Source organism: Panthera leo, chromosome C1 (assembly GCF_018350215.1).
Source record: "Panthera leo isolate Ple1 chromosome C1, P.leo_Ple1_pat1.1, whole genome shotgun sequence".
NCBI lineage: Eukaryota > Metazoa > Chordata > Mammalia > Carnivora > Felidae > Panthera > Panthera leo.
The window spans coordinates 69,478,216-69,550,304 of NC_056686.1; the positions used below are offsets into that span (position 1 = coordinate 69,478,216).

The 72,089-nt window shown below is 35.5% G+C and overlaps 1 pseudogene; it reads right to left on the bottom strand.

Moving 5' to 3' along the window:
- Window positions 1–22,311: 22,311 nt before the first annotated feature.
- On the bottom strand, window positions 22,312–22,836 carry LOC122228269 (annotated as a pseudogene).
- Window positions 22,837–72,089: the final 49,253 nt, after the last annotated feature.

The window sequence follows — 72,089 nt, forward strand, 5'->3', positions numbered from 1 at the left end:
GAGGTAATGGGGGTTAGGACTTCAACATATGAATTTTGAGGAATTATAATTCAATCCATAACAGGGTATTTCCAAGGCCATCATATTTATTAATTCTACATTTTAAATTTTGTTGCATAATATCAACAGAATGCAGATGATCTTATTTTAGCTCTAGTTCTGTAACTTACCTTCTTGCGTACCAAATAGTCACAATATATATATTTTCAGCTGTTTTGAAATATAATACATTTTGAGCTAAAACTTTTCATCCTTACCTGGGAACATCTGCATTTAGTACGTGTGGGTTGTGAGTGTGTATGAGTGTGCATGAGAGAGAGAGAGAGAGAGAGAGAGAGAGAGAGAGAGAGATTGCATTCATAGCCTCAGTGCTCTCCTTTAGATTGCTGAGTGATTTCCCACTTGCCAACAGCTCTTCACATTATATGAATCTAAACTACTCACATTGTGAAATCCCTTTCATTTCTATAGCTTATAGAGTAATTGCCTGACAGTATCCCTTTTTTTGTAATTTACTTTTAACCATAAAGGAAAGCCTTTTTTAATTCCCTTGAATGCCAAATCATTCAGTACTGAAGGTATCATTTCAGTGTGCTGTATAATCTCACTCTAAGCAAAAAGGAAATGTAGCATGTCAGCAAGAAATGGCCCATTCTGAACCTTGATTTAAGGGGCTCTACTGCTCAGATCATTCAATATCTGAGAGGAAATATTTGGAACTTCCACTCAGCACAAGGCGCTTGATATCAGTGTATATGGTGGGAGAAGTGATGTCATGGGCTCAAGTTATAGCTGGGGCACTTATTTGTGAGGAATAATACTATGGAATGCAAAGAACAATGGACTAAGAATCAGGAGATTGTTAAGGTTTAATTCTACCACCTCCCCAACTTTACCTTATAGATTTCCTTTGATTGATTCATTCATTCCTCTTTATCAGGACTCTGTGTTAGGAGCTAAGGACATCATGGTGATTCGCATATGGAGTATGATATCAAACAAACATTAAAAAATAAATCACAAGGGGCACCTGGGTGGCTCTGTCAGTTAAGTGTCTGACTTTAGCTCAGGTCATGATCTTAAAGTTCATGAGTTTGAGCCCCACATTGGGCTCTGGGCTGACAGCTCAGAGCCTGGAGCTTGCTTTGGATTCCATGTTTCCCCCTCTCTCTGCACCTCCCCTGCTCATTCTCTCTCTCTCTCTCTCCCTCAAGAATAAACATTAAGTATTTTTTAAATAAATAAATAAATCACAATACAGAGTAATATAGGTTACAATAAAGGAACTATAGTATGAATTAAGTGCAGGCTAAGCTGCTATGACAAGCCTTGAAAATACATTGATACAAACCACATACAAATGTGGGGAGACCAGTTGTCTGGGGCTCATGGAACAATATGTGTCCTCTATCTCTGAGTCTGCTGGCTGCTTCAGATCTCATTATCTTCCCTTCAGAAGGAAGGAGGGAAAAAGGCAGAGGCATGGATCCACATTCTATTTTAAGGGCACAAATGGGAAGTACCATGCATCAATTCTGTTTACAACTCATAGGTAAAACTTAATTATGTGGTTTCCCTGAGTTGAATGGAAGTCTGGAAATGTCGTCTTAAGTTGGATTGTCATGTTTGTAGCTAGAACATGAGAGTTCTACTAATTAAAACACACCCACTAATAATGAATATTGGTGGAAAAAAAGAGTAGTCTGTGCTCCGAACTACAATGGGAACATCCAGTTGGTAGCTGAGATAGAGGGGTATGACATACCTTAGCGAGAGGAAAATCCCTATCCTGCTCCAAAGAAGTGACATTAAACCTAAGAGAGACAACGGTGGTGTCTGATGATTAGAGATTGGAGGAGTCTGAGAGTTGCAGACAAGAAAAATAACCTATTAAAAAAAAACCTGAGACAATAGAACAGGCAATTACATGAACAGAAAAGCAAATGTTAAGATTGACATAAGAAAGTGGCAAAGGAATCCCCTGGAAAAATGTAAGCAAGAGCCAAATTGCAAAATGACTTTGGTCTATGTCTTGGAACTCAGAGAGACATAAAAGAGCTTGTACTAGGGAAAACCTTCAAAGATTTTCATTTTTAAAGAGTAGATATTTGAATAAGGGTGGGAAACGAATGGGAAAATCCTGGAAAGCATGTGGCTGTATAGTAATTCAGGTAGAATGCTGGTAGCTAGACTATGATGAGAGTCCTAGGAATGTAGCTGATTAGATACAGGCAATATGAGATATAAGAGATATGACTTACTGATTGATGATTGGATGTTGGTTCTTTTTTTTTCTTTTTCTTATTTCTTATTTCGAGAGAGAGAGAAAGAAAAGAGAGCAGCAGAGGGGCAAAGAGAGAGGGAGACAGGATCCAAAGTAGGCTCTGTGTTGACAGCAAACAGCCCAATGCAGTGCTCGAACTCACAAACTTCAAGATCATGACCTGAGCCAAAGTCAGACACTTCACCAAGTGAGCCACCCAGGCATCTCATTGGATGTTGGTTCTAAGGTATAGGAAGGAGTCACAGATGCTTCCTCAGTCTCTTGCCTGAGCAACAAGACAGTGGTGAACACTTAATGAGCTGGAGAAGTTTAAAAGAGGAACAGTTTCAAGGGTCAAGAGATGGTGAAAGAATTCAGTTTAAAACCATTGACCTTTGAGGTATTTTGTGACATTTGAGCGGCTATTTCAGAAGGCTTTGGGGTAGATTTGTCAGGAGCTCAGGAGATAGTCCAGGTAGAAAACGCAGATCTTGGAGATGTGGAAGTGAATAAGGTTTCCCTTATATATCAGGTAGAAAGAGAAGGTTTAGACATAGCTAAAAGAACATCACCAGTTAAGGAGATTGCAAAGCAAACAGGGAAGGAGAGAGAGCTCAGAAAGGTAGGAGAAAAAATAGGCAAGGCCACGGAAGTCAAGTAAGAGGGCGTGGTCTACTACATCAAATGATATTACAAGAGATAGGTCTCAACTAAAATAAGGGTAGATAGGTAACAAGTAGGTTGAAGGAGGAGAAAGACTGAAATATGCCCAAGAAATTTAATGGCATATAGGGAGAACATTTTGGTTACAGCCTTTCTGTCACAGGTGGAGCATTAAGACCCCAAGCAAATCAATGTGGCCTCCTGGTTCTATTATTTAAAGATGTGTAACTGCAAAGAGGCAATGGCAGGAGAGAAAAGTTATGCTTTTTTGGTTGATTGTTTTAATTGTGTAGGCTTCTCTTGAGTTTTCATGGGACCAGAATGTGTTGAGATTATAGTAAGAGCTGTATAGTCAAAGCCTTTAACGATGAAAAGTCTCTGGCCTCTTGTACATGCAATTTTTCCTTTGTCTTATTTTTTCTCCTCACCTTCACTTCCTGCCTTTCCCATTTCATATAAAAATGGAAGATAAAATGTTTTTGAAGGTAACAGGGTGGTTCAGGTCTGTCCTAGATGACTCTTATGTTTATAAAATAATCATACTATCATTAAGTGTATGCTAATTAATTTGCCAGGCACTGTGCAAAACACTTCTCAAGTATTATCTGCTTTAATCTTCATAACAATCTTACGAAGTATTTTTTTCTTTTCCTTTTTTTTTTCATGTTATAGTTCAGAAATTGCTGAAGGTCACACAGTGGATCAAAATTTGGGACTAGGCAGTCTGAATCCACAACATGGATTATCCTAAACTTCCATGATAGACTCATAAATTGCTCATTCCCAAGTTTTGTGTTTGTTTAAAATATGAATTTTGTTTAACGATAGCTTTTACACTTGTAATGAAACACATTTTTTCCCCAAGTAGAACTATTTTACTTTGGTCATCTTTCACGAGGCTAGAACTAAAATAAAAATGACTAAGCTGTTCTATGATCATGACAAATTTTAACAGCAAAAAAATGTATATATTAGTTTGGTAAAACTTGTTTTTCCTGACTGATTCTGGCCATTTCTAAACAAAGCAAAAAGACTTTGAACAGTTCTATTCTTGAACGTGTTCAAGTTTCCAAACAGTCATGACAGGGAGACGTCGTCTTCATGACACCATTAGCTGAGAATTGATACTTAACACAATTAGAACATTTTCAGGATTTTGAGGGTCCATATATGATATATTGCAATGATTATGACTGAAAATCTTAGAGAAACCATGTGACACTGTTTAGAAATTGAGAGTAAACTCTGACCCATACAGCCTGAGAAATCAGCAAAGATATTTGTTCTTCAGGGATTGTGGCAGAGGCGGGCTGAATGATGAAACAGCCAGAAAGAGAGAATCCAAACTGCTTTAGAATAAGCTCAATTTTAAATGTATGTAATAAAGTTACAACAATAATGTTGTAGCTCAGTAATGCAGTCTTAAAATGCAGCAAGCCAATTATACTTTCATTTGAAATTTCATGTCCTTATAATAAGGTTTGTTCTTTATTTTAGGGCTTTATTGTAAGTAGAGATGAGTTGGCTTTTTATTACCTGCGTCCATCTTTGGCTATAATAATAAAAAAAATCTCATAGTGTATGTGTGTATGTGTGCGTGTGTGTGTGTGCATGGTACACACATGTACTCTGCAAGAAGTACTTCTGATTATCCCATGATCTAAATATTTGCTCAAAAACAGTCCTCATTTAAGAAAAACAAGATTTAAAAAAAAATAACATGTATCAGTATGGTCTCTCATCCATCATTTCTTCCTATTCCACGTATCATTTTTTCCTCATACCATGTGTCCTTACACACTATTGTAACTTGAATCATTTGCTTATTTCTCTTAAATGCATTTAAAAATCACCAGAGTGAAGTTTGATTTTTTTTTTAATTTTTTTTCTCCCAAAAACGTAGTCTCCTGATTCTTTTGGACATAAACACAATGATGGATTTGAAATGGATCCAAAATTAGGTTATAAGTAATATTCCAAATTAAAGCACCATCTAGAAATTGATGCCATTTGGAAGCTACAATTTTACCATATGGTCTCTGCATATATTCATTATAAAGACATTTACATCCTCCTCTCTTTTCTCTTCATGATATATTTTAGGATAAAAAGTTACAAAAGCAATGACAATCACATTCCTTTCTTATTTTTATCATCCTGCTATATTAATCTTATTAGAATAATTTCCTTTTCCACATAACAAGAAGCTCTTCTTTCCTACCAAGGAACCAAATCTAGAAGGAATACCATTATCATCATGTCTAAATAAAAGAGTCCTTCTTGTTCTTCTCCTGTTTCCCATACCTATTAAGAAGACTTTTGATTTTTCTGCATGTTCCCAAGGATGTCCTCTTGGTATTGCTGAATGTCATCTTAGGTAATTCAGAAACTCTCATTTTAATTACCTATGTCCATTATTCATTTCCCACACTTTCCACAGAGGAGTGAAAAGAGATTTCCGAATGTTTCTATCTTAGCTCTTCCAAAGGACACCTTGTTTAATTAAAAGAGTATTGTCAAAAAAACACTCCCCAGGGGTCTGAAGGTATGTAGGCTTTGACAATTACCTGTCATATATTTACTTTAATGTAACAAAAATTATATACAAGAATTATATTTGTTTTAAATAAGACCAATTGAAATATATGTAATTAAATAACACCAACAGTGGTGTAGGTCAAAACGTAATCTAGTAATGTTGTAAGATTTATTTACGTGTTTATTTCTTTTATAATTAATGCTTTTTTTGAGAAGGAAATAAACCCTCATAGTTTAAGAACAAAATACACAGATCTGTAAAAGTGTACATTACCTCCCACAACTGTCTGTCATTGATTCTGTTTTCAGCTCCACCCCCACTCTGCTTTAATTTAGTGAATAACTTCTGTGTTCTTCCAGAATTTATTTAAGCATATACAATAAAATATAAATATATCTTATCTTTTCTCTGTTCTGCAAAGTAATAGTTTCTATTTCTTTGGATTTCCCCCGTATCTGTTATTTTTTCCCCCAAGTAAGATAACGTGTATTTGATGTTCCTCCTTTTTTTTCCCTCTTGCTTAGTTTATGAATGATTTACCTATATTACAAATTTTTTTTTTAAGAACTGGCTTAGGGGTGCCTGGGTGGCTCAGTAGGTTAAACGGTCCAACTTCGGCTCAGGTCATGAGCTCATGCTTCATGGGTTCGAGCCCCACATCGGGCTCTGTGCTGATAGCTCAGAGCCTGAAGCCTGCTTTGGATTCTGTGTCTCCCTCTCTCTCTGCCCCTCCCCCACTCGTGCTCTGTCTCTCTCAAATAATGAATAAGCATTAAAAAAATTTAAAACATATTTTAAGAACTAGCTTATTTATTTTACTACTTTTCTGTTGTCTAACTCACTAAATTCTGTTCTTTCAATTACTTTTCTATTGCTGTGTAACAAATAAATTACAACAAATTTAGCAGCTTACAGCAAAAATTATTTATTATTTCATAGTCACTAGCTGAAGTCAAGGAATCAGCTCAGCTGGACTGGGTTGTTTTCCAGAGACTCTGGGACAGAATCACTTCCTAAAAATATTCATGTTGTTAGCAGAATTCAGTTCCTTGGGGTTGTAGAAGGTCCCTGTTTGCTCATGTTTTATTGGCCAGAGGTCATTCTCAGCTCCTAGAGGACACTCAAAAGTCCATCCTGGGTAGTTCTCTCCATCTTTAAAGGTGGTAAGAGCACATCAAATTGTTTGTATGCCCTGACTCTCTGAATTCCCCTTCTGCTATCAGATAAAGGAAAGTGCTTTTAAAGGTCTCATGGAATTAGGATAGGCACACACAGATAATCTTCTCTTTTGATTAACCAAAAGTTAATTGATTATTCCTCTAAGTACATCTACAAAACAAAACAAAATAATCTTTTCACATGTAATATAACATAAATCAGAGTAAGAGCACTCATTTTCACAGCCTCAGGGTTCAGGGTGGGAAAATCTTAGAAGGCCACTTTGGAATTCTGCCTGCCATGATATTTATTCTCCAATGTTTTCTTTGTTTTATTGTTATTTTCAATACTTTTAGTTGAATGTTAGATTATTTTGTTTCCATTTCTGTTTTCATTGATGTCAGTTTTTATGGCTATGAGTTTTCCTCTGGAAGCACTTTTAGTAGTAGCATACATTGTATTACATACATTTGAATATGTAATATATTCATTTTTTAATTTAATTATTTTATTTTATATTTCCTTTTGAATCAAGAATTGTCATAGACTTTGAAATTTACAGCCTGCATTGTGGTGAGGGAATGTTGGTCAGTGTTACATCTACATGTAGAAATTTATTGATTATAGACTGCCACAAATAAAAATTCAACAAATTTGAGGAAAAGACCTTCAACAAGAGACAGCATGAAAGGGCTTATTTCCCTGAGTTAGAAACCAGACACCATACAAATACGTAAGAATTCAGATACAAATTTTTAGTGAATTCCTCAAGGCTAATGTAAAAGTGGGTTATTATGAAAGTACCGAATTGCTGGGGGCTGCACATAGGAGAATTTTCAACCACTAGGAAGTTCTCCCTCATGAACACCAGAGTTGGGAGACCATGAGGAATATTTGGGGCAGGGTAAGAGAATGCCTCCACTGGGTTTCAGGGTGAAGGGTGAAGGGTTTCAGGGTGAAGGTGAAAACAAGAGGAGCTATAGTAGAAAAGGCATTAGTCCTGCCAAGATTCTACTTCTGGATCACATTCATCGAACAAAAGCGTTAACCTGCTGGGGAAGGGTATCAAACCTAGAGAAGGACCCAGTGCATCTGGAGGTAGGGAACAGACAAAAACTGTACTCATGGGGAGAAATAAAAATACATTGTAAGCTTAGACTATTAGAGGTCTCCTATAGGGAAGAGAAAACATTATTTAGAAGGCCCCAGTCACTGATGTCAGTGCCATAGTACATGCCTGGTGCTGAGGCTAAACAAGGACAACAGGGAACAACCTCCTCATGTCACAATACAGGATGAAGTTGTTCCATTCTTCAGGCATAAATACTATCTATCACAGTCTATCGCCCTATACAGTATGTTTAGCTCTCAAAAAGAAGTTGTGAGAAAGAGAAAAAGGGAGGAAAAAACATGCTCTCAAGAGACAAAAAAAATTAATAAAACCAAACTTGGATATGACAATGATAATGGAACTATCAAACAGAATTTAAAACAACTATGATCAATATGTTTAAGTCTTGAGTGGAAAAGGGGAACAAAATGCATTATTGGATAAGTAACTTCAACAGAGAGTTGAAACTTTAAGAGGTAATTTAATGGGAAATGTTAGACACGAAAGACATAATAGCAGAGGAGAATGCCTTTAAAAGGCTCATAATAGACTTGAAACAGCTGTGAAAAGTATCCATGAACATGCAAAAGGTTAAAGAAAATAAGCAAAAAGAAACACAGGAAAAAATGTAAAAAAAAAAAAAAAAAAAACAACCAAAAAACGGAAGGGACAGACTATTCAAGAACTGTGGGATAATAAGAAATGACTGAAAGTATATAAGCAGCATCCCATAGAAGAAGAAAGAGAGAATGATGAAGAAATATTTTAAGTGGTAGGGTTCAAACATGTTTTAATTTAATGGAATATACAAAACCACTGATCCAGAACATTCAGAGAACTTCAAGCAAGATAAATAGAACGAAACAACAACAAAAACAGAAACACATACATATATTTTCTTGAAACTTCTGAAAACTGAACACATAGATATATTTCTTCCAGGTAGCTAGATTAAAAATAATAATATGTTCCATACAAAGGAACAGAGAAAAAAATTACAGAAGACCTCTTACATGCAGTCCAAGGGAAAGATGGAGTTATACCATTAAAGTGTGAAAGAAAATAACTGTCAACCGAAAACTCAGTAAACGCAATAGCTACAGAAAATATCTTTTTTTAAAAAAAGAGAAAATTAAAAAATCCTTAGAAACACAAAAAAAGAGAGTTTTATTGTCAGCAGACCAGCAAACAAGATATATTTTAGGATCGTTTCTGGCAGGAAAAAAAAATGACATTAGTCATAAACTTGGATTTAAGTAAACAAATTAAAAAAATCAACAGTAATAGAATATAATGCTCTAGGCCAATTATAGCCCAATAAAACTAACTGACTAAATAAATAAGAAAAAAATCTCTGGGAATGAGATTCTGGCACCTGTATTTAAAAAAAAAAGAGTAACAGAAATGGCATAATAAAGGTAAACATATGAATGTAGTTTTTTTCCCCCTTATTTCTAATTGCTCCAAAAGATAACAGGCTACCTAAAGCAAAAGAGTAGCAAGGAGCTACATTGCATGACAACATTAGCAAAATAGATGAAAGGAATGGACTGGAAGTATGTATCTATAAGATCTTTAACTACATATAAAGTAGAGTAATATTCTTTAAAGGCAGACATATTAATTAATTAAACATATATTGCAGGGGTGCCTGGATGGCTCAGTGGGTTAAACGTCTGACTCTTGATTTCAGCTCAGGTCATGATCTCTAGAGTTCCTGGGTTCGAGTCCCATGTCGTCTGCTCGAGATTATGTCTTTCTCTCTGCCCCTCCCTGTTTGTGCTCTCTCTCTCCTTCTCAAAATGAATAAACTCAAATAAATAAATATAAATTATACAAATCCATTAAAAGATAATCAGATTAGATAAAAGAGCAAAATTCAACTATAAGCTGTCTACACAAAACTGACTTTGAAACTAAGACATAAATAGGTTAAATGTAAAAGGATGGGAAACAGTGATATCATGCAAACACTAGTCAAGCTGGAATAGTTATATTAATGTTAGACAGTATTATTATTATATAATGATAAATAGATCAAATAATCAAGAAGAAATAATAATCCTAAACATATATCCACCTATAGCATAACTTCAAAATATGCAAATCAAAAACTGATAGAATTGAAAGCAGACATAAACAGATCTACACTTGTATTTGGAGACTTCAATACTCCTTTCTTAAGAATTGATAGAATAAGAAGACAGAAAATTAGTAAAAATATAAAAGAGCAGAGAAATAGTATCAACTGATTAACCTAATGGACATTTATAAAACCCATTACAGAGTATACATCACTTTCATGTACAAAAGGAACATTCACATAGAATACGATCATATGAACATATGATATGAATATGATATGATATAATAAGAACATATGATAGATCATATCATGAGCCACAAAACAAATCTTAAAAAGAATAAAATTATACACATGAATTCCAACTCAGGAATTAGAAGCCAATTTTAAAATGTTTGTGGAAAGACAAAAGAACCAAAATGATTTTGAACTAGAAGAACAAAGTGGAAGGATTCATATCATCTAATTTAAGGATTTATTATAAAGCTACAGTAACATAGAGTAACCAAGTAACTCTTGTCTTTGAAGAGAATAGGGAATACAGAAATACACTCAAACATATAAAGTCAATTGATTTTCAACAAAAGTGCAGATACTGTTCAACAAAGACACTGAAAATTTGGATATCCACATGCATAAAATAAACTTTTGTCAATATGTTATATAGCATAACTCAAAATGGATTGTGCCCCTAACTCTAAAACCTGAAACTATGAAACTATCGGAAGATAAATGAAACAATGCCTGGGGCATGGCTCAGTTGGTTAAGCATCTGACGTCTGCTCGGGTCATGATCTCATGGTTCATGAGTTTGAGCCCCATATCAGGCAGCTCTGCCAGTCAGCACAAAGCCCACTTTGGATCCTCTGTCTCATCCTCTCTGCTCCTCCTCCACCTCACACATGCTCTGTCTCTTTCAAAAATAGATAAACGTTAAAATAATTATTACAAAAATGAAGCAATGCCTATGTGGTCTTGAGTTAAACAAAGATTTTTTTGATCACACAAAAACCACAATTCTGTTTTTTTCACACAATTCTTTATAAAGAAAGAAATTGATAAGATGAACTCCTTAAAAGTAGTAACTTATGTTCTTTGAAGGGCACTACTAAGAACCTAAAAAGACAAACCACAGATTAGGAGAGAAAATTTGCAAATTATTTTTATGATAAAAGATTTGTAACCATACTTTATTAAGTGCTCTAAAATCTCAGTAACGAAACAACCCAGTCTAAAAAATGGATAAATAACTTGAATAAACACTTTAAAGATGGCAAATGAACACATGAAAAGATGCTCAATATCATTAGGAAATGGGGAAATGTAAACATGGAATATTACTGCACACATACTAGAGTGACTTAAAATAAAATAAAAAAGAAACAACACCAAGTGTTGATGGGGGTGTGGAGCTACTGAAACTCTCATGAATTTCTTTTTTTTTTAAATTGTTTTCTTTTTTTAAGTTTGTTTATTTATTTATTTTTGGGAGAGAGAGAGAAAGAACACATGCATGGGGCAGAGAGAGAGGGAGACAGAGAATCTCAAGCAGGCTCTGTGCTGGCAGTGCAGATCCCAATGTGGCACTTGAACTCATGGACCTTGAGATCACAATCTGAGCTAAAATCAAGCATCAGTCACTTAACCAACTGAACCACCCAGGCAGCCACATCTTATTCATTTTTGGTAGCAAAGCAAAATCGTTCAGAAACTTTGGGAAAAAGTCTGGGATTTTATAAAGATATACATAACGTGTGACCAAGAAATTTCACTTGTAGTTATTTAAGTGAAATGAAAAAAATATATATATGTTCAAACACAAATCTGTACATGAATGTTTTATAGCAATTTTATTGTTATTGCCAATAATTGGAAACAACGGAGATTTTCCTCAATTAGGATAACAAGATAAACTGGGAGAGAATCGTATAAAGGAATACTATTTAGTAATTAAAAAGAATTTGTTGTTGACATACAAAATAACATGGATGGATCTCAAATGGCTTATGCTAAATGAAAATAGCCAGATTCAAAACACCACACACTCTATTATTCCATTTAATGACATTCTGGAAAAAACACAGTTTATAGGGACACAAAACATCAGTGGCTTCCAAGGACTGGAGTTGGGAGGGATGGTTACTACAAAATGGGGATCGTGTGTGTGCGTGTGTGTGCATGTGTGTGTGTGTGTGTGTGTGTGTATGTGTTGGAACTGTTCCATATTTTGATACTGTGGTCTTTATACCACTGCATGCATGTATCAAAATGTAGAACTGTGTGAAAAAAATTATATCCTAACAAACAATGGAAAAAATAATATTCCAGTTATTACAAAAGAGACAAACAGAAAACTTACTCTACCTCTACCTTCTTTGTTGCCCTCCCAATTTGTATAGAAGTTGTTTTATCACCGAATTATTATCAATTATGTACTATTTACATTAATTTTGCCAGTATTCTCCAAATTTGTTTTAATACTAGTTTTTCATTCAAATATATTCAATTCTCATTATTCAACTGCTATAGTACTTCCAGCTATAGAATCTCTTGGTTGACTGAAAATTTGAACACTAGTAATTTTCTCAAGAACAGGAGGTTACAGAAACTGTATTACCTGATGTCTTTTCTACTAAAAACTGTAGTCTTGTACTGTTTCTGATGACTATCCTTTGTTACTATGTGTTGCCGCCATTTTCTTCCATTTTTCTTATAGTATCCTTGTATCAGTTTGTGCCAGTTACCATATGTCTTTTACTAATTCTTACAGAATGATGTGAATTTTCCTAGACTGGTTATTTGGACTTCATTCTTGCGAAAAGAAAAGGAGGCAGGGTAGCCTTCCAGGGTTTGTAACTCTTGTTGGTTGTAACTTCCAAGGATGGTAAACTCTGTTGTCCAGAGATACTTAGCTATCCACAAACATGGCCTTACTGTAGGATTCCTGATGCCTCCCTTTCTTCCATGCAAATCAATTCCAGGAGGGTTTTCATTACAAATTCTTCTCACACTTGCTTCCTCACTTCATATTTCAAACCAGGTTCATGGCTAGAACTTCCCGTGAGTCCTTAACCTGTTAAAGCAGAGTTTTACCAGTATATTCTGAAATCTGTCACCACTGAGCCTTTCTGCCATTTTCTAAGCTTCTCTGTTTCTAACAGTCCCACATACATTTAGTTCTTTAGCTGCTTTTAGGAGCCCTACATCTATTTAGAAACCAGTAGATTGCACACTTCCCGGGTTCTTTGAAAATGAGTTTTACATATTTTCACTGTTGTTTGTGTATAATTTCCAGGAGGAAAGGAGTATTAATACTGATTTACAGTCGTACTAGTCTAGTGAAGTTGATATATCTTTTCAGATGTGGAAGGCCAGACCTCTACGATGCTTAGGTTCAACTGTACCATCACCCCAAAACATCATCTACTGTGTTCTTCAAACTTGATCACAAGAAAAACAATATTAAACAAAGGCTTTTAAATTGAAGCAAAACGATCTGAAGGAGGACATTTCTCATAGAGATTTTCTGTTATAACATCTTGGAGGAAAACATTCTCTCTTCATTCTTTTCTGTCATTGCTTTCTTCTTTCAAAGAAACTTAGGTTTGCAGAAATATTTTTCTTTCCTCTGATTTCTTGGATTATCAATATGCTCTTTTCCAAGTCTAGGGATAATTTATTTATTGCTGGTTCTGCCTTTTCTAGGTTAGAATGCTTAATGCAGTTCCAAGCAGGAAAATGCTTACCTTTCTCTCCACCTTCTGGTTTCCTTAGAGGACTTGGTACAACATTGAAATGTGATAGGCAATATCTATTCTCAGGGACCTGCCTCTCTTTTGAAACAAACAACGGGTTAGGCAGTCCTCTGAAGTGTACAGGCACCACTCCAGGCTATTATTTTGAATAATCTGCTCTGGCGCAGGAACACTCATGCAAGGTGTTCAATGTCTTAAAATATGCGGTGCTACATGAGTGCCTACAGCACCTCAGGGTAAAAACTGAGCCCAGTATAAGAATGAATGATGGAGCCTTTGTGTTTTTCTCAATGTTCAGGCAGGTGTGTTGGCATTTACACATGCCTATGTGATGTAGCATTCAGACGGAGATAAAACTCTTTGATGATTATACATTTCTACTGTACAAAGAATCCATCACCTTGCTAAGACAGTTTGCTTCTAATTGTTATGTTGTTTCTTCCCCTCTCACATTATCTTGTTTTATGGGAGAGGTGATTTTTACAAAGCTACATTTGCTTTACATTTAATTTTGTAAATATGCAACCAAATCAAAGGGAACTGCAGCGTGCTCTCATGTTTAAAGTGAAAATGCACATTGATGTCTAAAGAAGAAAACCGACAAGATTCATGTTGGAGGAGAATCCAATGTCAATGCATTCTTGGACTAAGTAATTTTCATAACTAGATTTTATTATTAAATTGAAGGAGTTTGCAAGATTTTCTGATGAAAAAATATGATTAAATATGCATGTGGGAAGTTGGGGGGAGTTGGTGCATGAAGTGCAGGAAGAAGTAAATATGTATGCAGGAAAGAGGTAAGATAATCACACTCAAATGAGCATGGAAAGCAACAAGGAAGTCCTTTTATACTAAAGACCATATTTCCAGCAAATTGCAACTTAGCAATGCAGACATAAATTCAGCAACACTGATTGCACAATTCCAACATAAAAGACTGAAACTGATGTTGAAGTGTATTTCTCGAAAAAAAAAAAAAAAAGACATAAAGATATTGTCCAATCCTTGAGGAAATGCCAAACTACTGAAGGAGAATTACAGAAATAACCAAACATAATACAGAATGGCAAAAATGTTTTTAAGAAACAAAACTGAAAGGATGTTTTATTTGTTCTCATTAGTATCACAGAATGTTTTTAGAACATGAAATTTGACTAGGGTACTTAAAAGGTCTGACCTTCCTACCTTTTAATTCCTACTTTTAGCCATTTCTCCCCAGAAACAGGTTATCACACAATTGATTTAAGCAGTCATGTTTTCACTATGCCTCAGTAAAGATGAAATGTAAAAAAAATATGTCAGACAGGAAAATAGGTTATGCTTGATTACAGTACTTATCTAATTTTATTTTATTTTATTTATTTATTTTGTATGAACGGTTCAGTTAATATGTGGAACTTTGGGAAGGAGATAAGGTTGTTTTTGAAATGCAAAGGTATAACTTTTTAAGACAAAGCACTAAATTATCACATTGCCCCACTAGTAGTTTGGTCAACCGAGTGTTCAAAAATTCATTTTCACAAACATTTAAAAGTCATGTAATATTTGTTCACTTCACTGGCAAATGTTTAAGTTCTTAGCAAGTAGCAGTCACCTACCCTGCTCTCTCTCTCTCTCTCTCTCTCTCTCTCTCTCAAAAATAAAATAAACATTAAAAAAATAGGAAATACAAATTCCCATGTGAAAGATGGCCTCTCTGTACTAGAAAAAACCATCTTCAGTGGGGGAATCAAAGTCAAAAGAATTCTGTAAAAACAAACTTTGTTAAAACAATAACAATTCTTATCTCCCTTAGCTTCCCTGTATAGTTTAGTTACTCTTCCATAATTGTCTCTCTTTGCACAGCCCAGTGATAAAGGCATGTAAGTTTGCCATTTCTTTGGGTATTCATTCCTTATGAGGACTCCCATGCCATGTAAACTTGCATAAATCCGTATTTTTCCCCTGTTAATCTATTTTATGTTAGTCCAATTCTCAGGCCCAGAAGAAAAACCCAAAGAGGGTAAAGATAAAGTTCTGCCTCCCCAACTGTATCATACAGAGTAACTTCACTGCCCTAAATATCCTCTGTGCTCCACCTATTCATCCCTTCCCCCCACCCTAACTCTTGGCAACCACTGATGTTTTTGCTGTCCCCACGGTTTTGCCTTTTTCAGAATGTCATATAGTTGGTGGACATTGTTTTGAAAGATCAAAAAATATATTTTTTCCAAGGCTCCTCATACCGTGCTCTCCACTATAGTAACTCTGCTCAAACTAGTGACATAAAATCTGCAAGTTTCTTGGTCTCACCAGCCAGACTAGTATCACACACACACACACACACACACACACACACACACACGCGCGCGCGCGCGCGCGCGCGCACGTGCAAAAATTCAGACTGGAACCCTAATCCGTTCTCCCTCTACTCATTTTAAGATCTTGAAGCCCTGTCCTTTCCAAGGATCTCACACTCCAGGAAATGAAAACCAGCACAATTAGGTATGGAACCCTCCTATTAACAAACATCAACCACGTCTCCCAACAGGTCACTGGCAAGACCAAAACACAACAGTTTCCAAAAGGACATGCCCAAGAGCACACGGAAATTGCTTCTAGATTAGCTCATCTCACCTCCTGAACAGATAGCCGACATGCCCAATTACTGAACTGCCCCCTCCTTTTGATGGAAACTCCAGAGCTAGCTCCATTTCTGAAATCCCTCCTTAAATCATTCAGCAAAATCCTAAACCCTCCTGAAGCTCCTCACTGCTCCACTCCTCTCAAGGAGTTTTCCTCCACTGTGGTTTCTCTTGCTGCTGCAAATTAAGTGACCTACCTTTTCTTCTTTCTGGAGTCCGGCGTGTCCCTCGTGGTCTCCAGCCCTTCTGCGAAGCCGATGCGCTCGGCGGAGGGCTGGGGGGCCTGGGCTCCCCAGGGACCCGCGTTGCGCCTGCGCCTGCGCCTGCGCTTGAGCACCTCCCCTGCGCAGTCGCCCTGCAAACCCCGCACCCTAAGGATGCCTGCCTCCTCCCCTCGCGTCGTCCGTGTTCCTTTGTGTTGGTTTCTTTTCCCGCCCTATGAGGTTGGCGAGAGGTCACCTTCCACATCCCAAGGTCCGATTTTCCTGGCGCGCCTCTGCAGCAGCACCTTTGAGGGACTCGTGACTCGGTTCCTCTGCCTGTCCTCGGTCTCTCCTGCCCAGCGCGCAAGCCGGGCATGGAGGAGGGTGTATTGCATCGAGCAGGTCCGGCACAGCCTCGAGGTTTCACCGCATTGCCTCCTGTAACCGGTAAGCCCGTTTGTTCAGTCCCAGCCTTTGGGCCGCACTTTGCTTGCTCTTGTGATTTCTTTCAGCCCCCCTCTCCTCTTTCTATCCAGTTAGGCCTCATTGTGTGGCATCGTAATGTAGCAGTTGAATTTGTACATGTGGGAAATTTAATCTACCAGGTTCAGTGTCGGCTGTTTGGAGATCATTGGTCTTTGGCAAATTAAGGGATATGACTGAGTATATCCTATTGGGCCTTAAAGATTTTTAAGATGGTTAAGAAGGATTTTGAATATTCTGTTAGAATGCTCATCTGCCCAACGCACGGTAAACTTTTCAAGTTTTCTTGACCTAACCCCTTGCTTAAGCCAACTAGACTTTCACTGCTCTTTTGTGCAATCCAAAACACTTCCTTATAAAAGTATAGCAGTGATTTTGGAAGGCAGCTGTGCTCACCACTGTATCACCAACGCTGCACTATGGCAGTAATTTTGTATGAAAGTTCGTTTCACATTCACCTGTATGCACTTGTGAGATTTGAGCATCTTGCCAGGAGGAACCAGTCTTGGTCATCACCGGATGAATAGCCCTCAGTAAAGAGGTCGACGCAGAATGGGCTCTTGTTGGGCTTATCAAAAGCACATAAGATAGAATATCCAGCGAATTTCCTAATAAGTGCATTACTTATCCTAGGCAATTAAAATATTATTTCAGATTGTATCCTTAGAGGCTGAGATTGGATAAATTGTTAATACTCTAATTGGGTAAATTATTAAAGGGGCACCCTGGCTACGATTTGACTGTTTATAAAATGCCTTTAAAGCTGTGTCCATTTCCTACCCCAAAAGACAATTCCCCACAAAAGGCATTTAACTCTGTCTAATGGAGGGGTGGCCTGGGCGGCCCCGTGTGTCGAGCATCGAGCTTTTCACTCTTGGTTTTGGCTCAGGTGGTGATCTCACCACCGTTTTGTGAGTTGGAGCTGCCTGGGGCTCTGCGCTGACAGAGGGGAGCCTCACTCTCTCTGCCCTTCCCCCACTCCTGCTGTCTTTCACAAAACAAATGAACGTAAAAAAAATGAAAACAACAAAACTCTAACAGATGCACACATCCTAATTGATTGTTCTGGGACATGGACAACAGTGATAGGTTCCTTTCACTGTACTTCTGGTTGTTTAGTAACATTAGTGGTTTCAAGGACTTGATCCTTCTAACTACCTCACAACTGGAATGTGTATCATCAATAAATATTTGGTAAAGGAGTGATAGGTATCGAATGATGGCCTCTCCCCCCTCACCTATTAAAATCTATATTTGGTCAAACCCCAAAGCAATAAATTATAAGGCTGATGAAGTATTTTGTCAACATTAGATAATGTTTGCCATGCTGTCATACCATAATACAATGTTTCAGACAGACACTTGTTGATTCTTGGCAGATATTAATTCATTTCCTGCTCAGCGGTTCTAGAGGTGGGCACTATTATTATCTTCATTTGAAGATGAGGAAACTGAGGTACAGAGATTGAACAGTTTTCCCAGGTCCGATGGTCAGTGAGTTTGGTAGTTTGACTCCAGCATGCGTGTATATTACCATTATCCTGTTACAACTCTTCCTGTGCTATGTATGAGATTTCTATGAATCATGTAAAGATGTCCCCAGTGGGGAGACCTTATGAGAACACCTTAACCCTAAGTAAGGAAGGAAAGAGGACTTTGTACTAAGTATTCTGAATGATTTGGGAAATTTTTAGAATACAACTCATGTCTGACTTCAATAGCTGCCACTGCACCACCTATTTTAGCTTACTTGTAAACTGTAATTTTTTTCCTCATTATAAAAATCCTCAACTGCATAAATTGAGGATTTTTCTCGATCTTTGTAGGAAATCTGGATTACTAAGCTGTAGACTTTTTCAAATAAGATACATACGTAGGTAGGAGCAATTTAAACTGTCCTTTGGAAGGTTTACAGCAATTGAAGTGAAGTACTCTTTGGTATTATCCATGGAATCGTTTCCTTTATACATTAGTGGACTTAATTTAGGGTTGTCATGACATTTATTGAAAAAAAAAATAAAATCGAACATATCCTTAGCTGTGAAAACAACATCAATAAGAAACCAAAGCCACTGCCAAAAAAAAAAAAAACAAAAATCACCCTTCTATTAAACATGTAAACCACTCCTTCAAAGAGTATCTGTATCCTTGTTTTTTCATGAAATTGTAAGTTTCATAACTTTTGGGTGGAATTCAGTAGTCAACCACGCTGCAGAGCATTAGTGTGCTACGACATCAAAGGGAGAATGGATAAATATCAAGCTTTATTTCTAACCGGAAAATTATTGGGCACAACTATTCATAGTTCAAACATTTTCAAAAGCAGTATTTAATATTTAAAGAAAAATGCTAGTCAGGGTACTGCAGGTTTTCTCATGCATTATTTACCTTTAGGAAACATGAAGAACTAGAATATAAAAAAATATGAAAATGGAAAAAGCCTCCCTACCTCACAAAAGGTTTTGTTTTGATAATGTCCCAATCAATGATAAGATGCTGAAATACATAGAATAATGTGTCAAAATAAATCTTCATTATAACCTAAACAAATGGAGTTACATATAAGTCTTATGCCTCAGCATAGTTAAAATACAGTCTTGGCACTTAACATTCATCATTGAGGTCAGAATCTAACTTTTGAAATCCAGCTTTGCATTGGGAAATGGCAAATTATGGCAACTTTCTCAGGTAATTCAAAGCAATGGAACCACTTTCTCTTCTGTTCTTCAGGAAAGTACTAAACAGCAAATAAATTCCATGTTTCATATGGGGTCAATAATAGAGCTACAAATGAACCCAGGGCTCAGAGTAAGTTCTAGAAGGAACATTGTTTCTATATTACAATGATTATAAAGCCCAGTTTTTATCATTGAAGCACTTTTGCATTGTTGGCTTGCAAAATGATGTTCACTAAACCCAACTGGCCACAGAGTCTTAAAATGGAGTCAAAAGCCATAAAAACAATTGCATAAAATAAGAATACAGGTAATTTATGTTCCTAAGCATCTCATGTATGTAACTTACCCATCCTGCTCCAGATCCACCACTGCTTCGGCTTTGCCTGAGATGATAACCTTTTTAACTCATAATTTTTGCTCTCTACATTTTCATGAACACATCATTAACTCTGGAATTTAACCTGAAATCATCTTTGTTCTTCCCTCCCAAACTCATAAAGGCTATATGAAAGGTACATAGTAAAAACTGGGTGCATCTCTCTCTCTCTCTCTCTCTCTACATTTCTCAAAAGAAACACTTAAAGCTACTGTTTCTGGAATCAGCATCAAACACTTTCTCTTCCCTCCCCTGTCAGGGACTTACATGATAGGACATCCTATGAAAATATGCTGTGAATGTTTTATGAGTGTGCTTTTACTTAACCAGGAAGTCTGGAAGGAGGAGAGTGACCTAACCTGCCACATTTTCTTTATGAGAACATCTTCCTTGTGATCTATGGCTTCATGAAGTAGGCATAGAGTTTCAAAGTTGCCCTTGAATCCTGGGTCAAGAAATGCCACCAACATATATTCTTTCCTGTCACACATTTCAATGAATGTGTAGTTTCTCCAGCCAATGTCATTACTTTGAATTTGATTTGTGAGCATTCCACAAAAAGGTGTATATGCCTGTATATGATAAACAGAAGAACCTGACTTCGATTTCCATTATTATGTTTGAATTCCTGAGTGAGTGCTTCAGACGGCCCATATTGATCTTTATCCATCTTTCATTCTTCCCTCTCTTCCTCCTTCCCTTGCTTCCTTCTTTGCTTCCTCTTTTTCATTATTTCTTTCAGATGATGAGGACAAGAAGAAAAATGACTAGAGAAGCTAGAAATGATCCTGCAACTTTGATATAAGAACAAAAACAAAAACAAATGCTCTCCCTCCAAACACCCATTTTTCTCTTGAGAACCTCTGGGGAACTAGTTAAAACGGTTGCTAGGCAGCCTGTTCTTCATCTCACGATGGGTTAGAACTATGTTCATGTTTACTGAGATACTCTGGCAAAATTCTAAAATTACTGGCTTTTTATTTTATAACTCCAGTTTAATTAATAGCTAACATTTTAGGCATATTTATAGCAATCGAATATATGGAAATTCTAATTCAGTGAGTTAGGTATGTTTCCAAAATTCCATCACCTTTTTAGCAACTTATTTTTTATAATTTTTTTAATCTCCATATTTTACTGCCTTCGAGTTTACTTGGAAATTGTACACACCAATCTGCTCACAAAATATCTAGTCTATTTTACCATTCTTCAAAAAGAGCTATATTTTCCACCACTTCCCTTGAGAGACTGCACCTGAATCTATTAGCAATGAGATTGTCAAAGAAATTATATTAAGAGCTAGAAAGATAGATAAATAGTATATTATACGTTCACGCACATAAAGACACAGACATAATTTGTGTGCATAGGCACGTGTACTGATTTTCACAAAAATGTGTGCACATATATGACTTCTTCCATTTATTTCTGGTTATAACTCTATTAACCATGATAAAAAAATGTTCTCTTTATAGTATAGATATCTCTGAAGACATTTCTCTTTTTTCATTTTGGGGAGATCTAAAGTACTTTTAAGATTTCTTCATTTATTTCTATGTTGTGTTATTTACCTTTATTGCTTTTCCCTTGAATGTATTTATTTTAGATATTCAGGTAAGTGAAATAGCCCACGGATAGTCTCTATAAGAAATGGGGAATGAAAGGAGTGATACAGATTGTTATCTAAGTCATGCTACTGAAGGAATAGCATATTTCTGGCCCAGGTTCTTCTACAACCTTGCCATTGGTCTCCTTTTCCTTCGTGACTCATTGTGAATTCATCTGTAAAACTCTGTCATCTATTAGTCTTTCAGTTCTTACTATGTTCCAAAGCTAGTGCACTGATTCAATCCCATATTCCCAGACCAGGGTTTCTTAACCTATAGTGAATGAACTGTCCCATCTATATCTGCCCCCACTTTTTATTTCCTGGTTTTTTTTTCAGTTTTGCTTTGTTTTATTTATTTTATTTTCTCAAACAGCCACCATGCATTCCATCAGATTTTTTAAAGAGACTCCAAAAATACTAAGAAAGTTTATCTAGATAACAGTTAAGATCTTTGTAATAACTCTGAGGTGTAGGCATACCTCCACTTTCTCTTGATGTTTGCTTTATACATTAGGATAAGGGAGAAGTCCTGCTCTGTCCAGTGCTGAAAATGGCAAGTGAGACAGGTGTAATCTCAGATTAAGGAATCTTATTTAGAAAAAGGTTATATGATCAGTGACATTTAGATTAACTTCCTAATAATGATAGATCTGGTTAGTTATTTGTAATTTCATTATTTTATTTATTTATTTATCTATTTATTTTTATAGTTCGGTTTTCCCAAGGAGTTTATTTGGGCAGACCTGGGGACAGGGAGGCTCTACACCTAAAAGAAGGTGTTGGGTCTCTTGGTGGTAAAGCGTGGCTTGTGCTGGTGACACAGGACCCGGTGGGGCAGCAGGAACTCGATCTTGGAGCTGTGGAACTGCTTGGCTGCCAGTGGGCAGCACTTTCTGGCTGCAGTCTCCTTCACTTTCATGATCTGGATCCAGTGGGCCTGGTCATGGTGTTGGGCGCCCATGGCACCATGGCATTGGGTGACACCACCTACAGTGGTCAGGTCCTGGTACTCCTGGCAGGTGTTGTGGATGCTGCTGAGGGAGTCATTGCACAGCCAGATGCTGAAGTTCTTCACCCTCAAGGGGGATTTCTTGAACACTTGTCCAGGGTAGACAGTTTGCCCTGAACACTTCCTCATCTTCAGGTGAGACACAGAGTAGGAGAAGCGGGACTTGGCCACAGCATCAAGTGCAGGGATTCACATGTGATACAGGGGCAGAATGCGGCATTTGGGGGTGGACAGGCAGCACCCCAGCGCTTTGTACTCTTGCGGGGTGCCCAAAGCCTTCATGGCAAACTCTGCTCTCCTTGCCATCCAAGGAAGGTATTTGTAATTTTAATTGAGCTTAGTTAGTCTCTCCATTAACAATAGTAAGAAAGATGTTGAAAAGTCTGAATCCCTAGGTAACAAACTGCTTAATACGAGGGGTGGCCAGGGGCACCTGAGTGGCTCAGTCAGTTAAACGGCCGACTTGGGCTCAGGTCATGATCTCACAGTTCATGGGTTCGAGCCCCGCATTGGACTCGGCCAAAAGATCAGAGCCTGGAGCCTCCTTCGGATTCTGTGTCTCCCTCTCTCTCTGCCCTCCGCTCTTGTGCTCTGTCTCTCTCTTCTCTCTGTCTCAAAAATAAACAAACATTAAAAAAAAGTACAAGGGGTAGCCAGTGGGTATGGGTGGTCTTTGCAGCAGCCCTAACAAACTGAGTAACATTGGATGAATCATTTAATCTTTATGTTCCTTAGTTACCTTGTCTTGAAATGGTAATGCTAGTAGTTTTATGACTTCCTTTGCAGGATCACTGTAATAATAAAATCTCGTAACTAAAAAGCTAAAACATGTATATGCAGTTCATATATATATGTACATATGAAACTTTTGAGCTCTGAATGTAAATAAGGCAAGCATTTGCTTTGCACTGTAGCACCCCATCAACAAATCTGTTGGCCAATATTCTGATACTGAATATTCATATACAATATAGTAGTTCCATTTAATTTGAAGGAACAATATATAAACCTTCCCAAAACAAGACTCTTCTGTTCTTTAAATAGTCTCCTTGGTATATGGGAGGCTATATATTAGGGTAGAGTAAAATGTAGTCAGATGAATTTAAGCTTTTATCTCTATATTACCATTTACTAGATCTGAGTCCCTGAAAAGTTAGTAGGTCCTTTATGAATGACAGTGTTCTTTATTCTTTTGAAGAAACCAATTACAGATTTATTTTCCTAGTATCAGTTTTATGCTTTTACAAGTCCTTTGATTTTTTTCCTCCACTACCAATTTCTTAAAGTTTAATTATAGTATTGTCCTGAATTTACTGATGTTTTATCACTTCCTCTAGGACCATCTATGAATGCCATCAAAATGTTGATAATTTATTCCTCTACCAGAGAGAAATTCTTTAGGATCTACTGAAACTTCTGAAGATAACTTTTTTCTTATCTCTATTTATAAGTACCTCAATTCTTAAGTCACTCTTCTCAAAGTAAAGCAAAAGCACCCAGTAAAGACTGTTTCTAGAGGTCAAAGTGAAGAAAAGCTAGATCATCACAATATTGGCCTTTTTTTCAATTTTTCTCTTCTTGTTTAACTAAGAATTATTTTTTGGTTAAAATGCATCCATTTAAATAAAAATTTAATTTTAAGACTCATTTGGTTTATAGTAGCTTCTTAAATTATCTTTAAACTGAATATATTTTTGCAGAATATTCAGAAATAGTATTCATGTAAATGACTTCAGTTTGTCCTGTAAAAGGTATCTATGAAACAAACAAGAAAATACTTTGGCTAAGTTATCCTGGGAGTAAAGGTAAAACACAAAGATTTGGTAAATTTAAAAGTAAAGGAATTAAAAGAATAGCTGGCATGTATGTCTTTGTTCCTTCCTTTTTTTCTTTCTTTCCTTCCTTCCTTAACTATTTAAGAATAGTGTTATAACATCTGCAACTTACTTTCAGTGGATTCGGGATGAAGAAAGAGAAAGGAATATGCAAATGTGGCACACATTAACAATTAGTGAACGTTTGTATTTATTGTAGTACTCTCAGTTTTACTGTGGATTTGACACTTTTCAAGTTACAGTTTTAAAAATATGTGTGTATATGTAGCTTCTAAAATATATCAGGTACTTCCCTAGATACTGGGATAATTCAGTATTGAACAGAAAAATAAAGGCCTTGCCCCCTGGAGCTCATGATCTTTTTCAGGTGTCAGGCATTAGCCAATAGCTACACAGTTTTTAAAATCATTGTTGGTAAGTGTGACGATCATTCATGTCTGATGTTTATATAGGATCTATCTGGATCCCTACTTCTACTGGTCTAGTCTAGCACAGGGAACCTGTAGCCGGGTGATTGTTTAGCTTCAGAATCTTCGTATCAGGACCAAGCCACTGGCCTCAAACCAAGAAAAATAAACTGCCTTATCTGGGCTTTTATCTTTTTTTCCCTCCCATCCGTTTTGCCTCCACTCACCTTGCCATCTGTGGGATCTATAGTCTACTACTTTTTATCAGCAAAAAATAATTTCAAACTCCACTAGTGATATAAGCATATGATGTAGGGAAACAGTCTCTTGAACTCTGCCAAGTTTTAGATTCTGAATAGAAAATTCTCTTGGAGTCATATGATTAATGGGATACGAATGGATGCAATGCATACAATTTCAGGATCACTTCTGTGAAAGGAAAGTTCTTGCTTCCTCTTTCCTCTTTCCAGAGATTGGATGGGGGGAGGGGGGACAGTTGAGAGCCAGCTTTCACTATTTCAGCAACCCTGTGTGTGACCTTGTGGAATAGTCACTCCATCCTAAATCATGCCCCTACTTCTGTACTATTACTGGAGAAGAAAATACAAATTCTCTCTTGTTTGAACGGCCCTGCTTTTAGCTTTCTTTTCTTTCCTTCTTAAGGTTTCTTTTTTGTAGTCAGTTTGGCCTATATTGTAACTAATGTACACTTTAACTAAAAATCCAGGAACCATTAATTGATTCTTCCTTCTTTGTTCCTCATCTTTTCTTTCTTCGTACAATAGTTGATATCCTCACTGATCCTTGCTTTAACTACTGAAGTAGTCACAAGTAGACTTGGTCTTTGAACCTTCTGACTCTAATCTCTTTCTCACCCTTCATACTTACATCAGCTTTTCATTTCTTCTTCTTCTGTTTTTTTTTTTTTTAGTTTATTTATTAATTTTAAGAGAGATAAAGGGAGGGAAGAGGGAGAGAGAGAGAAACAGAGAGTGAGAGAGAATCCCAAGCAGGCTCCATGCTGATGCGAGGCTCAAACTCATGAACTTGTGAGATTATGACCTGAGCCAAAATCAAGAGTCACATGCTTAACCAGCTGAGCTACCTAGGTGCCCAGCTTTATCTTTGTGCATTTGTATTACTTGTTCTCCTCAAGAACATTCAGATTCTTTTCCTCTTTGTTTTTTTTTTTTTTTAATTTTTTAAAATGTTTTTATTTATTTTTGAGACAGAGAGAGACAGAGCATGAGTAGGGGAGGGGCAGAGAGAGAGGGAGACACAGAATCTGAAGCAGGCTCCAGGCTTCTAGCTGTCAGCACAGAGCCCGACGCGGGGCTCAAACTCACGGACTGTGAGATCATGACCTGAGCTGAAGTTGGATGCTCAGCCGACTGAGCCACCCAGGTGCCCCACCCTGTTTGTTTTTTTTTTTAAGTGCTGCAAGTTTTTGGCTTCAGCTTATATGTTATGCCCAAGTGGCTTTGAGAAGGGGCCACCTTCCTTAACTTCTTCACTCATTGAAATGATAAAAATCTCTGAAACTCTAATATGGCTGGCTTAAATTTTATCTATTATGTGAAAATCTTTCCTCAGTTCTTCAGACTGAATTCACAATTCTTCTTGTACTATTTAGACAAAACTTTTTTTTACCTCTTTCAGAGTGTTTTGTCCAGCCAAATATTATAATTTCCTTAATATGTGCCTATCTCTACCACTGGAATATAAATTTCATGAGACTATGCACTATATTTTATTTTTCTGTCTCATTTTCATTGCTATCACCCACGGAAACTTGCATATTTCCCCATATATCAGAGGTAACAAAAAATATTTATTGAGTTTTCTGACTTAAGGAAGGTTAAACTCTCCAATTCCTTCCTGAATTAGAATGATCCTTGCTGGAAGCCAAGATACTAACAGAGAAGGCTTATAAAGAGGAAGGAAATGAGGTGTGTGTGTGGGGGGGGGGATTTTATACCTCTCCCCAAATTGGGTGTTTTAGTTTATTTACTTTAAGCAAGACATGATTTCTATTTTCCAAAGGAAGAAATCTTGAATATATTATAAGAAAATGATAAGGTTTTCTGGACATCAAAGAATTCTTACAAAATAACTTTTGGATGAGTTAAGTGTAAAAGAATCAGAAACATACAAATTAAATTTCCCTTGAGAGACTGGGCTTAAAAATAAAGAAGAAACATGTTTAAAATATTACAGAGCTCAAAACTTTGAGAAAAGATTTTAGAAAACAAAATACTGAAGTTTAATAATATGGTAAAATTAAGCCATAATGGCACATTATTCAAATATTTTTACTCTCTACTAACTTCCCCCAAATATAGACCATTTCCTAAATGACAGACTCTTTTAGAATCATGGTTTGACTTAATGGTCTCAATTATCTATCCTCTTGTTTTACCATAAAATGCTAAAAAGAACTTCTATTTAATAAGAGCTTACAATGTGGTAAGTGATTTTCCAAAACTATCTCAATTAATCTGAACAACAATCCACATTTTCCAGATGTCAGTGTTTTTCTTGATCCCGCAGTCCATGCTGTTTCCTGTCCCATATGCTGTTCCAGCATGGCCACTCCTAACTTGGCAGGTTACCATAGGGGTAAAAGGAACTTGTTATCTACCCTGAAAGTCTCACCATAACTTTGGGAAAGAGAAGTAATATCTGACTCATTTCTGAATTTTGTTGTAGTATTAACTTCAAATAAATTTTAGGACACTGTGATTTGTTAGCCACTTTGTAATATTAATGATAGCAACCAGTTACAGAGCACGCTTTCTTATATGAGGTGTTGTGCTAAGTATTTTAAATACCAAACCTCAGTTATCACAACTACATAAAGGAGTTAACGTTATTCCCACTTTACAGATGGAGAAATGAAAACTCTAGAAAGAGTAAGTGAAAAGCTCATAGAAACACAACTACCGGAGGTAGGGATATAATCCATATCTAATTCAGCATCTTATACTTTTCATTGCAATTTTATATTGTTTTTACTTTGAAAGCTATAAGCCATTAATAATGAAAATATAATGAGTTTCATGCATAACAAATTGGAATAGTATACAAAATTATGAAGAAAAATAATTTTCCCTTGGGGAACTTTGTTCATGCAGGTCAGTAATTTTGTAAGACTAAACCCATATCAAACTATGACTCAGAAATTCTTATAGGTTTGTATATTAGCATTGTGATAAAATGAGCAGGAAATCTGCCAATCTATTGCTTAGTTTTACTCCTTATCCTGACAAATGGAAGCCTTATCTATAGACAGGGAATCTCAGGCAGTATTTAGCTACTTTATCTTGGTTAATCCATACTATGGAAAGAGATCTGTTAAGTAAGCAATAACACAAGACATGATGCACGTTACTCTGTAATGAAGCCATGCTTGAGCTGTTGAGTGATGCATTACCGTCCTACTCCATCAGACACTGTCATTCTTTTAAAGTGGGAGCTCTGAAAAAATAAATAAATAAGAGTGGGAGCTCTGGAATTAGCCACTCATGTCTTGATACCCGCCAGCATAGAGAATAAAGATGATCAGACATAGGGTGAGAACATGAGTTTTTATTCCCCACTCTTTTTTCAACTTTTAATGGTTTGAGTTGGCAATATACTCATATAGTTCAAAAATCAACATAGTAAAAAAAAAAAAAAAGTAAGTAACCAATAAAAAGTCTCACTTTCTCACCTGCCTTTCCCATCCATGATCTTTATCACCATAACCAGGTAATCCTTTCTGCTAGCTTCTTCAGTCTATCCTTTGGAGATTTTCTGTGTACATGCAAACAGAAACATAAAGTCTGATTTTCTCTTTCTTACATGAGTGGCAGCCTACTATCCACACGGTTTTGTATTTTGCTTTTTCACATAATTTCATGCCTTAGAGGTCTTTACGAATTTATTGACAGTTTCATAGTATTCCATCGTTTAGATTAAGTCTACACTTATTTAACCAAAAGTTTCTACATGAGCTAGAAAAACTTCTGTGTAAGAAGAAAGCATATATGAAAGAAAATATAATGCCTACCAAACGTGCTTGCCTCTGTCATCTATCCCATTTGCAGTTAGGGGTCAGGTGCCAGATGATTAAATCGGGCTAAATAAGTATGATTAGTAGGCACATGGGTCATCTCCAGTGAAAAACTCACCTGTGACTCTTGATTCTCTCTCCTAATATGCAGTGAATGAGAAGCTGAATGTCCTCGACATTACGGCTACAAAGATGAGGGCATTTACTAGTTCACGTGCCTGAGCAAATTTTGCTGCAAGCTGTCTGCCACACTGCAGTGGACATGTATTGTTTTGTATGATTTGGGACTTATTTTGATGTTGTATGGAATCATGCATCTTGAACAGGAGGAACCTTTGCTAATGTTTAGTGGCTGAGTCCTTAGGTCTCTGTGTTGAAATTTTGAATATATGTGCAGTTTTTTTTTTTCCTGGAGAGTCATTAATAATCATTAGGTTCCTAAAAGTAGTCCAGAACTTGAAATAAATTTAACATTACTAATCTGGCTAAACCTCTTATTACAGACAATAAAAATGAGTGTCAAAGAGATGAGATTATTGCTCAAGAGGTTACAATTGGGTTGCAGATCTCCTTTCTTTCAGTTCTGCCCATGGTTTGTCATGGTCCTACCTAGGAGAGTCCAGTGGCAGTCTAAGACAGTCCAATGGCAGTCTAGGATAGCCCAGTGGCATTAAACACACAGCTCCAAGTGGAGTCAACTGTTGTTTCTTAACTTCATCAGCATATATATTCTGTTAGTAGCCATGCACGAACTCACAACCTTTCTGTCTCATGTACTTGACTATATATGTTTATAGTCTTGTTCATTTCAATTGTTCAAATAGTCAAAACAAAAAGTTAGGAGGTAGGCCTGATCTGTCATTTCACCCTCCCCCTGCCCCACAAAAAAATTCCTACTTCAGCCAATCTACCAAATATTAATTTTCTCTGTCTTTCCTTCAGAATACATACCCAAACTGGTCATTTAGCACCGTGCTCACCGTTGCCTTCACAGAGCAGGTGCCTGTCTTGGACGATGCTGACTACTTCCTTCTGCTTTCCTTACACCCTCTCAACTTTTGTGAGGAAAACAAAATTATCTTTTAAATCTTAAAAATGATCTTTAAAAAAAAAGCAAATCAGAACCTCTTAATGGCTTCTTACTACACTTAAGAACAAACTCTGTTTTTAAGTGTAGCCTATGTAGGGGAGGAAAACTTTTCCTTCCTTCCCTTTTAACTTCTTTAGCTGGTATAGTAATTAAATTGATATAGGACAAGCTAACAGGAGAAGAACAAAGTTAATTTCATATATATGGGAGCTCATATAAATATGAGACTTAAAGAAGTGACCAAAGCAGGCAGGTTTTATACCTTTTATTTTATTTTTTTTTTTAATTTTTTTTTTAACGTTTATTTATTTTTGAGACAGAGAGAGACAGAGCATGAATGGGGGAGGGTCAGAGAGAGAGGGAGACACAGAATCTGAAACAGGCTCCAGGCTCTGAGCTGTCAGCACAGAGCCCGACGCGGGGCTCGAACCCACGAACTGTGAGATCATGACCTGAGCCGAAGTCGGACGCTTAACTGACTGAGCCACCCAGGCGCCCCATACCTTTTAAATAAAGAAACAAATTTTTGAAGAATTGACGGGACAAAGAAGTTGGGCTTAAGTTAGCAAATTAATGAAGAAGTAACAAAGTTTGTTTCTCCAGCCTTCTTGGCCTTGAATTCCCTATCTGTGGTGATAAGGATGCATTCTACCCTCTACCTGCAGGGAGGGTATTCATCACAGGGAAATTTATTTCCTGCTTTCCTGAAAGACAGAAGAAAGTCACAATGTTCTTATATCGGCTATTTCTTAAATAACTTTAATTCAAAATAACTAATATGCCAAGGTGACATATTTGGAGCAGCCTGCCCTGAACCCCATCATTTATAAGATTCTTCCCAGTGGACCCCCAGCTCTATGACTAGCCTCATCTATTGAAAAATGCTTCACAGGGATATTTGTAAGACTAAATATTAACTTATTTGGGTGTCTGCTCAAAGTTCGTCTACAGTGGGTGTCTAGGTGGCTCAGTCGGTTAAGCGTCCAACTTTGGCTTGGGTCATGATCTCAGGGTTCATGGGTTCGAGCCCCGTGTCAGGCTCTGTGCTGACAGCTCAGAACCGGAGCCTGCATCAGATTCTCTATCTCCCTCTCTCTCTGCCCTTCCCCCACTCATACTCATCTCTTTCTCTCAAAAATAAAATAAACATTAAAAAAAAAATTTTTTTTAAAAAGGTCATCTTCAGGAGAGGCCCTCCCTGACCACTTGGAGAAAACACTCCTTTCCTCTACCACTCTCTATGCACTTTATTTTTTTTTCTTTATAGACATTAACATTTGATTCTAAAAATATGCTTATTTATTTTAGTGTATCTTATTCCATATACAGTGTAGGCTCCATGAAGTTGGGGATCTTGTCTTTTTTGCTCAAAAGTGAATCACAGTACCTAGAACACTAGTTGGTGCCTATTAGTGCTTAATGTTAATTAAATCAGTCAATCATTGTTCATTCTCCAAATTCCCTTCATTTTTCTTCTGTCATTTGACACTGCCCATCTTTCAGGGGTTTAGACTTCTATGATTCAGCTACCTCCTGTCTCTCCTAATCGATTTTTTTCCTAACCCTTATGGCAGCAGCAGCTACAAAATAGACCTTTTGATCTTGATGGTAAAGATAGCATCATGTGAGAAAACACTCTGCCCTAGGATTTTGAAGACTCACCCTATACCTGCTTTTGATTCTAGTATTGTTGGGGTATGACCTTGGATAACTCTTTGAATATCTCTGAATCTGTTTTGTAATCTGTGAAATAAGAATGATAAAAAATTATTACAATGGGAATATGCTCCCTTGGAGCTGCCTCCCCAAAATGTTGTATTTCATTTAATACGCACAAATTAGAGGACATAATTCATGTTTATATATACCCAAAAACATAATGCCAATGTACAAGCACATTGTTGTTGTTGTTGTTGTTGTTGTTGTTGTTGTTATGTTGTTGTTGTTGTTGTTGTTGTTATTGTAGGAAGCTCTAATTCACCTCCCTGATTGAATTTTCTGAGTGTTTTCTATCAGCACTAGTAATAGTGTCAATAAGGAAACCTAGGAATCAGCCCTTTCAGTTTAATGGCATTTGTTTCAAGAATATTATAAGGATGTTATGAGGCCTCTTATAAAGTTAAAAACATTATTGCTTGTTCTATAACCACATTTTCTATAAATTAAGGGTCTTCTTTTTTACTATAGAAAGTGTTATACCATTTAGCATGAATGGAATTTCATGGAGCCAAAATTTTAAGTCTTTCATCAATTTGTCACCAACTGGTATTAGCAGATAGCTTCCCTAGTTGTAAAAAACCTTTATTCCGTTAACTGGCTGGTGCCTACAAAGAAATGTCTGATTTTAATGTATATGTACATATATAAGCTCTGTTTCACCTGAGCCAATTCTGTAATAACCCTCAACTTCATCAGATCAATGTCTGTTATCTAAGTGTATGGATCATGCTTCTACAACAGGCTGCAAAAGAACCTCTTCAAATGCATCTTGCACAACTAAGTAGTGAGAACTTGCTAATGCACTCTGAGTCACATACTGTGTAAGAGCAGTAAATTGTTTCCTTGGTGGTTTTGACAACATTGCCTCTGAACATAATTGAATGTCATACGTTTATATGTTTGCAAATAAGGTCCCAGTGACATTACCCCTGGGAATGTGTACACTTGGTCGTCCGTTTATGACAGAGGAGCCAGACATATGGCCTGTGGCCTCGGTTCGGCCCCAGAGCTGTTGCCAAATCCTCCTACCAGTTTTCAGCCAGTCTGCCCCGTCACTGTGCATCAGCTCTGTCAGAAGTAGTGCTTCCCATCAATAAATGAGCAGAAATGCAGCTTCCTCAACTGCCACCTCACGGGGCCTCCCGGCTCTGAGATGGCAAGAGTCCTTGATATGTGCAAGAGAATGTCACATGTTATGCAAATGAAAGAAAAATGATAAGAGAAGGAGAAAGAAATGTTACAATGAAACCTGAAAACAGATCTAGAAAAGAGGCAGAAAAAAGAAAAGACCCTGCTTCATGGAAGTCGGGAGAGGTAGACTTTAATGCCTACACTGCTCTAAAGCCTTCATGGGATAGTAGACAAACCTCTTTCACCTCATTGGCCTTAATTTCTTCTTCTGTAAAGCAAGAGAGCTGGACTAGTTTTTCAACTTTTTTTTCCACCATGAAATATTTTAATTATCTGGGTCATCTCATATTTTAAAAAATTTTATTAAGCAAACTATATTTATCATTTCCCCCAATTATTAAATAAATGTACAGCTGCAAATCAGAGTTTCTGACCGGCATGATCTTTGACACATTGGGTTGGTATCATTTCAGGAACAAAAAAAAAAAGAAAAAGAAATGTGTCATTTGACTCTCTATACGTAGAAAGCCTTGAAGTATGGAAAATACCTTAGAACTATAAATAATGTTCCATGGATTTTTGCTCTTCATGTGAACATATTTTTTTAGGATTTTCTTTCAATAAATATTTGATAAACACTGTGCTAGGCGCTGGCATTGTTAGGTACTGAATAACACAAACTATTCTTGATAAACTTCCCAAGTGGTAGAGAACACGAAGAAAAGTCTAATTCAGCAAAATAGAAAGTATAATAATAGAGCTATAATCAAATATGGGATCAAGAGAAGGTCTATCGCTCAGTAGCCTCATTGCAGGAAAACAAACAAACAAAGAACAAGGACAACAAAACCCTGTTTGTGGAGACTTGCTTAACATGAGGGGCCTTCTATTCATATTGCTCACCCAAAGTGTGCTGTGTGGGACCAACGCCCTGGGAGATGGCTCTTAAAAACAGTGTGGATTCTTAAAAACATAATTTTGATCGGCAAACAATATTTTCTATCTCCCTCTAAAAGATTTATAATGCATATGTGCATATTAAAGACTCTAGGAAGCCCCTAATGTAAAGAAACCTATTTAACTTGGTTTGATATCGATTTTTTTTTTCAACTATTTGACCAAGGAATCTACTTTTGCAGAATACAAAATAATGAACCATAGGTTAAGGTACTCTAAATATAGCTCTTTTTGTATGTATGTGTACATGTGGTGGGAACACGTAAGATCTACCCTCTTAGCAAATTTTAAGTATATAATAAACTATCATTAACTATAGTCACCATGCTGTACATTGGATTTCCAGAATCATTCATCTTATGTAGCTGAAACTTTGTCCCTTTGACCAACATTTCCCGATTTCCCTCTCTCTCCTACTTAAATAGAGGTCTTGGAATAAACAAGATATCAGAACCATGTTTCTTAATCACATTACTTGGTGGCCCATTGCCAGCCTCCTCCTCCAAGCCCTCAAGACCTGTAAGATTGGTATTACTGAGCTACACTTTAGCAGTCTCCATAAAACATTTAAAAAGAGGGGTGCCTGGGTGGCTCGGTCAGTTTAGCCTCTGACTCTTGATTTTGGTACAGGTCACGATCTCATGGTTGGTGAGATCGAGACCTGGGTCAGGCTCTGCAATGAAGGTGCAGGGCCTGCTTGGGATTCTCCTTCTCTGCCCATCCCGTGCTCGTTCTCTCTCTCTCTCTCTCTCTCTCTCTTTCTCAAAATATATAAATAAACATTAAAAAAACATTTAAAAAGAAAAAGATCTGAAAAATGCACTGGAGTTTCTATAAAGATATTGTTAAAGTTGCTGTTCACACATCACTCAGTAGAAATTCAGGATAGTATCTTTTCTTCAGGTACTGATCCCAGGAGTAGTGTGTATCTCCTGAATAAGTAGTTTGTTTTTAATCATGTTGACACCATGATTTAACTGGTCATTGTTGACAGAAAAGATCAGAGTAAAATTTATGACCTGAGTTTATAAAGTGTAAGAATTCTATATGCATATTTGGGTATTAATTTCAGTCTTGATTTCATCTTGCTTTTCCTGTATTATTTTTTCTTTGCCCTAATTTTTTCATTTTTAAATTTATGAGCACCATAAATTTTATAAAAATTAAAATTTAAAATGAGTAAATTTCAGTATAGAAATTCAAACAATTTAAAATTAATTAAAAATTCCATGTTCACCCTTCTCTTTTTACCTTATCAAATCTCTAGTCTGCCTAACTGTATTCATGGTTACAAACCACTTTGGTGTTTCTTTCTAGATCTATTATACAGAAAATATATATTTTCTCTAGATCTAGAGAAAAATATAAATGTATAATTTTAATGTGTTAACAGGATTTTAGTATATGTTTTATTTTATTTTTAAAATTTGTATGTCTGGGAACTTTACCATGTCACCTTTTTAAGTGATGTTCATGTAATAAATAAAACCTCCTTTAACCATTCCTCGATTGATATTTTCCCATTTTTTCCTATTAAAACAAGGGTACACCCAATGTCCTTATACATAAATTTTTAGTGAAATATACATTTTTTCAGTAATAAGTATTAATTGATGGAAACTGTTAGGCTGATAATTTTAGGGTTTTTTTGTTTCATTTTCTTTCCTTTTTCTTCTTATTTTTTGTGATTCATCAGTGAGCAAGAGAGTCAAAGATTCTTGCCCTTCTGCAGCTTAAAATTTAATGGTGGAGACAGCTAATTAAAAAATATAAATAGAAAGAAGTAAGTTATACAGTGTGTTACAAAGTGACCAATCTTACAGAAAAAGGAAAGTAGAGCAGGATAAGTAGTGTAGAAGTATAAGGAGTGGGCGTATGGATTCTAAATAAAATGATTAGGGTAGAGCTCATTGAAAAAGTGACACTTGGACAAAGACATGAATGAGTGGGGAAGCTAACCATTGGTAAGTGATCACTTCTAGCATGGGGATAACAAGTAGGAAAGCCCTCGTGAGGGAAGGAAACAGACATATGGAAGGAAGAACAATAAACTGTCATGGGTGGTGCAGAGTGGTAAATGAGGAGAGCACTAGGCAAGATGGTCAAAGTGTTTTTTGGGAAGAAAAGGGTGTATATTGCATAAGACCTTGTAGGACATGTGACCACTTGAGAGTTTACTTCGAGTGGGATGGGGATCCAAGGAGGGTGTTAGAAGAGGAGGCATATGACCTGACTTCTTTTTAATAAGGTTTTCTCTGACCGTTATGGTGAGAATAGATCATTCTGGACGAGGAGCGGGTGGATGCAGAGAAACCAGTGAGGAGGCCCTTACAATAACTTGGGAAGAGATAATGGAGTCCAGACCAGAGCAGTGGAAATAAAAGAGGGAAAATGTGGTCAGATTGGAGGACAACTAATAGACTATTTGTATGCTGATGTACAATGATCCAGTAGAGATGGGAGAAATGATGTTGCAAGAGAGAAGGGGTATTGCTGGAAAATTTGGGGGTAGATAGGAGCTGCTGGAATCTAGAATACATGTGGAAGAATTGGCTTTAGATTGTGGTACAGGTAATTCTCCTCTGGCAACAAGATGAGTAGCAGAGAATGTGGGTTCATATATGGTAAGTGGGTAGATGTGTTGGTGGGAATCTATGATAGTCTCTTTATCATTTAAGTTTTCTTCATGAAATTGTATATACAGTCATCAGCTCAGAGTGAAGATAGGGGAGGAGGTGTTGTAAATATACAGGAAGAGCAAATGTGAAAATTGAAATAAGAGAGTGGAAGAATTAAGGGAATTGGAAATTTCATGATTGCCTGACTAGCATTAAGAGATCCCTTTAGATTTGTGGTTATGATTTTAAATTTGAGATGAGTAAGTATGGTTGTATATTTTTCTCTATACATTTACCTGCAGAGTTGTAGGCATAGAGAATGGTGATCTGGATTTAACCAAACAAGTTTTGTCTTGTGGTCTTGCCAAACAAGTAAAAATAATGAAACTCAGGTAGGCAATTAAGGGTGTATATCAGGAAGTGATTATAAGGATTACCCATAGAATTTAAGTTGGATAAGGGGAAGGATGAGAACATCAAAGGGATAAGGGGCAGTAAAAAGTTAGTTGAATCAATTGATTAGATTTTCCAGTGGAATCAGAGCTTTTGGTGTTTGGAACTAGAGAAAACAAATTAGAAAGATGGTGATCAGAGTGGCACCTGGACTGGCTCAGTTAGTGGAGCATGCAACTCTTGATCTCAAGGTTGTGAGTTCAAGCCCCACGTTGGGCATGGAGATTACTTAAAAAAAAAAAAAGAAAGAAAAAGAAAGATGGTGATCAGAGAGGGACACATGTAACAGAAATTGTGGAGGGGTTGTAGTTTTTGATAATGAACATGACAGGGTACTTAAAGCAGGTGGAGGACGAGATCATTGGAAGATGGAATTCAAGGATCAGAGAATTTAAGGTGTCAGAATGACCTACCTGAAATATTGAAATTGTAATTGAAACAAGGCTTGGGTAAAAGAGAAAAGAAGCCAGGATCTCAAAGTCAAGAACCAAATCAGATAGGTCTAGGAATGTAAGACAAAGTAACAATGAGGGATACTAAATGATAGCACTAGATGATATGAGGTTCAAAAATTGGAAATTTGGGGGAAGAGGACAAAGAGACTGCTTTGAAAGGAGTAACGAGGAAGAATAAAATGCACCTACTCCAACTCCAGCTCCAATAAGAGAAAGGTTGTAGGAGTAAAAGAGCCATCATCTGACAGATTTGCAGGGAAACCAGAACCTTTGGGAGAGAGCCACGTTTTCATTAGACAAAGAGAGCAAATTAAACAATAGAAAAGTGGTTGTAGATGTAAGGAATTTTTCTAAGGATCAACTGTGAATTCCAGAGAACACAATGGAAGACTATCTGAAGATGGAAAGGTATAGAGGGGTATGACTGTGGGGTGTACAGAGCATTATGGGGATTTGGGTTTGGGAAGTGAGAGATGGCTTGGAAACTATGTAAAGATAAAATATAAAAGAAATTAATTCTGGCGGATTCTAGGCACATGATGGCAACACGTCTGTAAGCATGGTTAGTAGGGAGTATGGATATTTGATGCTCTTTCTTGGCCCCAGTCAGTGGAAGCAAGGAAGCCTAGGGATTTGCTCACTCAATTAACAAATATTCATTGAATACCTACTACATAACATACATTGTTATAGATGCTAAGGATTCAGCTCTGACCAAAGCACAGTCTTTACCTTGTGAAACTTACATTCAAATAAAGGCAACAGAGAACAAATAAACAACTAGATAACATTAATATCAGTTACTAATGAGAGTTGTAAATGAAAATGAACCAGAAGAGGGAGATAAAGAATAATAGGGGTATTATTTTACACAGGGTATTTAGGGAAAACATCATAGAGAAAGTCATAGTTGAATAAAGTACCTGAATGAAATGAAGTGAATTTTGCAAGTAACTGAAGGAACAGAATTCTAGATAAAGTAATAGCAAATATAAAGACCCTGAGAAAATAAAGCATTGTGTGTGCTTAAATGACAGCAAGTAGGATAGCATAAGAGAGAGAGGGGAAGAATAATAGGAAGTTACATGAGGTTAGAGCAGTAGCTAGGATTCTGATTCAAATGTATGAAGTGTGTGTGTGTGTGTGTGTGTGTGTGTGTGTGTGTGTGTGTATGAGACACACAAAAGATATATCCATTTCCAGGAAGTTTTAATAGACTCTGTATGTCCTTCAATAATATTCCAGTTTACACTGTCATTAAAAATAAGATTGGCCACTTTTATAACCCTTGCTAAAATAAAATTAATATTGATCTTTATAAATTTACCTCATTTAAGGGGCAGTATTATCAGAGGTTATTTAAATACATATTTTAAATGTTTATTGGATATTTGCAAATTATTTGATTATTTTTGCTCGTTATTTTATTAATTTACTTTTAAATTGTATTTACTTGTAGGAGCTCTTTTTTGATGTGGGTTTTAAATCCTTATCTATGATATATGGTGTAAATATACTCTTCTGGTTTGTCACGTGCATTATAGTTTTGTTTGTGTTGACTTTTAGTATAAAAACAGTTAAAATTTATGTCGCTAATTGCATTAATCTTTCCTTTCATAGTTTCTTAATTTTGTAAATACTTGTGTTTCACATGTGTTTATAATTTTTATTTAAGTCACAATCCATGGTGTTTTCTCTCATTATACCACACATAAATTTTGTATACCCTCCAAATTACTTTGGGAATGAGGTGTGGAAATGAATCAATGGTAGCAGCAAACTTGTAGACATTGCTTACAATGTGTCAGGTACTATTCTGTTTTTCACATATATTAATTGATTGAATGCTAATAACAACCTTATGAAGTAGGTACTATAATAGGCCTTATTTTACATATAAGGAAACAAATATATATATTCAGTAATTTTCCCCAGATGAAAACACTGGTTAATACTCTAGAGAGAGTTCAAACCCAGAAAGTCTGGCTCACAAGTCACTATGCTATATGCTGCTCTCTAGTGAGCACTTAAATCATGCCTTCTAAAGTCTGGAGGTTACAATGTTGGACTTCATATTTCAACTGAGTGTTGAGAAATAAGTAGAATTTTGACAAAAGGAATTGGAAAGAACACCCTGTGCAGTAATACAGCACTGTAAGTTGGTGATATTTTCTGGATTTGGAGAAAAGTTCATGTTACACGTGTATCAGACATATGGAGTGGAGTATGGGAGTTGAGATGAGAAAGGAGAATTTTCATGAAAGAGTTTAGGTACCATTCCAAAGGTCAGGATTTTACTCTGAATGAGAAGGTCACAGTTTGGTGGTTGTTGCAGTAGAATGTAGAAGTTATAAGCAGCTTCCAATTCTATCAATATCTAGCTCTCTGAAATTGGGCAAGATACCAAATTTGCCTAATCCTTGATAGACTCATCTCTTAAGGGAGAATAAAAATTGTGTTACTTTAAAATTTTAAATAAATGATGAATGTTCAGGATTTAGCCTAAAGTCTGGCAAGTATTGCACATGTAGTACTCTCAACTCTTATCATTTCTAGTTGAAGTAAACGTTGATGAGAGATGGTGGGCAATCCAATAAAAAAGAAAATGCAAATGACTTTTAAGTGGTAGCAACCACTTAACTTTTAAGTGGTTTTGGCAACCATTTGGGTTCAGAGAATGAGAAAAGAAGAGCAAATAAGGATGACCCTGATATTTTGAGGTTTGGAGACCAGGTATTTGGAGATATAAGCTGAGGTCAAAATGAAGGAGGAGGAGGAGGAGATTTAAGGGCAAAGTGCTCAATTTATTTTTGGAAATATTAAAGTGAGATACCTGGAGTTTATCTGTGTTCTTATCATGTCTATGTTAAGAAAAGATATAGTAAAATCAGTTTATAAAACATCGTGTGTACTGGAAATCTCTATTAATCAATATCTCTGTTTTACCAGTGCAATAAAAAATTATAAAGTACCCAATGTAGAGTTTGAGAAACTGTAATAGCTTAAAGTGCCTTCTGAATCACCAAAGATTAAATTATGTACAGTATAATTTTATTGTTCAGTATATGATATTGCATTCTAATTACATAAAAGTGAGAAAACCTCAAATGCTATGGGTACAGAAAAAATGCATTCCAGTTTCTGGGACAATCTCAATTTTAAATTTATTTATTTTATAAGCTGTTTATTTAAAATAAATAAATTAATAAAAGCATTTATTGAGGTCATCCATTGAATGTCAAGTACCTCTGTCTAGAACATAGGCCACAATATACAGAACAGGTGATAGCATGAAATGAAACTGAATTGATGAGCAAGATAGCATCCTTAAGGCATATTGTAGCAATAGGTCCCCCAAAACAAAGGCACTGTTCTGTGTATGACTCTAAAAACTCTCTAGTTTATTATGCAAAAATGCCCTACACTTGTGCTATACTAGAACAAATTAAATTTATTATGCTGTTATGTTTCCATTTTTATTATATGTGAATGCTGATACAGTGTTTTCAGAATGCCAGATTAGGGTTTTCAAATTAGAGTTTAAAAACCTTCTTCCAACCTGAGGAAATTAATTTTATGAGCGACTTAAGCATCTACACTCTAAAAAGACACCTGCTTTCTCCTGGTAAATATATGACTTTAAGATAATTTAAAGAGCCTTTGAAAAGTTTAAAAAAATCAGCAAAATCTAATAAAAATAGACAAGATGCTCAGGGGATTCAAAGTAGGTTAAGATATCAAAATATAAATGCCATTTGAAAGGGATTCTTGCACTAAATTTAGGATTTTAGCATTTTGACACTGATAAATCTTGCTGCAGGGTTCCTAAATCTGATGAGAACACCTGTTAGTGACGCACAAATGCCTGAATTAAAATGTAGTTTTGATATTTCAGTTATTAGATTAAAATCAGAAACCTTTAAACACACAGTAATTTATGTAGGATTCTTTTTGTGAGGGACTTTTAAAGCATAGATTGACTCAGTTTGATTCTGGAAAGTTTCTAAATTGAAGACTTTAAGTGAATGTGCTTTGGCCATATGATGCAATTTTATTCCGTATTAAATGGAGAAGTCAAAAAGTAGAGTATGATATCATGCTGTTAAGACATAATGAGAAGATTTAAAAATTCTTTTAAATAAACTCTTAAATGGAAATATTCATAGAGGATAAAAATATTCAGGTGGTGTGGTTTGACCTTTAGAGTCACATAAGAAAGATGAGTCCAATTCATTATTCATCTAGGTATTGCCTATTATAAAATAATAGACTTCAAGTGCTTTATATATAACCATTAGAAAGATCTGTGCATAACCCAGCCTCCATTATGTAACCAAGTAATGCAAAAAATACCTGTAAGTTGAGTAACCCCATAAGAAGCAACACTACTATAAAGCAATTTTTAATTGGCTTAGAAATAAAAGTATTATAAGAATAGTTTTGTAACTTAAATAGAAAGAATAGAAAAATCTCTCTCCAAATCTTTGCTTCAGTATTATTCAGAGTGTTGTGTATGGATATAACCCTTGCTTTCAGTAAAATTTTTTTCGAAACATTGTCTTATATTAGAGCATGCTATACCTGTATAAATAAATAATGTAAAAATAAATTTACCAACCTAAGTCCTGGAAAATGTTATCAAAATTAAACTTCTATTTATAATTCCTTCTGAGATATATGCCTGAAAAATTTAGCAGAGATGGTGGGGGGCAGGCAGGGAGAAAACTTATAAGTCAAATAATTTTATTTGCAATTTGAACTTTCAGAAATTGATAAAGCAGTGCACAGACTTATGTTAGATAAATTGAAGTTTCCAATGTAAGTGTTTTCCTACTATGATGCACATGTTGGCCAGTAGGACATAGCATTGATAAGTGACTTGGCAGGCTCTCTTAAATGATAACTAGACAAAGAGACAGAAATGAGCTAAATTATTGGAGTAAATATCTTTATATTGAATTATAAATCACTGATTTGTAGAACAGACTTCTTACGATCATGAATGTAAATTAAAAATAGATCAGCAAAGAATGAGTAAAAATGGTCAGTTTTCAAATACTTTTCACAGCTTTTTAAGCCTGACTTATTTCTCTGGCTCAAAAGGAGAAAACATATTGGCATTTGTGTTTAAAAAACCTTTGGACAGTAAAATGCTAAAGATTGCCAAACCAACTGAAAGTGGCTTTCTTGTAACTCTGGTATGCTCTGCTCTGCACCCAGTTCTTTAGCATGACATGTCCACCTTTTCCACAAAAGTTTTTCTTAATTCTGGAGAATTTCTTTTACTGATAGGTATATAATTCTAAATTTTATAGTAAGGAGAAAATAATAAACTGGATTAACATTATATATTTTCTCTGGAATACTATGTAACAGTGAAGCTCTGTCCTTCCACATAAATGAAACTCAAAAGGAGCCAACTGAATCATTGATGGGCAGGCAGTGCCTCCATGTGATGTTTCAAATTCATCATGGCTCCACTTTGCCTGAAAGTCCTCTTTGTAGTGCGAAAGCCAGTTTGGCAGTTGTTATCTAATGAAGAAAGAGAGGACACTTTGAAAGTCAAATGAAATTTTAGGACCACCTGTATGTCAGTGAGGTATTTGTTACTATAAATTGTTATGGGCAGATAAACAAATGGCAATTTTAATTTAGATTAAGAATAAGTTGGAGAAAGGTTATGGGACTGTGCCATATGTTTTCGAGTGAATTCTTCATATAGTTCTGTGATAATGTATATAGATTTAAAAAGGTCAGGAAGGGGCGCCTGGGTAGCTCAGTTGGTTGAGCGTCCAACTTCAGCTCAGGTCATGCTCTCACAGCTTGTGGGTTCGAGCCCCGCACCAGGCTCTGTGCTGATGGCTCAGAGCCTGGAGCCTGCTTCAGATTCTGTGTCTCCCTCTGTCTCTGCCCTTCCCCCACTCACGCTCTGTCTCCCCTTGTCTCAAAAATAAATAAACATTAAAAAAATGAAAAATAAAATAAATAAAATTAGGTCAGAAAGACATGAGAAAAAATAGTCAATTTTCAATTATTTTTCACAGAGCTTTCTAGTTTACATCTAAGGATATATTCTGCTGCAATGGTTTTGTAAACATAGATTATTATTTTTTTTGTCTCCATTAAAGGATGGAAAAGGAAACAATTTGTTTTACAATGGCCCAGTTTCATAAGGGTGGTACAGACTTTTGGAAATATTTTAATTTTAGTTACATTGATCCAGGTTAATTTGGAAACAATTATAAAGCATATACAAATTACAAGTCATAAAATGTATACTGTAAAGATTTGAAGAGTTATAAGAACCCAAAAGATTCAAGCTCCATTTACTAAGAATAAAATGCTGATAACCATGAGTTGCAGTTGTGGTTTGGATGTACTCAGAAAAGTTAACTACATAAAAAATGTCACCTTCTTATTCAGCATATTAGCTCCCTGGGTGTCTTCAAGACATATCCGCTGGCTTTTCTTTCAAAATTTACACTTCCCTTAGCTATGCTACGATATTACAGCTATGGAAGAGTGAGCTGGCTTCCATTCTGCCTCATGCATCATCAACCAAACTGTCAGTAAAGTGCTAATTGCAGAAACTTTATTACTTGAGGTGATATTGAACCAGAGAGAACACAGCTTGATTTTTCATATTCCAAACTTTGCAATGTGAGCAATTAGGAAAAAAAAAAAAAACTTTCTTTTTGTTTCAATTTGTAAGCTAAGCAAAATTGAAATGGATGTCACTGACAGTAAAACAGAAACTTAAAATATTGTCCTTCTAGGTGACTTTATAACTTAGTATAAAAATATCCTGTTAACCCCTTCTTATCAAAATGCATATTTTGTACCTTAACAGCACTTGCAATTTTACAACATAATTGGATACCTTTAATTGGAGAAAGAGAGAAACTCTACCTTATTTTATGATTCTGTCATTCAAGTATTTTTGCAGAAGAAGTATACTTCAAAGATGAGCTTTATATATACTTTCCAAATTTATATAATATATTTCCTATGGGATCTAAAATATTTAAAGCACTCTTTAAACATTATTTGAGAAAATGGGTTTGGAGGTAGCACAAGGAATTTCATCTAGAAATACAAAAATAGATGAAGATGGTTTAATGGAAATTTTATTGGAATAGATGCATGGCAAGTCAGCTGGGACCATTTCCAGGGTGAGTTGTGTAGGGGGTGATCAGGAAAATCAGCAAATATAATTCCATGTGAAGTCCTTGGGGAGATTTAATGTTCATTAAAACATATGAAAGGAACCTGTAAATCAGATTTAAGGGTCTACAGAAAAGGAAACAAACCTATGTTAGATTCTTAAGAAGGAGAAAGAATTAAGGACATGAAGGTGGAAAGGACAGGAAAAAGGAAATGTTTAATCCCAAGAAACAACTGAAGATGGTATGGCCCTGGATTTTTTTTTTAATTGTGACCATTTGGAGAGTCTGAAAGTTCAATAGAACTAAAGCCTGGAAATTAAATGGGTGATATGGATTAGAAGGACACTAGCCTGTGAAGTAAGCCATGGAGGATCTTGAAAGGGCTCACATGCTAAAGAATTTCAAATTTGTTGGAAGGGCAATGAGAAGTCATGTAGGGTTTTGCATAGGAATAACATCATCAGATTTGTATTTTTGAAAGGTCAGTCTTGCTGCAGTCTGGAGAATTGCCTGGAGCTAGACAAGACTGAAAATAGGGAAACCACTTAAAAATCTGTTGCAGCAATCCACATAGGTTATGATCCAGGGCTCAGCTGGAATAGTAGCAGGAAGAAGGGAAAGATGGATTTGAAAGATACTTAGGAGACAGAATCAGCTGAGTAAAGGACTTGCTGTGTGAAATGGAGGAGAGGGAATATTTAGGGATGGTGCTTAGTTTCTGACCAGGACAACAGAATGAATAGTGGTGCCATTTGTTGGGACGTAGGAAGAGGAGTGAGTCTTGGTGGTAGAGATGATTTCAGTTGCGAACCTGTTGAGTTAACATTTTCTATGAGATATACATGTATTTAATGCAGATGGAAACAGCGGAACATGGAATGCAGGCCAGATGGGAAGAAAGTGAAAATAGGAAGGTAGTGATAGGGAGAAAGGAAAGGAGTTGGGTTCTGGAAATTTCACTCAGTTACATGGACAAGTGTGGGCAGGGAGAGTAACTGCAAGAGATCTGGATGGGTAGGAGGTTGTGCTCAGAGTGAGGTATTTAAGTTTATGAATCCAACAGTGGACAAATCATGGTGGTGACAGGTGCATGGGTGGCTGTGGGCCAAAGTGTAGTTGGGGTGAGTGTCCTTGGAAAAGAGGTGCTAGCAGCTCAAGTAAGTGTTGCAGTTCCATTTTCCCAGTGTTCATGTTGAGATCTCACTTGGAACTGAGATGCTGTTGGGGTACAGAGTATATTTATATTAATATCTGTATCCCGGTGTTTGTGTTTATATACACAGGGAGTTGTATATAGAAGACTTTGGCTGGTAGTCTTGCTACAAGTAACCATAGAGAGAACTGAGTTCTTACTGAAAACAGGAATGATGGCCTTTCTACAATAAGTGAGCAACGAGATGCAAGCTTGAAACAGACATGAACTTAATTTATAATTAATTTAATTAACGTATTCACCCCACTATTGGGTTGAGTTCAGTTTGATAAAATTTAGTGCAAATATGCTGGCATACATAAAATGTGTACATAGACAGGTGTTTGAAAAGCTGAGGGAAAAGACTGATCATTGGGGATAAAAGGTTTAGGAAACCTTATAGAAGAGATGAAACTTGATCTGAACTTTAGAATATGGCTTAAAATTTAAACTAAAGAACCTACATTATTTACTATTTAAACATTAAATAGGCTTGGGTTCAATCCTAAGCTGTAAGCTCTTGGTAAAATTGTTTAGTCTTTCAAAACATAAATGTTTTCAACTGTAAGGTAAGAATATTAATATTATGACTTACAAAAGGTAACTAATTTAAAAGCTTTTTCCCTATAATAATTGATTACAGTTAAAGCACTAACAATTTTAATTATCAAAAGGACAAAAATTACAGAATATAGAGGTTATACAGAGAAAGAATTGCTGTGTTTAAAAATTGAACATACTTTCTGTTGCCAAAGAATTTTTTAAATAGAGTAAAAAAGTTAATTACTGTATCCCCACTAGTAGGCAAATGATATCATCAGAACATTAAATAATGTTGACTAATGAATTTTCCCCCCATTTCTCAGTACACAGAGGATTGTGCTTACTTGCCCACGTGAAGCTAGGTATAGATATTCGATTAATTATGAATAATAAAATGTAAGTGGAGGTGTCTTCTAGAAAAAAGCATTTGTTTATTTGTGCTCTATTATTTGATTCTCTTCTCTCCTGCCATGGCAAACCTTTATGACTGATGCTGAGATGAGATGGGATTGTCAAAAAATGTTAGAACCAAGATTTGGAGGTTGTTTGTTACCGCGGCATAATTTAAACTATACTAACTGATGTAGGATATAAAGTTGTCAGTCACAAATGAGATTATAATCTATTGAAAGAGAGGAAGTTCATCTTTTATCTAGGCCTGGGCAAATAAGGTAAATCAAGAAGAAAATAGTGGCCTGAACAATGAGAACCCTTTTTCTGGATTGCTTCCATTAGTGCTTTGTCCCTGAAGTGAGAAGTACCTTGCCAGTAAGGAACTGTCTTTTAAAATTTTTGTTTTTGTTTTTGATATTAGACAATGCCCCTAGCCACCCAGAACCCTGTGAGTTTAACAACAATGGTGTTGAAGTGGTTTGTTTGCACCTAAACACAATGTCTCTAATTCAGTCTCTAGATTAGGGTATTATAAGGACCTTTCAGGCTCAATACACATGGTAGTCTATGGAAAGAATTATTAGTGTTGTGGAAGAGAACCCAAATAGAACATTATGAAAGTCTAGAAGGATTACATACCATTGAAGATGCCATTCTTGTTATAGAAAAAGCCGTGAAAAGCTGAAATAATATATTCCTGCTGGAGAAGAAGGAGAAGGAGAACGAGAAGGAGGAGGAGGAAGAGGAGAAGGAGAAGCAGAAGTAGAAGTTAGTAAAAACACAGATAAATAAAGAAGAAAACAGTAAAGTTGAGATATACAATAAATGGTGACATAGTTTTCTCTTTCTAATAAATATATAGATAATAATATACATGATATTACCCATATTAAATAGTTTATCATCTAAGCTTTTAATTCTAAGCTTTCAATTTTACACCACAAAACATTCTCTGGGTTTCATATAACCTTCCCTCTAGGAGCTTATGGTCTGAGACCAGCAATGTAGCATAAAAATAAACATAAAGCAAATAAAATAAATTCTGTTAAATGTATCAGCATCCTAGGTATGTGAAAGGCATGATGAAAGGCAAGAAAGCCACATGATTATATGGACCAAATGCTTTATAAATAAGAGAGAAAAAAGGGTATTCGTGCAGAAAGTACTAGGATATGGACAGTGAATTACAGTAGAGGGCCAGGAAAACAGAAGAATTTGTGGTAGAAATAGGTTGAGCTTTGAAATAATATGTCTTAGGTTAGACTATGGACAAGATGACAGAAATGAGTCTTCTAGAACATGAATTCTAGGTGGTGAGGAATGTGTCCTTAATGTCCAATAATACCCAACCATTTCAGTAGAAGTAGATCTCTCAGATTTAACAAGAGATGTCACTGAAAATTCTTTGTGCTTCTCAGAGCTGAAAGGCCTCTAGATAACTATAAATTTAGGAAGGCGATGAGGGAAATGGCATGAGAGTTGTTCATTCTCCACCCTATAGCAGAAGGATATTTTTGAAATGCTGATCTGCTTGTATAATCCCCACTTGCTGTTTAAGACCCTTCAGTAGCTTTCCATTTCTCTTAAGTGTATGACCTTTCGTTAAAGAACCTCATGATAGAGGGGTAAAATGACCTAAGGTTGTAAGTAATATGAACTCTATCCACCTCTCCAAGCCTTCTCTCACCTTACCTTCTTCCGCAGAGCCATCACCATGGACTTCTTTCAATTCTTTGATTAGCCATGCTCCCTCCCACCATGAGGATTTTGCATATGCAATTACCTCTACCAAGAATGTTTTTTCTTCCCGTTAGTCAAGTTTACCTCTATTCATCTCTCACCTAAATCTTATATACTATTTTTTAGGGAAGTCTTACTGGATTTCCTGGCTACGTCAAATCTTCCTATAACAGAATTTTGTACCACAGAGCACCTCTCCTTTGTAACCATTGTCAGAGTTGCAATTGTATAATTGTTTATGCATCATTCATTGATGGACATTTGTTGTCCTCACTGGAATATAAGCTCTATGAGACAAGAGATCATATATGTTTCTGTTTAAGCTTGCTTAGTGAATGTTTACTAAAGTGTCAAGTAAGTGGAAGCCTTTTAATGAATACCAATTGAATAGATTAATATTTATTATTTATTAATAATTTATTATTAATAATAAAGTATTTATTAATGTATAACAATGATCATAACACCTTGATGAACAAGTGTGCTTGCTAAGTCACTAAAATGCTTAAAATGAAGGCCACAGTATTTTGGGGGAAGTGTGGAAGGCACAGATTTTTTTCAAAATGTTGTAGTCATCAGTATTTGCAGAAAATTGTGGAATCTGATGCTAATTTCTTAGGTTAAGGAGGGAAGGATAAAAACTATCATGTTAGGACTGATTTTCATGAGAATTACTTTTCTTTCAAGGTCTGAAACAAAAGATAAGTAATATGTTACCATTCTAATGGTGCATTTCATCTTTCAAGTACTCTGCAGAAAGAGTTTAATAAAATTCGGCTCAATTAGGATCCTTAGGTAATATACCATTCTAATAAAGTAAATATTGTGGTTAACCAGACCCTTTGTAAAATTTCAGTCACTGCTGTAGAATATATTTACTAAACTCTTAGTGTTTTTTGCTGTCTCAGTAAACACAATGATAGTGGACATTATATAACCTCTTCTGATGATTCAAAATACTGTGATGCTTATGGTTATCACTTTGATAATCAATTTTCATTATGAGAAATAGAGATATAAATTTAGAAGAGAGAGTAGATTGTACTGAATGACCCTTGGATATAACCCAAAAGGTATTTTTTAAATTATTAAATACCTTTCTATACTTGTTTTATATTAATCAATTTGCCTCTATCATAAAAGCAAAGGACACGAAAGTTCTGGCTTTATTATAATTGATTTAGTAAGTTGAAAAACTTGACCTTTTGTGAATCATGTGGAGTTATTTATAAACCCTGTTTTATTATGTTAATATCTAAATTATTCCATCTGGATCTAGTAATAAAAGTCAGCCCTCAGAATATGTGCAAGTGGTTTACTTTTAACTCAAGATTAATCTGTATAAATGTAGTCCTAATTGACATACGAAATGTACTTTTACAATAAAATATTAAAAGCTGTTTCTTTTTAAACAAAGAAATGTTGCTTATGAAAGATCAAGTATTTTTATTTAAAAAACTTTCTAAATGTTATTTTCAAAAAATGTATCACAAAAACGGTTATTTTAATAATGTTTTATTAATGAAGTATTTCAAGTGGGAAAATGATAATATATATTCAGTGAGTTACTCTTATTTGGGAGTTTTTCTTATTTTTGGAAATTTAACATAAAAATATAAATTATTTAATGAGTGCAGGTAACATGTTTATGAACATAGAGAGACCTTGCCAAATCAAATCCTGACAATAACCAGAAGGTCACATATTGTAATTTTAAAACACATCTAATATTTTCTTCACATTGGGAAAATATTTCTACATTTTATACCAGTGGGAGGTGTTAAATTTTTTGCATGAAGAATGGTGTGAAATGCTTATGACTTTATTGCTAATTTTTCCTACATTGAAAAATTGTTTGCTTTATTTTATTTATTTATTTTTTTTTTCATACTAAAAAGGTGATTTTATTTTATTTTTTTTTTATTTTTATTTTTTTTTTAATATATGAAATTTACTGTCAAATTGGTTTCCATACAACACCCAGTGCTCATCCCAAAAGGTGCCCTCCTCAATACCCATCACCCACCCTGCCCTCCCTCCCACCCTGCCCTCCCTCCCACCCCCCATCAACCCTCAGTTTGTTCTCAGTTTTTAACAGTCTCTAATGCTTTGGCTCTCTCCCACTCTAACCTCTTTTTTTTTTTTTTTTTTTTTTTTTTTCCTTCCCCTCCCCCATGGGTTTCTGTTATGTTTCTCAGGATCCACATAAGAGTGAAACCATATGGTATCTGTCTTTCTCTGTATGGCTTATTTCACTTAGCATCACACTCTCCAGTTCCATCCATGTTGCTACAAAAGGCCATATTTCATTTTTTCTCATTGCCACGTAGTATTCCATTGTGTATATAAACCACAATTTCTTTATCCATTCATCAGTTGATGGACATTTAGGCTCTTTCCATAATTTGGCTATTGTTGAGAGTGCCGCTATAAACATTGGGGTACAGGTGCCCCTATGCATCAGTACTCCTGTATCCCTTGGATAAATTCCTAGCAGTGCTATTGCTGGGTCATAGGGTAGGTCTATTTTTAATTTTCTGAGGAACCTCCACACTGCTTTCCAGAGCGGCTGCACCAATTTGCATTCCCACCAACAGTGCAAGAGGGTTCCTGTTTCTCCACATCCTCTCCAGCATCTATAGTCTCCTGATTTGTTCATTTTGGCCACTCTGACTGGCGTGAGGTGGTATCTGAGTGTGGTTTTGATTTGTATTTCCCTGATAAGGAGCGACGTTGAACATCTTTTCATGTGCCTGTTGGCCATCTGGATGTCTTCTTTAGAGAAGTGTCTATTCATGTTTTCTGCCCATTTCTTCACTGGGTTATTTGTTTTTCGGGTGTGGAGTTTGATGAGCTCTTTATAGATTTTGGATACTAGCCCTTTGTCCGATGTGTCATTTGCAAATATCTTTTCCCATTCCGTTGGTTGCCTTTTAGTTTTGTTGGTTGTTTCCTTTGCTGTGCAGAAGCTTTTTATCTTCATAAGGTCCCAGTAATTCACTTTTGCTTTTAATTCCCTTGCCTTTGGGGATGTGCCGAGTAAGAGATTGCTACGGCTGAGGTCAGAGAGGTCTTTTCCTGCTTTCTCCTCTAAGGTTTTGATGGTTTCCTGTCTCACATTCAGGTCCTTTATCCATTTTGAGTTTATTTTTGTGAATGGTGTGAGAAAGTGGTCTAGTTTCAACCTTCTGCATGTTGCTGTCCAGTTCTCCCAGCACCATTTGTTAAAGAGATTGTCTTTTTTCCATTGGATGTTCTTTCCTGCTTTGTCAAAGATGAGTTGGCCATACGTTTGTGGGTCTAGTTCTGGGGTTTCTATTCTATTCCATTGGTCTATGTGTCTGTTTTTATGCCAATACCATGCTGTCTTGATGATGACAGCTTTGTAGTAGAGGCTAAAGTCTGGGATTGTGATGCCTCCTGCTTTGGTCTTCTTCTTCAAAATTACTTTGGCTATTCGGGGCCTTTTGTGGTTCCATATGAATTTTAGGATTGCTTGTTCTAGTTTTGAGAAGAATGCTGGTGCAATTTTGATTGGGATTGCATTGAATGTGTAGATAGCTTTGGGTAGTATTGACATTTTGACAATATTTATTCTTCCAATCCATGAGCAGGGAATGTCTTTCCATTTCTTTATATCTTCTTCAATTACCTGCATAAGCTTTCTATAGTTTTCAGCATACAGATCTTTTACATCTTTGGTTAGATTTATTCCTAGGTATTTTATGCTTCTTGGTTGTTTGCTTTATTTTGAAGCAGAACTTCAAAATCCTGGAAAAATAAAAAAAAATAATAATTAAAACATTAATCTTCTAGATACAACAATCAATCCTACAAGTAAGTGTGCTTTTGTATGATAATCAGGCATCTTTTTTGGTAAGAAAGATCTTATTCCTGTCTACTTTTATTTCCTATATTCCCATGTCTAAAATAAACTATTGGGCAAGCTTTTTGGAAGGATGACTTATTTCCATGAATATTTTGCAAGGCGAAGAAAGAGAATCTTCCTGGGGCTAAACTATCCTCCCCAAAGCATGTGAATATTTGTTCCAAGTTTGTTCCTTCTAATTAAGCATTATTATAAAATCCTCACCGATCTCACAGCTGATTAGTGTTTCCATTAAGAAACTGTCAGTATGGTGTTAAGTCTAGACATAGAGAGCTGTAAGAAAAATTCTAGCAATATTTTCCTACGTTAAAAACAGGAACAAATCACATTTTCCTATAGGGACTCTATCGTAAGATGTATAGAAGACAATTATTTAAAGTGTGCAAGATTTTAACGTATAATTTTCCAGAATAACTATGTTATTTCTAATATCCATATATTTGTACTTGCTGTTTCTATTCTGGAAGACTTTTCCATTCCTCGCCTTGAGCATCCATGCTGTGAGCAAATTCTCCCTATCTTTGCATTGAAGTGCAAAGCATCATCTCCTGTGTCCTGGACTACTGGAATACCCCACCTAAGTGGTTTCTCTGCTTTTGCTCTTTCTCTGTTGTCATCTTTTCCACATAGTAGCCAGATGGATCTTTTCATGATATCACACAACTGTTTAAATTGCATCCCCCTCCCTTCAGAAACTTCTAACACAGAATGAAATGCAGTCTTTACAAGCACCGAATAGACTGTCATCTAGCCCCTCACTATCCCTCCAAATCCACTCCATGCTGTTTCTTGAACATGCCAAATTCTATTCTTCTATCTGGAAAAATCTCTTACTAGAACTTGACAAGCTTTAATCATATCATTTAAGTTTCTGCTCAATGTCATCTCCCCAGAGAGGTCTTCCTTATGATTCTGTCTATAAAGTAGTTGATAACCACATCACTTTCTATAACTTTAGCCTGTTTATTTTATTCATAACACTTTCTACTTACTGATATTATATCATTTAGTTTTTTACGTTTTATTGTCCATCTCCTGGACTAGAATATGCTCAGAGCATGACAACTTTTAGTCTATCTGCTGTGCTGTATCCCCAGTGCTTAAAATAGCGTGTGGCACAGATTATCCTCTTAGTACTTGAGTGAAAAAAAAAATCAAGAGTCTCTGATTCCATTAAGCCTTTTCCAACTGTCCATCTCTCACAATATACACCAGTTGAGCAGATGTGATCATTTCTTTCTTTAGCCTATTTGGCATAAAAAGTTAACATGTATTGAGTGCTTACTGTGTACCAGGCACTAGACTTTTTACATATATTGTCTTCTGTTAGCGCACAATTACTCTGTAGTGGTAAACATTATTAGTGGTAGTGTTAGTAATAGTAGTAGTAATAGTAGTAATATTTCTAGCCCAGTGTCACCCAGCAAGCAAGTGGAAGAGTCAGGATTCAACCCTAGGGAGTCTGGCTTCTGAACCAGACTCTAAAGCCAATATGCTACACTACCGCTTTGAAGAAATCACCACAGTGTTTTGCAGATGAATACTGGGATCTCTCTTGGGGAGAAAGTTATGCTTTATTCCAATACAGCACAAGCAAAATGGTAGTAAGTGAGAGAGTGAATGAAGAATTATCTATATTTAGGCAACAACCAATGAGTTCATACAGTCCAAAAAAGAAGCAAATGCATTTTTGTCAGATGTCAGAGCTGCCATATTCTGATCACTGAGAAGAATGAGGGACTTATAGTTTACTTGAGGAACAGATCAGCTTACTATCATGAAACTTTTCAGAACAGATATTAACCATGCATCCCTCCAATCTATAAACATTTATAGAAGAATTCCAAGAATACTCTTTGAAATTTAGACATAAAACATTACTAAGACTATTTGGAAAAACTAGAAAAAACCTGACTCTATACTAGTATTTTTTTTTGGGTAACTATAGGGATTTAGATGGAATATAACTTGATTTTATTAATGAACTCCAGACTTACATCATAGTTTCCTTTGAACAGTAAACATTATGCAGTGGAGATAGAAGAACCAAAGACTTTATCTGAATATGTGAATATATGAACAAGAAAAAAATATGCTATCTTTGTGTCTGAACAACTAAGGGGAAAACATGTCTATTGTATTTCTCAAGGCTCTTTATATGTGTCACAGACATACCTTAGATAAGCTAGGACAAAGAGAGTTATTGGCTGAACTAACCTAGTTAGGGGAATAGGAAAGTCAAGTGCAGTGCCACTCACTAGTTTGAAGCATATGAGCCAGATACTCAAATGCTTCAGTATTCTTTGAGTTTTATGTGTCTATTTTTCTCCATGTATGTCATTTATGTCTACTAACAAAGATAGGAGAATGATTGAGTTTAACACCTGGGAAATTAAATCCAAAAAATTCTCTTCTTCATAACAGTAGCCTTGTCCATAATTCAAAACAATCAATTGATTTCATTGGTCTAGCAGAAGAGATTTTTTTTGAAAGCATACTCTAACTAAACAGTTTTGATTTAAATGATTTATATTGATATCATAATTGATATTTAAATTCTTCAGTATGATTAATTTGGAAGTTCACCCTAAAGTCTCAACCAGAAATACGAATTGAGCATAGTATATATACTGTAGTGAAATAATTTTTAGATATAAAACAATACTAAGAAAGTTTGGTCAAGAGAAATGTATTCCCTTTCCAAGACAGTGCATTTCAAAGTCTCTGTGGTGAAGAACCAAGTTTTTGGTTGTTTTCCCCCACTGCCAAGTACCTCAGGTACCAATATTTTTGTTAAAAAAAAGTGAATTACTACAAAACTAAAATGAGAAAAGACATCCACAGGTTAAAATTATTTATTTTTAAATTTAATAGACATAAAATTACATTTCAATAAATATAACAAGAAATATTATACAGAAAAAGGAAATACAAATTTCTGCAAATTGTTCTTTTAAAATGTATATCCATATAGCTTATTAGTATGGACAATTAGTATTATACTCAATCTTTGACTTTATTCAGTTGTAACTGAACAAAAATTTATGTGTAAAAAATGATATCCAACTCAAATACTTTTTTCACTCATTTGAACCAAGACCATGTAAATCAGTAAAGTTTTAGTGTAACAAATGGGTTTGCTTTTTACTTTCTCATGTATCTAAAGTAAATACATGGATAAATTTCTAAATGTTGATTTCTATATCTGTATTTATTTCAGTATAGTAACAATAACAATTAAAATATAATAAGAGAATATAACTTCCCTACAAATTCTTACTGATGGGGCCTCCCCACCTCCCTTCACTGGCTCCTTGATTCAGTAAGCCCTTAAATCTGGGTTTCTCTAACGGGAACCCTCTTGCACTGTTGGTGGGAATGCAAATTAGTGCAGCCGCTCTGGAAAGCAGTGTGGAGGTTCCTCAGAAAATTAAAAATAGACCTACCCTATGACCCAGCAATAGCACTGCTAGGAATTTATCCAAGGGATACAGGAGTACTGATGCATAGGGGCACTTGTACCCCAACGTTTATAGCAGCACTCTCAACAATAGCCAAATTATGGAAAGAGCCTAAATGTCCATCAACTGATGAATGGATAAAGAAATTGTGGTTTATATACACAATGGAATACTACGTGGCAATGAGAAAGAATAAAATATGGCCTTCTGTAGCAACGTGGATGGAACTGGAGAGTGTGATGCTAAGTGAAATAAGCCATACAGAGAAAGACAGATACCATATGTTTTCACTCTTATGTGGATCCTGAGAAACATAACAGAAACCCATGGGGGAGGGGAAGAAAAAAAAAAAAAAGTTAGAGTGGGAGAGACCCAAAGCATAAGAGACTGTTAAAAACTGAGAACAAACTGAGGGTTGATGGGGGGTGGGAGGGAGGGGAGGGTGGGTGATGGGTATTGAGGAGGGCACCTTTTGGGATGAGCACTGGGTGTTGTATGGAAACCAATTTGACAATAAATTTCATATATTAAAAAAAAAACATACACAACAACAACAACAACAAAATCTGGGTTTCTCCTTTGCCGCAGGCTGGAAACTGCTTCTGAGTAGTTGGTTTCTGTAATTTTAGGGCTCACCTTGTTTGTAATCCTCTCTTGGATCACATTCCTGCACTATCTGTTTCCAATGTTTGAAAATACTTGCTTCATATTGTCTCCCCATTTCCTAGTTGTTAAAGAAGAGAGGGTGGTGTTATATCAGCTTGGCTAGAAGTGGACATATTATACCACGCACATACTGTCTTGTTATATATTCATTGCTATTCACTTCAAAATATTGTCTAATTTCTGCTTTTATTTTCCATTTGCATGTTGAAGTATTTAGAAATGCATTATTTGATATCATGAAGTTAGGTTTTTTTCTAATTTCACTTTTATTACTGATTTCTAGGTTAATTTCACTCTCATCAAGGAACATAACTGAATAATTTCAATTTTTAGGTTTTGTTGTAGCTTTAGTTTTGGCCTAGCATATGGGTAAATTTTATACATGAATACTTCAGAATAAATATTGTTGTTCTTGGGTGAAATAGTCTCTACATGTTAATTAGTTTATGTTTAAAAATTTAATTTTTCATACCTTCTGATTTTTTTTTGCTCAATTCTATCAGTTATAGTGGGAAGTATATTATTTGTGGATTTCTTTTTGTTGTGCAATATGAATCTATGAATTTATGATATTACATGATTATAGATTTGATATTGTGACATATCCATTTTGTATTGACTCCTTTATATTTTAAATGTTTATTTTTTTGAGAGAGAGTGTGAGAGAGTGTGCATGTGTGCATGCAAGTAGGGGAAGGGCAGAGAGAGAGAGGTGGTAGGAGACAGAGGATCCCAAGCAGACTCCACACTGATAGTGGAGAGCCCATGTGAGGCTTGAACTCACAAATCATGAGATCATGACCTGAGCCAAAGTCAGATACAACCTACTGAGTCACCCAGTCTCCCCGCTCCTTTATATATTAATATGGCCTTCTTATCTTTTTCTTTGAAGTCTATTTTGCCTTATATTAATATACCAACACCAGCTTTCTCTTGGTCAGTGTTTCATGCTATCACCTTCCTTTCAACTGTTTTGTGTTCTTATACATAAAGTGTGTCTCTTATAAGCAATATATAGTTGACAGTTATTTTTTACTATGATTATCTTATCTTAGTCTTTTACTTGATGAATTTGGTTATTTACATTTAATATAATAATTGATATAGCTATGTTTATGTCTGCCATGCTATCAGTGTTTCTTTTTTTGTGACTTTTGATTTAGTAAGATATTACTATAATTTTTTTCCTTAAATTAATTCCTTAGTTATATATTCTATAACTATTTTGTAATGACTACCCTAGAGATTACATAACTCATCTTGTACTAATTATAAACTAAAAGAAGTTATTATTTTATCATATTCCTGCTACTGTTTGAACCATACACCTTTTAACACTATTTATATATCATTTTTAAAAAATTTTTGTTTAACGTTTATTTATTTTTGAGAGACAGAGAGAGACAGAGAATGAGCAGGGGAGGAACAGAGAGAGAGGGAGACACAGAATCTGAAGCAGGCTCCAGGCTCTGAGCTGTCAGCACAGAGCCCAACGTGGGGCTCGAACCCACGAACCGTGAGATCATGACCTGAGCCGAAGTCAGTCGCCTAACCGACTGAGTCACCCAGGTTCCCCTATACGTCATTTTTATTCTTACTGTTTTCAAAATGGGGAAATCTTCTAAGACTTCACTGGTTCAACTCCAATTGGTGTTATCTTAAATGTTTGCCCTTTTACCTTGTCAAAGGAAAAAAAAATCATGGTAGTGTTTAATAAGGAAATGTTTCTTTTCTATCAGAAATTGGATGCAATTGATCGAAGGTCTTTTGGCATCTGTCATAAAGGTCATTGAATTTTTTCCCCTTTGCCCATGTAATATGATTGGTTATGGTAGTCTATTTTCTAGTAATGTAAAGCCCTTGAATTCCCACAGAAAATTTCTCTTAATAATAGTACTTTATTAATTTAATATTCTGTTAAATTTGAGATACTGCTATGTGTCCTTTTTGTATTTATATCCACAAAATAACTTTGTCCACTTATCTGTGTCACTTCTGCTTTGCTCCGTTTATTAGGTATTTGTTAGGAGTGGGAAGCAACATTATATTATCTTCATAAAATGAATTGGGTAATTTCTCTTATTTCTCTGTACCTTGGAAGAAATTGATAAACAAATAAATTGCGTATTCTTAAAATTTTATACAGACTCATCTATGAAACTATCTGGGTTATGAAACAGAAATTTCTTTAGTCTATATAATAATTTAACTTTATAACAAAAATTTGCTATTTCATTGAGTGTTTAAATTCCATGAGCATGATTTCATGTACGTAATCTAAAAAAGAATTTTTCTGTGTCTGGGGTTCTCTTTTCATGAGTAATGTTATGAATTACTATTCTCACACTTTTCCATCGGTATCCATTACAGGTTTACTTATTTCATTATAGTTTTCAAATAACTAGCTTTAGACATGTCTTTGTTTCTAATTTTTTTATTTATTAAGTTATGTTTTCATCTTTATAACTTTTCTACTGGTTCTTAGGGATTATCTCAATGTACTTTTACTATCACCATATTAGTATTTATTGCTGTAGAACAAATTACAGCAAACTTTACAACTTAAAATAATACCCATTTATTAGCTCACTGCACATCAAAAGTTTAGCATGATGTTGCTGTGTTCTCTGTTCAGTGTATCATGAGGCAAAAGACAAGATGTCAGCCAGGCTGTCTTTTCCTCGAGGCTCTGAGGTAGAAAAAAAAAATCTGCTTCCAAGCTCATTCTTGTTATATCTTCAGAATTCAGTTCTTTGCTGTTATAGGACTATGTCCTTTTTGGTTGTCACTTAGTGGCTGCACTCAGAGGTTGTCCATGTGGCCTTATGTCTTCAGATCTACACCAGTGTGTTAAATCCTTCCCCATTCTTTGGAACTTTACCTATTGTCCCTGTCCTCTGTATCAGATTTAAAGAGGCCATGTGATTAAGCCAGACACATCAGAATATTTTCCTCTATTAAAGTCCACTGATCTGAGACCTTAATTACATTTACAAAATGATAGCAGCATCTAAATAGGTGTTTGACTGAATAACTGGGAAAAGGCATGTATTTACCAGAGAGTCACATAGAATTGACTGCCACACTCCTATGAGTAGAACATTTTGTTCACTTATTATTTTTCCTACTCTGCAGGTATAATTTCTCTGGAGTACATGTTTGTCTGTATCCTCTGCTTTTTAGTATATTCGGACTTGAGAAGCTGATATCCTCTTTGACTCGTTAGTTACTATTTTTTTATTCTTTTGTGGTTTAATGTACTTTTTAAGTAATGCTTTTATTATTAAAGTTAATCTTTATTTCACTGAAATGAGATAAAGAGAATTGGTATGATTTATTCTTTTCCATTTGGGAATTTTTTGAGATTCAAGATATGATCAATATTTATATATGCCTTATGAATATTTAAAAAGTGTATCTATTTTCTGCCTAGGAGCTATAATATTAATTATATTCATTTTCTCAATTTCCTTATTTGATTTTGGATTATTTGATCATCATAGAGAAAATCTCAAAAAATAATTGTTTTCCCATTTATCTTTTTTATTTTTAATGCTTTTTTATTATAGTTGAGTGATACATTATTTTTTTTCTTTCTTTGTAATCAGCATGCTGTACATTCTATCCCCTAAACTTATTTATTTATAACTAGAAGTTTGAAACTTTTGACATCATTTACCCACTTCTCCCACCACCCTCCCCCCCCCCCCCCCCCCCCCCCCCCCACCTCCCACCTCTGGTAACCATTGATCTATTATTCTCTGTTAACTATGAGTTGTTTTTGTTTTTGTTTTTGTTTTAGATGTCACATATAAGTGAGATCATACATTATTTGTCCTTCTCTTTCTGACTTCGTCTAATGCTATTAATTTTCATCCATGCTGGTGCAAATGTCAGTATTTCCTTCTTTATTATGGCTGGATAATATTTATATATTGTATAAACATTTATATAACATATAATATATATTTCTTCACTCATTCATCTGGCAATGGATTCTTGGGTTTTTTCCATGTCTTGGCTATGGTAAATGATACTGTGGTGTACATGGGGGTGAAGATATCTCTTTGGGATAGTGATACTGTTTCCTTTGGTTATATACCCAATAGTGAAATTGATGGATCATTTGGTAGCTCTATATTTAATTTTTTGAGAAACTTCCATACTGTTTCATAGTGGCTATACCAATTTACATTCCTACCAACAGTGCACGGCAGTTCTCTTTCTGCACATCCTCACCAACATTTACTATCTCTTATCTTTGTAATGACAGACATTCTAACAGATGTGGAGTGATATTTCATTATGGATTTGATTTACATTTCCCTGATGATTAGTAATGTCAAGCACCTTTTTTTTTTTCATTGAAATTAAAGTTAGTTAACATACAGTGTAGTCTTGGCTTCAAGAGTAGAACCCAGTGATTCATCTTTTACATACCATACCCAGCGCACATCCCGAAAAGTGTCCACCTTAATGCCCATCACCGTTTAACCCATCCCCCCCATCCACCTCCTCTCTAGCAGCCTTCAGTTTGTCCTCTATTTAAGAGTCTCAAGCACCTTTTTATGTACCTGTTGGCCATTTGTATGTGTACATCTTCTCTGGAATAATGTCTGTTCAATCCTTATATTAATTTTTTAATCAGATTTTTTTTTGGTTTTCAGTCATATGAGTTTTTTTTTTTATATATGAAATTTATTGCTAAATTGGTTTCCATACAACACCCAGTGCTCATCCCGAAAGATGCCCTCTTCAATGCCCATCACCTACCCTCCTCACCCTCCCACCCCCCATCAACCCTCAGTTTGTTCTCAGTTTTTAAGAGTTTCTTATGCTTTGGCTCTCTCCCACTCTAACCTCTTTTTTTTTTTCTTCCCCTCCCCCATGGGTTTCTGTTAAGTTTCTCAGGATCCACATAAGAGTGAAAACATATGGGTGCAGCCACTCTGGAAAACTGTGTGGAGGTTCCTCAAAAAATTAAAAATAGACCTACCCTATGACCCAGCAGTAGCACTGCTAGGAATTTACCCAAGGGATACAGGAGTACTGATGCAAAGGGGCACTTGTACCCCAATGTTTATACCAACACTCTCAACAATAGCCATATGAATTTTTTAAATATATTTTGGATATTTAACCTTTATTAGATATATTATTTTCAAAAAATTTTCCCATTATTTAGCTTGCTTTTTCATTTTGTTGATGGTTTCCCTTTGCTGTGCAGAAACTTTTTAGTATGATGCAGTCCTGGTTGTTTATTTTAGGTGTCGTCACCTTTGCCTTTAGTATCCAATCCAAAACAAATCATTGCCAAGACCAACACTAAGGAGCTTACTCCTTATGTTTTCTTCTATGAGTTTTATGGTTTCAAATTTTATGTTCAAGTCTAATCCATTTTAAGTTGACTTTTTATGTATGGTGTGAGATAGGGTCCAGTCACATTCTTCTGCATGTGTGTATCCATTTTCCCTCAATAACTTTTAAAAGACTATTCCTTCCCCATTGTATATTGTTGGCTCCTTTGTTATAAATTAATTTACCCTATATGGAAAGGTTTATTTCTGGACTTTTATTCTGTTCCATTGATCTATGTGTCTGTTTTTATTCCAATACAACACTATTTTGATTAATATAGCTTTGTAATATATTTTGAAATCAGGAAACAAATGCTTCCTGACTTATCCTTCATTCTCAAGATTGTTCTATTTGGGGTCTTTTGTAGTTTCATAGAAATTAAATTTTTTTTTTCTATTTCTTTGTAAAATATCTTCGGAATCTTTATAGGGATTATGTTGAATCTGTGGATTGTTTTGGTAGTATGGACATTTTAACAATATTAATTCTTCCAATCCATGAGCACAGGATATATTTCCATTTATTTGTGACTTCATTAGTTTCTTTCATCAAGATCTTATAGTTTTGGGCATAAAGATTTTTCACTTCCTTGCTTAAATTTATTCCTAGGTATTTTATCCTTTTTCATGTGATTGTAAATGGGATTATTTTCTTAATTTTTTATTTCTGATAGTTAACTGTTAGTATATAGAAACTCAAGTAACTTTTGTGTATTGATTTTGCAACTTAAAACTTTACTGAATTCACTTATTCTAATAATTTGTGTGTGTGTGTGTGTGTGTGTGTGTGTGTGTGTGTGTGTGTAGTCTTCAGGGTTTTCTATATATAATATCATGCCATCTTAAAATGGAGATATTTTTCCTTCTTTCTGATTTGGTTGACTTTTATTTATTTGATTTGCTTAATTCTTCTGGCTAAGACTTCCAGTATTGTGTTGAATAAAAGTGATAAAAATGAGCATCTTTTTCTTATTCCTGATTTTAAAGGAAAAAGTTTCAGTTTTACACCATTGAGTATGATGATAGCTGTGGGCTTGTCATATATGGCTTTATTATGTTGAGATCTGTTCCCTCTATACTCACTTCACTGAGTTTTTATCATGAATGGATGGTAAATTTTGTCAAATGCTTTTTCTACATTTATTGAGATGATCATATGAATTTTATTGTTCATTTTGTTAATGTTGTGTATCACGCTGGTTGATTTACAGTTGTTAAACCACACTTATGTCCCTGGAATAAATGCCATTTGATCATGGTGTGTGACTTTTTAAATGTATTCTTGAATTTGGTTTGGTAGTATTTCATTGAGGATTTTTGCATCTATGTTCATCAGGTATATTGGTTTATAATTTTAATTTATTATAGTGTCCTTGTCTGGTTTTGACATGAGGGTAATACTGGTCTTGAAAAATGAATTTAGAAATATTTCCTCTTCTTCAATTTTTGGAAGAATTTAAGAAGGATAGATATTAAATTTATTTGAATGTTTGGTAGAATTCACCAGTGAAGCCATCTGGTCCTAGACTTTGTGTTTGGGGAGGTTTTTGATTACTGATTCAATCTTACTATTTATTGGTCTATTCATGTTTTGTTTTTCTTAATGATTTTTCTTGGTAGGTGTATGTTTCTAGAAATTTATCAATTTCTCCTAGGTTTTCAAATATTGGTATATAATTGTTCATAGCAGTCTCTTATGATTCCTTGTATTTCTGTGGTATCAGTTGTAATGTCACCTCTTTCATGAATGATTGTAAAAATTTTTTTTAATGTTTATTTATTTTTGACAAAGAAAGAGACAGAGCGTGAGCAGGAGAGGACAAAGAGGGAGAGGGAGACACAGAATATGAAGTAGGCTACAGGCTCTGAGCTGTCAGCACAAAGTCTGATGTGGGGCTTGAACTCATGAACCATGAGATCATGACCTGAGCTGAAGTCAGATGCTTAACCAACTGAGCCACCCAGGCACCCCACTTTCATTAATAAAGTTTAAGTATCTGAGTCTTCTCTCTCTCTCTCTCTTCTTTGTTTGTTTGTTGGTTTTTTTGTTTTTTTTTTGTTTTTTTTTTTTTGGTGAGTCTAGCTAAAAATTTCTCTATTTTGTTTATGATTAAAAAAACAGTTCATCATTTTCAGTAAAAATTGATCTTTTATATTGTCTTTTTTGTCTCTATTTCATTTATTTCTGCTCTGATCTTTATTTCTTTCCTTCTACTATTTTTGGACTTTGTTGGTCTGTGTAGAGTTAAGTAGATTGTTTGAGGTCTTCCTTTTTTCTAATGTAGCTATTTACTGCTATGATAGTTCCTCTTAGAACTACTTTTGCTACATCTCTTAAGTTTTGATATGTTGTATTTCTGTTTTCATTTATGTCAATTTTGTAGTAATCTTTTGATCTCCTGTTTGACCTACCGGTTGTTCAGTAGCAAGTTGTTTCATCTCCACATATTTTTGAATTTTACATTTTCTTCTTCATACTGATTTATGGTTTCATACTACTGTGGTCAGAAAAGATGCTTGATATGATTTCAATCAAAAGATGCTTTTATATGGTTTCAGTCTTCCTAAATTTACTGTGATGTTTTTAAAAATAATAAGAAAAAAAATCCACATTGAAACAGGTAAGAAAGGCTGTGACATACTGTTGCCATAAACCTCATCCCTGGCATAATGACATATAATCAGGGGAAAACTCACAACTTCTGGCTTCTCCCTAAGGCGTGAAGGGTTTGCACCCAACATCTAGTGTCCAGATTTTTAAGACTTTCACCTGAAGGATGAGATCTGAAAATGCATAGCTCTGAAAGCTAATGGCGCTTGTGTCCACAAGATCCACAAGACTATAGTAAACAAAGAAGCAGTTTTAATGGGCTTGCAAGGACTGTTTGGGGTGCTGTCTCTTTAGGGCTCAGTGCAGAGGCAACAGACAGAAACAGCCATCTTTCAGTCTGAAACAAGCTTGTACATATATGTCTGCACACTGGCTTTTGCAACTAATGCCAAAGGGCACGCCCCTTCATTCGCTGGCTTCTTGGCCAGAGGAGCTTCTTTTGCAAGTCCCATGGGACAATAGCAAACAAAGAATCAGTTCTTAATTGGCTGTCTTCCCAGGTCTCAGTGCAGAGGGAGTAGAAAAACGCCCAGCTCCAATCTTTCCCTGAAAGAGATCTACTTGCACACTTTAAAACCTTCTGCCTGAACATGCACCTTTCTATCAATGTGCATCTAGGGACTGACTGAGATCCTTCCCTTTGTGACACTGACAGGTCTTGACACACCCTCAACTACTGAGAGCCATTAAGTAACAAAAAGTCTTCTTGGACAATCACACAGGTTTGAGAGACAACCAAGAGCTAGGGCCATTATGTACTATAAGGTTCATCTCCTGCACAAGACCACTCCTGCAGGTCTGGAAGAGGGAACTATTTTATATAATGCACAGAAACTAACACAAAAAGTCACAGGACATGTAGAAGCGGGAATATGTTCTAAAAAAGTAACAAGATAAAAGTCCAGTAATAGAACTTAATAAAATGATGATAAGTGATTTACTTGGTAAGGAATTCAAATTAATGGTGATAGTGATGCTTACCAAGGTTAGGAGGATACTGCATAGACAAAGTGAGATTTCAACAAACAGACAGAAAATATAAGAAAGTATCAAGAAATCACATACCAGAGTAAAATAGTAATTGAACTAAAAAATTCTCTGAGGGATTCAACAGCAGACTAAATCAAGCATAAGACGGTTCAGCAAACTTGAAGACAGGGAAGTAGAATTCATCCAATCAGAAAGGGGAATTAAAAGGAATGAAAAAGCATGAATGTATCTTAAGGGACTTTGGGGATACTGGGATATCATCAAGTGAACCAGTATTCACATTGGAGGGTCCTCAAAAAGAGAAGAGAGAGAGAAAGGGATCAGGAAGGTTATTAAGATGATGATGGTAATTAATAATAATAATAATAATAACAACAATGGCTGAAAACTTTACTAACCTGGGGAAAGAAACAGACATCCATATCCAGGAATCCCAGAGAGTTCCAAATGAAAGGAATACAAAGAGACCTACACACTGATACACATTATATTGACAGGAATTGTCAGTAATTAAAGACAAAGAGAGAATCTTAAAAGCAACATGAGAAAAACAACTTGTTACATACAAGGGAACCCCCAAATGACCATTAATAAATCTTTCAGCAAAAACTTTGCAGGCCATAAAGGAGTGGCATGGTGTATTCAAAGTGCTGAAAGAAAAAAAAATGAAACAAAAAGCTGCCAACCTAGAATTTTCTATTTGGCCAGGCTGTCCTTCAGAACTAAAGGTAAGGTAAGGAGTTTTCCAGACAATCAAAAGCTGAAGCAGTTCATCACCACCAGACCAGTCTTACAGGAAATGTTAAAAAGAGCTTTTGAAGCTGAAGTGAAAGGGTGATAATTCATAATTAGTAATAAGAAAACATATGAAAGTATGAAGGGTAAATATATAGTTAAATTCTGAATAATCTAATGTTGTAATGGTGGTTGGGAAAATCACTTATAAATTTAGTATGAAGATTAAAAGACAAAAGTCATAAAAATAACTACAATAATTTGTTAATGGTATGCAAGGTAAAAAAAATGTTAACTGTGGCAATAAAAAATAACCTATTGTGGAAGAGACTAAAAATATAGAGCTTTAGTGTGCGTTCAAACTGAAGTTCTTATCAACATAAAGTAGGCTTTTATAAATATATTTTATGTATGCCTACTATAACTGCAAAGCAAAAACCTATAGTAGATATGCAAAAAGATAAAGACAAAGGAATCTAAGCATACTAAAATAGAAAATCATCAAACACAAAGAGACAAAGAGGAAAAAAAAACAAATAAATTGCAAAAAAGCCAGAAAAAATTAATGAAAATGTAATAGTAAGTTCATACCTATCAATAAATACTTTAAATGTCAGTGGACTAAATTCTTCAATCAAAAGGTATCAGAGAGGCTGAATGGTTAAAAAGCAAGATTCAACTCTAATATGTACAAGAGACTTAGGAGTTAAGGATACATATAGACTAAAAGTGAAGGGGATGAAAAAAATATATATAGCATGCAAATGGAAACCAAAAGAAAGTTGAGGTGACTATCCTTATATCGAACAAAATTGACTTAAAAAAAGACTACAATAAGAGACAAAGAGGGGCATTATATAATGATAAAGGGGTTAATCCAACAAGAGGTTATAACGTTTGTAAATATTTATGTGCCCAATGTAGAAGCACCTAAATATGTAAAGCAAATATTAACAGACATAAAGAGAGAATTTGACAGCAAAACAATAATAGTAGAGCACTTAAATACCCTACTTTCATCAATAGATACATCAGCCAGACAGAACATCAATAAGGAAACATACATTGGACTTTAACTACACATTAGACCAGATGAACATAACAGACATTTATAGAATATTCTATCCAGCAGCAGCAGAATACATATTCTTCTTAAGCACACATGGAACATTCTCTTGGATAGATTATATGCTACACTACAAAACAGTGATACATTATTTGATTCCTAAATGTTTTTGGTGACTACCCATGTTATATTATCTTGAAATATACATCTTTAAATAATATCTGAGGCGCCTGGGTGGCTCAGTCAGGTAACTGTCTGACTCTTGATTTTGGCTCAAGTCAGGATCTCATAGTTCCTGAGATGGAGCCCCATATCAGGCTCTCCGCTGACAGCATGGAGCCTGCTTGGGATTCTCTCTCCCCCTCCCCGTCTGCCCCTCCCCTGCTTGCTTGTGCACACTCTGTCTCAAATAAATAAACTTTTAAAAGCAAATAAGTTAATAATGTATGACAACATGATAAATAAGGATTTCAATGATGATTATAATAATGGAAGTGGTGATGATGATCATTTGCATAACATTGACATAAAATTGATTTTACTTTTAATTTTTTGTATATTATTTTTATTTTGTCTGTATTTTTGAGTTTTAGGTCTTCATGTGTTTTGGTTGCCTTTTGTTTTGCAATCTAAAAGTTTTCAAGTAGTGAGGTTTAACACATTAATCTTGTGTTTTATGGTGTATTTTATGCTCTTTAACTTTCACGCTATTCTTCTATCCCCAGCTCACTGCTTTTGCTAAACTACTCCCAAGTTTCTTTAGTCTTTGGTTCTCTAGTGATTTGAGATTTATATATATTTATTCTACTACCTTAACATTTTGGTCACATGCATACATTTATATGAATTCATATTTTAAACATATTTTACTCTAGCAATACAGAATGAACTTTTTAATAAAACAAAACTGATAATCTCATTTCTCCACATCATATTCTAGCTTCCTATTTCTGAAGATAAGTCAGGCACTTTAGCTTAGAAACAATGGCCCTTCAGGGCACCTCAGTGACTCAGTTGGTTAAGCGTCTGATTCTTGATTTCAGCTCAGGTCACAATCCCGTAGTTTGTGAATTTGAGCCCTGTATCAGGCTCTGTGCTGACAGTGCAGAGCCTGCTTGGGATTCTCTCCCTCCCTCTCTCTCTCTGCCCCTCCCCTGCTGTCTCTCTCAAATAAATAAATAAAACTGAAAAAAATATATATATATATATGTTTAAAAAAAAGTAAAGAAACAAAGGCCCTTCATTAACTGATTTATTCCTCTCTTTCTTTCTTTGTAACATCTGTTCTACATTTCTTTAGCCACCAAAACATGTCCTATGGGTTGAGGCTTCATGAATCCACACATGCTGTTTTTCAAATTGGGTGCTTTTACTTCTTTAATTTTTTTCTGATAAATCCTATCAAATTTCAACATTAAGATCAAATTATCATATTCTGTATGATAACTTTCCTAATCACTTTCTCCACCAAAAGTCTAATTTTTAAAACTCTCCTTTACTGAAGTGGCATTCTAGGTATGTCACCATAGCACCTAATGTCCTGCCACCTGATTATTAGGTTATTCATTCATGTTCTCTTTTACAACTGGGAGTTCAGTAAAGGAAGGGGCCACATATTATTTAGCTTTGAGTCATTAGTATGTAGCACAGTAGTTTACGTATTTGTGGTACTTAATAAATACTTAATGAATTAAGTATATTAGATACACTTCAGTGTTTGCCCATGTTTTAGGTCAAATCTATAGAAATTTCAGTTTACATTTATAAAATACACAATGCCATTTTCTGATTTATTCTGAAATAACAGAAACAAAGAAAAATATAAAATTAAATAAATCATAATGTAAACTATGCACTTTAGTTGATAATAATATATCAATTTTAGCTCAACTGTAACAAATGTACCACATAAATGCAAGATGTTAATAATAAGGGAAAGTGGGATGAACGTGAGGGGCTAAATGTCAATTCTTTATACTTCTTGCTCAATTTTTCTGTAAGCCTAAAACTTCTCAATAAAAAAGTTTTTTAATTAAAAATTTTACTCTTTCTCTTTACTCCTTCTCTTTCTCTTTGTATCTATTAAGTAAACTAACATATTTGGGCACCTACTGTAACCAAAACTATATTTGTGATTAGGAAGGAGACAGAGGTATACCAAACAGAGAGCTAAAGAGAAAAACTGTTAATTGCTATGTATTATGATGAGTACAATGAAGACTGTAGGATAGGATTCTTTGGGAGCACATACAAAGGGTGTCTGTCCTAGAACTGATCAGAGAGGATTACATGATAGAAGTGACACCTTAAAGGAAACCTGAATGATAAGTAGGGGTTTATGAGTAGAGAATTGGAGTTAGAGAAAATAGAGCTGGAGAATTAAATATGATACTGTTTTACATTTTGAACTCTATCCAAAGAGTGATGCGATGGTATTGAGAAGATTTTAATGTGGACGTATTCAGAGTTGCTTTCTAGATTGGTTATCTGGGTACTAGAGAGAGGTCAATGGACAGGAAATGGTAAAAAATCAGACGGTGCTAAGGCAGATAGACAACTTATGAGGCTTTTCTGATCATCTAGGCTAGAAATGATGCCTCTCTAAAATAGGTTAGTATCAGTTAGAATAGACTGAGAAGTTCAGAGGGGATTAGGATATAGATGGATTGAGCATGAGTGAGAGGAAGATATCTTGGATGATTGTTCAGTTTCTCACTGTTCACCTGGTAGATGTCCTCACGCCATTCACATTATCACAAAGATAAAGTAAATTTGGGAATGGCAATTAGAAATGAATTCAGTTTTGGATTCAGGATGACTGCAGAATATACAAATGGGGATCTCCATTTGTGGAATATATGTGTGGATCTTGACATATGTAAGGGAACTGGACCATAGGGAGAGACTTGGGAATTGCCAAACTCTCTTTGTAACTGAAGAAGGAGAATGGGAGAATTGGAAATGTAGCATTGTATACTTTCAACACTGTACAGCTATGGAGAATTGATATTTCTGAAGTGTAACTGAGAGAATAGATATTTTCTAGTTGAAAAACTTTATAGATGTTTATACTATATTTTTCTCTCTGGTGATAAAATGACTTTAAAAGTAAAGCTTATTTATTTTTAGTGGACATTACATCTTTTTGAAGATACAAGGATACTTACTCTAGAATCTTCAGGAACTTTCAGGATGCTATCTATATAATAGATCCCAAGGATCTTATCACTTTCCTGACTTTAAGAATGGGAGTAATTTAATGAGGTTGTTATCAACTCAATCAGACTTAATGACTCCTTATATAATACTATGAAATGTTCCCTCTACTATCCTGAAATTAAATTCAAAGATAATACCTATACATATATATTTTTTTTATTAAATTTTTTTTTTTCAACGTTTATTTATTTTTGGGACAGAGAGAGACAGAGCATGAACGGGGGAGGGGCAGAGAGAGAGGGAGACACAGAATCTGAAACAGGCTCCAGGCTCTGAGCCATCAGCCCAGAGCCTGACGCGGGGCTCGAACTCACGGACCGTGAGATCGTGACCTGGCTGAAGTCGGACGCTTAACCGACTGCGCCACCCAGGCACCCCCCATATATATTTTTAATGCAGTGCCTTAAATTTAGGATAAATGAAGAATAAAGGCAAAATATAATAAAATCATTATTTCTCTATATTAATGCTCAGAACAACACTAGAAGACAAAATGAAATCATCAGATACTTGAGCACTTAGGTATAATCACCAGGAAACTACAACTTTCTAACTTCAAGTTTAAAAGGCAAAGATTTTTTCCACTCCTTTATTCACTGCTGTCTCCCCAGTGTCTGGATCTGTACCCAACACATAGTATGTTCCTGACAAATGCTTTGTTAAATTATTAAAAGATTGAATACAGGTATTTTGTATTGGTTTAAATACCACCAGTAACATTACAGTGATGGGATATTCTGAATCGTGGGTCAGTTTATGGCGAATGTCCACACTAAAGTTTTCCTAATTGTTGCATTTAAGTATTATTACTGATTTAGTTATTATTGGTTAAGTATTAGCCCAGGGGGGAAAAATCATTAATCTGAAAGAATTTCTTTAAAATACCTTAATACTAAGTACTTTATTTATATCAATAATAATGAGTTTGCACTAATTGATCACCTATTATATACCTGATAGTGGAGATTGTGTTGTGCACCTGTGTATACACAGCTCTTAGAAAAGCATTTAATAAATACTTTTAAATAAATAAATTATTGCAACAACTGGCTATGTGGGTGTTCTGCTCCTTTTTTGTATTTCCATTTGATATATAGTGATTACTGTGGTCTATCAGTGATATGTGAAGTAATGTAGCAGAATTGTCTGATTTGTTTACAAAAAAATGTGTATTTTACTCAGAAACTAAAGACTATGTTTAGCGTAGTGTTTTTAAAAACCACATCAAACTTACTTTTTATTATTGTCAATTCTCTGCCCAGATCCTTTTGAATCCCTTATTTCTTCTGTGAGTACCAAGCTGACTTCTCATCATTAACCTTGCCATCTTTGTTGGAAGGCTACCTTCTGTTGCCAGAGCCTTTTTTGCCAGTGCACAGATGACCAGAAATGTCTGGGAATTAACAATTCCTTGAGAGCAGCCCTTTACCGATGGCTTCAAGAAAGTAAATATTCTAGCTCCTTCACTTAGTGGTCAGAATAATTCTGAAGAATGTGTTTAGTACCTTTTTCCTAGATATTCCCTGGAGATTATGCTTAGTAACAACTTGACAAACTGTGTTTTGTTCACTACGTTATCTTTATACTCCTTTGTTTTTCTTGCACCTCTAAAACTAAGAATGCACAGTCTTCCTCTCAGGGTCAGATTCCAAGAGGAACCCTGCTAGGGGAGTTATAAATGGTTCTAGGAAACAGATCTCCAGACAGAACTGTATGGTTGGGCCCTTGGCTAGCCAAATAGCAAAAAGACTGCATTACTGGTGATAGGTGGGATGGTGATAATCCTTG